The sequence below is a fragment of the Prionailurus bengalensis genome, chromosome B2, assembly GCF_016509475.1.
Source record: "Prionailurus bengalensis isolate Pbe53 chromosome B2, Fcat_Pben_1.1_paternal_pri, whole genome shotgun sequence".
Taxonomy (NCBI): domain Eukaryota; kingdom Metazoa; phylum Chordata; class Mammalia; order Carnivora; family Felidae; genus Prionailurus; species Prionailurus bengalensis.
Window position 1 is genome coordinate 21,811,496 of NC_057349.1, and position 72,089 is coordinate 21,883,584.

The following is a 72,089-nucleotide window of genomic DNA, read 5'->3' on the forward strand; positions in this document are numbered from 1 at the left end:
AAATTCAAGTTAGTTAACATACAGTGCAGTCTTGGCTTCAGGAGTAGAATTTAGTGATTCATCACTTACATATAACACCTAGTGCTCATCCCAACAAGTGTCCTCCTTAATGCCCATCACCCATTTAGCCCATCCCCCACCTAACTCCTCTCTAGCAACCCTCAGTTCTCTTTATTTAAGAGTCTCTTATGGTTTGTCTCCCTGTCTGTTTTTATATTACTTTTCTTCCTCTTCCCCTATGTTCATCTGTTGAGTTTCTTAAATTCCACATATGAGTAAAATATATGACATCTGTCTTTCTCTGACTTATATTACTTAGCGTAATATTCTCTAGTTCCATCCACGTTGTTGCAAATGGTAAGATTTTATTCTTTTTCATCACCGAGTAGCATTCCATTGTATATATATATTCCATTGTGTATGTATATATATATTCCATTGTACGTATATTCCATTGTGTGTATATATACATATATGTATGTATGTATATATATATATACACATACATATATGTGTATTCCATTGTGTGTATATATATATATATATATGCACACACATCTTCTTTATCCATTCTTGTTTGGGGGAACCTGATCTACACAACACGCCCTGCATGGGGTCTCTGGGCCAAGGGCACACAGTTCTTAATTTCACTCTTCTCCTGAAAGACTGGTCATTTGGCTTTCACCATCTATTGATTCTTGGTTCCGTCTCTGATTGGTTCTCATTTATGACTACTTGCTCTTTACTTGACTGCATTCTCCTTTATCTATTTGGTTGAAGGCATGATGCTTATTTCTATGTTCTGTTTCCCCTGGTCATTACTGTGAATTCATCTAGCATCGACTCTTCCATTTTCTTTGATCTCAGGCAGCCTCCCCAACTGTTACTCCCTTTGAGCTCCTGCCTTGCAGAATATTGGGTGCCTTGGCTGGTGATGTGAACCTCCAGGGAAGGTCTTTAGCTCAGGTCCTAGATTGTTTCACTCCTGCATCTTAGAGAAAGCGAGAGAAAATGTGTCTTGTACGTGCGTGTGTGTGTGTGTGTGTGTGTGTGTGACTTGAAGAAGTGAGTGGTGCGGGAACCAGGGAGAAAGCCTCAGAGAGAGAAAGAGAGAGCCTGAGTTAATTTAGGTCCATCCTTCTTATACTCCTGCCTTGGAGGTTTGTTTTGGTTGTAACCACCTAATGCTTGAGGTAGGTTGGGGCAGGGACGGCATTTTCGATGCAATTTTGGAACCCTCGTAGGGCTCCAGCAGTGTCCTGATGTGTCTGTTGCCTGTGGCCAGGCCTGAGTGAGCTGATTTTGTGTCCCCAGGAGCGGTGGCAGTGTGGGCAATGATACACCTGTGACAGGTGAGGGATGGGAGGCAGCATAAATGAAACACTTTGTATTTATGCATCCTTGTGCCCAGTCCTCTCTCTCCATGCTGTGTACCTGGCTCCCTCTCCTTCTTTCACAGATAATCAGGTGTTTCCCACCAAGTTCATATCAGTTTCTCAGATCTTTCAAGCTCCCTGGGGCGTCTCTGGGGCCAAGCTCCTGGAAGGCCCCTCTTGTGTCCAGTTTCAAGCTGTTTTCCAGGCTTAAGCTGCTCCATTCAGTATTCATGGGGAGAGGGTCTTATGGGCCTGGCCTAGGCCATGTGGCCACCCCTTGGCCAGCGAAAGACATCTTGACTTCACTGACAGGTAGAACAAGACTAGCGAAATTGCTTGGGGAGGGGAAAGTAGGCAATGCAAGATGTTCCCCCCATCTAGACGTTTGCCTTTTAAGGGAGAAGTCAGAGGTTTGGGCAGCTAATCCGGAGAGCCTTGAACCAATGGTTTTGTTCACATGGCTGCCTACTGTGCTTGGATTACAGTCTCTCCCAGGGCGAATTTTGTTTTGAGATCATAGGAGCACTTTGTATAGTCGATGCTTAACATCAATACAATGCCAATAGCCAACCAACCCCTCACAAACCTTGTTTGGTGGGTGATCTTTGCTCTGATCTGGTGCCAGTTTAGCAGAGGCTGATATTCAAAGACACTGGCACACAAGTCCAAACACCAGCTTCTAGTAAAGCTAAGTGAGCTCAGCTTAGAATTCCCGTTAACGTTGACATTTCACAATGATTGGGGGAAGCGCTTGCTTTTAAAGTTTTTGATTTGGAAATATCAAAGTGTTCTAAGCATGATAGCTACCAAAGATGAAGCCGGAAAAAACTCTCAGGGGGTGCCTGGATGGCTCAGTCGATTAAGTGTCCAACTTTGGCTCAGGTCATGATCTCATGGCTTGTGACTTTGAGCCCCGCGTTGGGCTTCACTCTGACAGTGTAGAGCCTGCTTGGGATTCTCTTTCTCTCCTTCCCTTTCTACCCCTCTCCCACTTGCTCTCTCCCTCAAAAAACAAAACAAAACAAACCCAGAAGTCCCCCCAAACTCTCAGGATGTATGGCAATTGTTGGCATATAGAAAGCGGTGGTTAAGGTCACAGACTTTGGGGTCAGGAATTCTGGGTGTTCCAGTCAAGGCTCCGCCAATGCATTATCTGTGCTACCCTGAGAAAGTTACTTAGTCTTTCTGTGCTCAGTAAATTTTATTTTAGATCACATATTTAGAGTCTTAGTCATTACACACATGTAGAATATTTAATATTAGGATATACTATATTATTCATATTTGGTATATTAGTTAGGCAACTAAAAATCAAAAGAAATGCAAAGTTTTTGTGTTTTGTTTTGTTTTGCCGCTGCCATTATCTTCAAAATATCATTACTATTGATGTTCTTACTACTCAAGAAAAGTTATATGGAACTGATGTAACTATTCCAGGAAAGTAGTTGTGAGCCTTGAGCTTTCCGGGACTATGTAATTTCTACTTTTTCTCCCCTTAAAAATGGCAGCTAAACTAAGCCAGTCCTGTCCCAGTGGAAACTTCACACAGACTGCAGAAATATAAAATGGACAAAAGCAATGCAGTGGAAATGTTCAGGCAGGTTAAATTGGCATCGATTGGAAGAAACCTGTTTTTGTGGAGTTATTAATATACTTTCATGAATAACCAGGACTTTATGTCTTAAGTTTTTATTTAAGTAACCTCTGCACCCAACATAGGGCTTGAACTCATGACCCCAATACCAAGAGTCGCATGCTCTTCTGACTGAGCCAGCCAAGCAACCCGGATAACCAGAATTTTGGAACACAATTTGAAAACCTTTACAGCATAAGGCTTTCAATGAAAGAAAAACCTGTAGTAATTGTAAAATATACACATAGCCATGTGTGCATTTATACACACACGTGAACCCGACAGGGCATGAGGGTGCAGTGCTAATGTTTTGTCTTATTGAATCATTGTAGTTTGAGAGAGTTAGCCTAGAGAAGAATTTCTTCTCCCTCTGTTTAATAAAGACCAGCAATTGTTTGAAGGCCTTTTATATCCTGTTCCTGTTTTGAAAGCATCTCGTGTTCCCATGTGATATAGCCCTGGGATATCCTTCATTTTCATCATTCTGAATTACAAAGACAAATGTGTCAGGCCAAAGCGAAGGGATAGTTGTTGAGGAAGGTGGAGTTGGGCCCTCATGACGTCTCAGTCTTGCTCAATAACAGCCTCAGCAGAAGCTGTGAGGGCCCAGTCTTTGGACCTCAACCATCTCGTTATGCTCTAGGGACTCCTAGCTGCCAGTGTCTGTGTTCCCTGCCTGAGTCTTTTTCTGGCACTGGAGAAGGTCACTCTGCCCTCATGCTCCATACAAGGTGGAAGTGCCATAGAATTAATCCCACTTAGGAATGGCCCTCAACCAAGGACTCACGAGAGTTGATGTGAACCCAAGCTCTTGACGCTGAGGTGGAATGATTTTGGGGTGTGTAGTTTGAACTGTTTCTAGCGTTCCCTTCCAGAGTTGTCCATGGTGGTAGCTGCCTCATGAGGCATATTCATGGTGCCCTTCCTCTCCCTGTGTCACTTCCCTGTCCTCTGATCGGTGTGGCTTTTGCTTCCTGAGTAACCCACTTGCTCCGTAATCCTTGTCTTAGGGGCAGCTCCTGGGTGAGTGGGGAAACCCAAACAAGATGCCATTAAAAAAATTTTTTTTTAATTTATTTATTTTTGAGAGACAGAGAGAGACAGAGCACAAGTTGGGGAGGGGCAGAGAAAGGAGACACAGAATCTGAAGTAGGCTCCAGGCTCTGAGCCGTCAGCACAGAGCCTGATGTGGTGTTCGAACCCACAAACTGTGAGATCATGACCTGAATGGAAGTTGGACGCTCAACCGACTGAGCTCCCCAGGCACCCCACAAGATGCCATTTTTAGCTTCATCTCCCTCTCCATACTTTCTTCAACTTGCCACTCTTTCAAACTCTAAGTTGGGGCTCTGGGTAGCCCTGTGTGTACAATATGAGCCTGTCCTCCAGGCTTTGGTTGATTGGACCAGGGAGGGAGAAGAGCTGAGCCAATTGAAGTCCTGTCCCTAGGAGTCTGGAGATTGGTAGGGATGGGTGGGAGTTGAGTAGTGGTGGCTGAGAGAGACAGAGAGAGACTGAGCGAGTAAATCTTCCCCGGGGGGGATCTGAAGCATGCACACTTGAGAGCTGTGAACACATTCTGCATGCATCTATTGTGGGGATCTGAGACTGCTCAACTGGTCCACAGAGAGCAAAATGGAGCAGGTGTGCACTGGAAAGCATAGGTGAGGATCACAAAAAATAGTGCTGTGGTTTTGGCAACCTTCCCATTTCTGGTTTCAATCTTTTCAGAGGCATGGCTCCATTTCTGCTCTGACAGGAGACTTTTTTTTTTTTTTAAAGAAAAATCCTTGCTTTTTGTTTAAGCCAGGAGGAGTGGCTTCTTTTGCTCAAAGCCTGAACATCAACAAATGGACATTTTATATCATAAGCGATTCCTATTAAAAATAGTGTTTTTAAGGTGGTTGGCCTCTCAGCTCTGGAATTAAGATGTTTTATTTTATATTTGTTCATCCCCTTCCCTAGGAGACAATGTAGCAAAAGTAAGAGGTAATTTTCTTTCCCCCCATAGGGAAAAACAAGGGGCCTCCTTTTGTGGAGTTCTTGTGGTCTCTGCCCTCCTGGTACTGAAGACAATCCCCTCTCGCATCCTGAGATCTTGTGAGGGAAAGAAGCTAGATTTCCTGAAGAGGTGTAGGCTGTGTGTATGGGGGCTGTGTGGGCACTGAGGGTTAGGAGGCTAGATACAAGCTGGGGAAGAGAACTGGGGAAGAGGGTTAGGAGGCTAGATACAAGCTGGGCAATTCATGGGTTTGCCGGACCACCCTTGCAGTTCTTGGTGGCACATCTGAGGACCTGGGGTGTATGTGAGGTTGGCCACCAGGCCCTGTGGCCTTGGCAACATTGATAAAGCAGAGGGTACATCTTTTCAGGCTGCCAGGATGGCAGAGCATGCTGGATGGGAGAACCAGCTCCTAGCGGTGGCACTGGGCAACAAAGAAGAAATAGTGACCACTCAAGACTGAAGAAAAAGTTCTTGTCCATCTCTTTGAAGCAAGTGAGCCCTGGGATTACGATGTGCTACAGGTGAGGCATGAATATTGCCTAATATTGGCCATTCTAACCAACCTTGGCCAGTAGGCTGTCTTAGTCAGTTTGGACTTCTATAACAACAATTACCATAGACTGGTGGCTCAAACAAGGAGCATTTATTGTTCACAGTTCCAAAGGCTGGAAGTCCAAGCTTAAGACCTCAGCAGATCCAGTATCTAATGACCACCCTTTTCCTGGCTTGTAGATAGCTAGCTTTTTGGTTTATTCCCCATATGGGGGTGGCTGGTGCAAGGCAGAGACTGGGGGATGGGGAGGAGGGAGGGAGAGGGAGAAAGAGCACACTTAAGAGATCTCTCCAGTTACTTACAAGGACACGAATTCCATTATGAGGGCTCCACCCTCATGACCTAATTATCTCCCAAAGACCCCACCTCCAAATACTATCACACTGGGGATTAGGGTTTCAACATATGAGTTTTCTTTTTTTTTTTTTTTAAATTTTTTTAACGTTTATTTATTTTTGAGACAGAGAGAGACAGAGCATGAACAGGGGAGGGGCAGAGAGAGAGGGAGACACAGAATCGGAAGCAGGCTCCAGGCTTTGAGCCATCAGTCCAGAGCCCGACGCGGGGCTCGAATTCGTGGATCGCGAGATCGTGACCTGAGCTGAAGTCGGACGTCTAACCGACTGAGCCACCCAGGCGCCCCACATATGAGTTTTCAAGGTGGGGCACATTCAGTCCGTAACACGGTGGGGGGGGGGGCTGGATTTGGATTTAATTTAATTTAAGACATTTTTATAATACTCCCAATGTAGTGGAGGATTTCATATCTGTTTAATTCATACATTTGAATAATTTTTATAATAAAGGATAACCATTCTTTATAAACGCATTTTGCCCCACAATAAAATTTCAAAGGCAATTGTTTCTTGCTGATGCCTAAAGGGATGTCTTACTCTACTGTAAAGGTTAGATAGGCGTCTAAGGAAAACAGAATTATTGAGGGGATGGTATATTGATGTTGGATCTCTCAGAGAGCCAGGTTAAACAAGAGGAACTGACTCTAGAAAAGGAGAGTTAGGGGAATGTATCAGGAAGTCACTGAACAGACAGAAAGACCAGAGAACAAGATTAAGAAAATGGGTGGAAACCAAGGGAATATGGGAAGCCAAGAACATGCCTCAGGTTAGAAGGACACTTCTGTCAGACACTGGCCATGGCCACCCCCTGCCACCACAGGGCACTGATGGCGTTGCCATGGGTAGAATCTATCCAGTGCTGTCTTGTGCTTTTGCATCACTTGCTATAGACTCAGTGTCCCGGGGGAGGATCAGGTTGGCCAGGCACATGCTGTTTGCCCAGGCGTGGCCTCCAGGACCCAGGGACAGTGAAGATCTGACTTTCCGGCTACAGTAGTGGAAGGTTTGAATCCTACAGAGTTAATGACAACTTCCCCAAATATGGCAGTGAAAATTTCCCCCAATAAAGTCTCTGTGACATGGTGCATGTAGCAATGAAAAGCATCCAATGCTTAGGTCCCTGTGGGTGGGGTGGCTGCCCCCATGTCCCTCTCCTCTTCTTGTGTGGCACAGTCTATCTCCCTTAACTTGTCCACTCTGGTGGCTGCAGTCCCACTTCTGTGCCCCCGAAATGTCTAGTTTCATTGTTGTTTTTCTTCTGAGTTTACCTGTTATATTCAGCTGACCACTCCAGGTAGTCTCTTGGATGTCCCTCAAGCTCAGCTGAACACATTACCTCTTAGGAAGGCTATGTCTGGCATGGTTAAGGTTGTAGGCTCTGGAGCTGGACACCCTGGGTTAAAATCCTGGTTGAGTCACAGCTTGGTTGTGTAACCTTGGAAAAAATTACAGGCCTCTCTGTAAAATGGGGATAGCACCTGTCTCATAGAGTTTTTAAAATGATTAAATGACTCAATATGTGGAAAACACTTAGAACAGGGCTGTGTACATAATAAGCCCTCAATTAGTTATTATTGTCCAGTATACTGGACCTCCCCTTATTTCCTTTTTCCAAGTAATACTCCTTGATGGGGGGCACCTGGGTGGCTCAGTTGGCTCTGGTCTGACTTTGTGTCTGACTTTGGCTCAGGTCATGATCTCACAGTCTGTGGGTTCAAGCCCCATGTTGGGCTCTGTGCTGACAGCTCAGAGCCTGGAGCCTACTTCAGATTCTGTGTCTCCTCTCTCTGCATCTCCCCAGCTTGTGCTCTCTCTCAATAATAAATAAATAAGCTTAAAAAATTATTTAAAAATACTGCTTGATGATACAGGCAAGAAAGTTCTAGATCACACATGGCTGCTTTTCCCTTTCTCTTCAATGCCCGTATTATATCAGTTCCAACGTCTTTTGATTCACTTTCTCAAATGCCTGTTAAGTTCTTCTCCTTATCTGCAATCTCACTGCAACTCTCTTCCCTTGCTTGAATGATTGATATAGACTTCTAACTAGTATCTGAGCTTCCAGCTACTTTCAGGTTAAACAAAGACATGTCATTGTCTCATATGATAATAAAAACAGCTAACATTTTCAAGTTTTTACTATTAACTGGGAAATGTTTAGAGCTTTACATGGATTAGTTAGTTCTTTAAATTACCACACCCAGCACCTGAAGAGGTACTTGTATTATTTCCCTTTCGTAGATAGGAAAATTCAGCACAGAGTACTTAGGGGACTTGTCCAGGGCCACACAGCCATAATGGCCCAGGCAGGACCTGAACACAGGCTCTCTGTCCAGGCACTTCACCGTATATTCTCGCCTATGCAGTTGCACCCCGAAGGAGGCACGCAATCCCCAGAGTGTGTCACTGGTGAAAAATTTAGAACTTCTATTTACTTTTATTTTAAACTAAAATTATGAAATCCATTAAGGTTGATTAATGTAAAATATATGGATTAACACTGACAGCCTCACTTGGCCTGTCAGATGGTCCTCACTGCACGCAGTACCTGAGGCACCTATAAGGGAAGAGGGAATTTGACAACTTGAGAGGTTGACAGTGACATTTTCACACAAGTTTGCTGCCATTGACTCGTTACATGTAGTTCACGTGCTATGAGGGGGTCATCAGGGCAGGCACATGCTTACAAAGTTGACTTCTAAAAAGTACTATATTACAGTACTTTTAATGAAATGAGAAGTGGATATGAAATACTGATCCCGAATGGAGGTTTACTCAAGGCAAAGTGTTGTCAAACCTATAGATGAATGTATTAAAAATGTCTGACCTTTTCTATCTGGTAAGTGACTATTAGTTATAAGCTGTTAGAAAATAATCTTGAGAAATTAAGAATATCCTAATATGCACCTTCAAAGTAAAATGGACAATCTAATAATGAGGGAAAGAATAATTGATTTTCAAAAGGAAGTCACCTTGTGGAGACAGCATGTTAAAAACAGATCTTTGGGGATATTTACAGTGCTGCAATTTTCTCTTTTCTTTTTCTCTCCCTCCTTCCCTCCTATCAGCTGAAAATGATAGGTGTTAAATATAGAACCTGCACTCTTTGAAAATATAGAAAAATAATTTTCTATTCTGCCCCTATTTTTCAAATGAAAAATTTCAACAGGCTTTGAACCCATGTGGTAAAAGTATAAAGTACAACTTCTGGTTAATTTCTAATAACAGGCAATCAACATTAGGGAAGGCTGATCCTTACCAGCCAAATTTCAATAAAAGCTTTGCCTCAGTGATAGCATTTAAAAATGAGTACCAAGAGTATCAGAATCCTCATTTGGACCTACATACCCTATAAGACAAATATTTTGTGTATGACATTGAAATCATAAAATCATTAAAATCAAGTATCAAAATAAGACCTTCAAATCACTGTCATGAAATGCTAAACTGAAGTTTCAAAAGTAATTGGGATTATTCAATCAATCATAAGACATGTTACTTATAAAACATTTTTACTGTAGATAAATAAAATATTTTAAATTACTAAAATATTTTAAAATCTTTTGCTTTTAAATGTCATAATGTTTCCAACAAATTAATATGAAGCCAAGTATATAAAACTAATCAATACAATAATATCAATATATTAGTGCTGTATAAAATGTTTTGACAAAAAGTGTGGAGATTACTGCTCAATATTAATATAACTATGTTTATGATTGCTGTCTACCATTTAGAATACTTTATTTGCAAAGTGCTTATTCCTACCACTTTTCTGGAGTAAAAATTATTGCTATAATTAAATGTTTAGGGGCACCTGGATGGCTCAGTTGGTTGGGTGTCCGACTTCAGCTCAGTTCATGATCTCATGGCTCATAAGATTGAGCCCTGCGTCAGGCTCTGTGCTGGCAGCTCGGAGCCTGGAGCCTGCTTCAGTGTCTGTGTCTGTCTCTGCCCTTCCCCCACAATGCTTTCTCTCTCTCTCTCTCAAATATAAATAAACATTAAAAAAAATAATTAAATGTTAAGTTCATGTTTTTTTACTTCTTTTGCTCACATATGTGTGTGTGTGTGTGTGTGTGTGTGTGTATGTGTATGCAAATATGTACCTTGTTTCTAACTGGCCACATCTTTTTTCCCTTCAACTTTTCAATCCTTATTTATTCTTTAGATTGATCTGACTGAATTTCCTTGCTTTGTCTCTCTGACTCACCTCCACGTCCCCCCTTTCTTGTCTGGTCTCACTGGGTTTCTGGTTTCAGGCTCTCTCCTTTTCTCTTCTTCTCTCGTCTCCCTCCATTATTCCATCCTCTCTGGAACCCAATCAGTACTCTAGGAAGTATGGCGGTGATAGACAATCACAGACAAGTAAGTAGGGAGTTCACTGGCTTCGACTTCCATTGCGGAGGACAAATGAACTGGCCATCAGCATTCCCCAGGATAACTTAAGGGCAGGACTGTGGAAGGTTGGGTGGCTGAGCAGAGGTAAGAGGTGGGTGCCCCACATGTGATGCATCTGGATCTTGCTGCCCTGAGTTCAGTGCTCTCTCTCATCTTCTACTGAGAGCTGGAGGGTAACAGCAGGTGACATCGGAGAAAAACTAAAAATCATTAGTTGTGTGTGGGAGGACCCATAGCTGATTTGGGAAAGGCAGAAAATGGTGGGCATGTGGACCTTCCAGTAAGGGGCCAGAGCTTTGCATGTCTCAGAGGAGTTGTGCCCCCAGTGGATTAAGATGGAAATATAAAGGCACCTAGTTACAACACTATTTGTTATAGGGCAGAAATCAGTGTAAGTCCTGCCGGCCCTGGCTCTTTTCCAAAGGATTTTATTTCCTGAATCACCAAAACCATTTCCCTTTGCAGGCTGCCCCACAGCCCCCATGCTCAGCACAGAATTGCAAACAGTGAGGCTCCAAGGCCACTGACTGCCCTTCTGGCCACACCTGCTGGCGTGGACTTTGTCCCAGTTAGGGGCTTCCTGTACCTTTGCTGCACATCAACCCTAACTGCCCTGGGCCATCCTTCCTTCGTCAGCAGCAGCCTTGAGGTGCTGCTGCCTCAGCGAATGTCCAGCCCCCGGCTGAGGGGGCCTGCAGTCACGTCCCAGGATAGCTGGCTGTGTGTTCGTGGTGCAAGGGCCCGCGGCCATCCGGAGCGGAGGCTGGATCCATGGGGACACTGGGAGAAGACAGGGTGCACCGGAGCCACATTAGGTGGTGTGACCTCTGGGGATGTCCGTCCTGCATCCTCAGGACCGCTCACCATCTGATTCCTTGGCCGGCTGCACCCCCCCACCCCCCAGTCAGTAATCTGAGTCCCCGCGGGGCTGGTAGCTGCAGCCACTAAGCCAGGGCTGCTCTGTTTTTTCTCAACGGTGAACACGTCCCAGCTCTTCTTCAATGTCAAAGTGTTTTCCCATGAACGCCAGGGGTAGCATTTCCCAGCCTTATCAGCCCTAGCAACCAGAAGCCCGGTTTCCAGGAAAGCAGCCACTCGATCCAACCTGGTGAAACCCACTCCCCAGCTCAGCAACTGACATGGCATTTATGCCCCAGCACTCAACAGCCCAGTGTTTTTTTAGCTGTGGCCACATGACATCATTTCCAATTGGCCAGCCTTTCTCCTCCTCCTCCCCCATACAGCCTCACCCCACCCCACCCCCTTCTCCTCCCTGCGGCTCAGGGTGGTATTTTGTGGAGTAGTGGGAAAGCTTTGGGCTTTTTTGGGGGGCTCATTCCCTTTGTTTCTCAAAATATCCCTGGCCCTGGCTGTTCTAATCTCTTCCCAGAGTAGAGACAGCGAGGCTCCTGCTCCAGGAACACAGCCTGCTCCCTGAGACAGCACTCTGGCTCAGCCCTGGGGGGCCCGGCCTGGGTGGCCCTCAGGAAGACCTTCTCCTTCAGTGGGGGTGCCTCCCTCCCTGGTGTGAAATGGAACACTGTTTCTCAGAACCCCGCATCCTGTGAAGCCCTTGGGAAAAAATAACCTCGATGCCCACAGGCGATTGTTCAGTACTTCCCACGCCTGACACTTGTCTTTGAGTAAGTCTGGTGGCGCTCTGGCCGGCCCCGCAACAGCGGGACTGTGTCTTGTGATATGAAGAGGTTCTTTTCCTAACCATATATGTCTCCCCAAGAGCACCAATAAATAATGTGGTTGCTCGGCCTGGGTTGTCTTTCCCTAGCTGGCCCAGGAGCCCTCTGGCCCCTGCTCGCGGCTTCTCCTGTTTCAATTTCCATGTCCTCTCCGATTTGTAACTCAAGGAGCTCCCAGGCTTAGGAACAGATGACGAGCTGGCCACTCCTGGCTGTGGCACCTGGGGAAGGGGCGATGGGCAATGACTTGCAGGCACACTCCCGGCTCCCTGGCCCCGGCTGCCGTGACATACTGCAAGGTGAGCAAGGATGTGTGCTGGGGGGTGGGGTTCTCGGGTGCCAAACCCAGAGGATGTGGCAAGGTCAAGCAAGTGAGTAATGAGATGGGGAGATGTGGAAGAGTATTTCTCACAGCAGAATCTTCCAGACAGTCCTCCCAACACACCCTCATATTCCACCTGCGTCTCCTGCCAGAAGGGGGTCTGCTTAGTGAATACTAGAGCTTGAAGACCTTTCAAACCCATCACATACCAGCTCTTTATTTTACACATGGAGAAACTAAAGCCCAGAGGAGAAAGAACTTGTCCCAAGTCAGGGTAGAGCTGGGGTTTGACCCAGCTTCCTCCCAGAGCTGTTATTCCGCACATGTAAGAGCTCAGGGGCTGCGACTCTGGCCACCCCAGCTCCCCCCACTCCCCCGTGTGTGTCCGTACCGCGCCCAGGAAGGGGAGTGCACATGAGACGGGGTGAGGGCGAGCTACAAGATTAAAGGCCGTGGAAATCATGGATTTCGTCCTTCAAGCCTGGTCCCTGTACCCCCAGCTCTAATGACCCATTCCAAAGTGATGGATTTTTCCTTCTGGTTCAAATTAAATCCCCACCCTCTTAGACCTGGGGGAGAGCACAGGCAGAGCTCCAGGTTTGGGCAACTGGGAAGAACACTGTGGGCTCTTCATTGCCTCCAGCTGTTCTTTTATCATTGAGTGCCTGGAGTGGAGGGAGCCAAAAGGGCCATGAGGGCAAAACATGCCATTTGGGAAGTGGCTGGCAATGCTGTTGTTGGTGGCCAAGTGGTTACAGTGACAGCCAGTACATCCCTAGGCTCTGATTTATCCTATCCCTGAGCACTGGAGTGCAAATTTCTGAGAAGGCCCCTAAAGGTGAAAAGCTGAGAGCAGCTTTGGGCTTTGAGGGGCATCTTCCCTCAGAGCTCTGGAATGCAGCGTATTTGTTTATCTCCTGCACAGTTCGTGCCTGCCCACCCTATCCACCTCTGCTTTCTCCTGAGCTCAGCATGCCATTGGCATTTAATAAATGTTAAAAAATAGCAACATGGGAGCCACTGACCTTCACATAAAGGCCTTTGAGACCATTGCCAGAACGGTTCCTCCTTCACGAGGCCAGACAACGATAGCCTGGAAGGGGAAAAGAGAAACACGCCCCCAGCACTGGGGCCACGGACGCCGGGGTCCGGGAGTGGTGTGGAGTTTGCAGCCAGGGCTTAGAGGCCACAATATGTGGAACGGGGCCAAATGCTCTCACAGAGATGCCTGGGCTCTCTGCCCTTTGCAAAGCAAGGACGGTGGCTTTGCTCCACCTCACCCTACCCCTCCAGACATTTCTATGCTCTGCAGGCCAACGGGAGTCATGCATGCGTGGTGATCCAACATTTCAGATCCAAGCACTGGATCAAAGCTGGGGCACTTCTGTCCCCCTCTCTACTGTGCCTGTCTGTCCTTCACAAAATCCCTTCCACCATCATTAGGCTGAGACTTCCTTGTCTGGTGGTAAAGGCAGGGGGTACTGGGGTTTTCCAGCCAGTCTGAGTCAGGTTTCAATCTCTTCCTTTTTTTAAAAAAATTATACAACCTTTTCTTTACCCACAAGTCCTGGTCAGTGGAGTCTAGGCAAAGTATTCTTTTTCCACCTGCTCTCTCCCTTCCTCTTTTTCTTCTTCCCTAAAGACTGGAAAAGGTGAATATTGTAGAGGGAGGGATCTGTGTCTACTGAGGGCCTGGAATTAGAAGGCCAGCTTTATGTAATTTATTTAACCTTGCTTTCTAATCGAATTGACAGGCAAGGCCATTGAGATTTGGGGAGAGTAAGTGGGCAGCCAGGGTCAGCAGCTGGCTGGGGGACAAGGTTGCATCCTGGCCAATCATATGGGGGCTCACAATGTCACATGCGTGACTTGCTAGATCCCTTTTCTTCTCAATGACAGTGTTGTAAGAAGGGTGGCCGTGGTTAGCCCTGTTTTACAGGTGAGGCAACTGAGGCTCAGCAAAGTTAACTACCTTCCTAAAATTGTCACTTCAGTTTCTGAGCCACTGTCCCAGCAGCAATGGCTATTTTCCGGGAACCCTGGACATTATGGATGGCTGGACTGTTGGTGTGACCAGCCACCCCTGTTTGCCCAGGACACTCCCAGTCTCAGCAGTGCAGTGCCATGTCCTGGAAAACCCCTCAGTTTTGGTAGGCCGGACAGGAAGGTCCTCTCACTGACAGCTCTTCCATCGTTTACTCTGTCTTCTTGCCTCCCCATGGTGCATCATCTGTCTGTCTTGATCTTCACAGCAACACACTGTTAACTTCCCTTGTTGTCTTGGGAAAGGCAGAGGGGGCTCTGGAGGTGGAGAGCAGGTGCTAGTTCATGGGTTTTTTCCAGGATTACAGGGAGAAATGTAGCACAGTGCTGGGAAGGCAATGAATGCCCATGACATGGCCACTCCTGGTACTAGCTTAATGTGGTGCAGACGATGGAAGGATGGAAGGGGCAACCAAGAGTGACAGCAAAACTGGGGACTCTGGTGCGGTGCAAGGGAGCTCTGAGTGGGCCGCCTCTGTTTGCTGAGTTCCTCCTCAGGAAATGCCGGGCGCTTCCTCCATCACCGGGTCCTTGAGGCTGTGACTAGGTCCAAGAGGCAGGCTGTAGGACACGGGTTGCAGTGAGGAAACCCAGGCACAGGGAGGCCAGCAATTGCCTAAGCAAGGATGTGGGGAGCGAGGAGTTGAATCCAAAGCTATGCTCTTTTTTTTTTTTTAATTTTTTTTTTTCAACGTTTTATTTATTTTTGGGACAGAGAGAGACAGAGCATGAACGGGGGAGGGGCAGAGAGAGAGGGAGACACAGAATTGGAAACAGGCTCCAGGCTCTGAGCCATCAGCCCAGAGCCCGACGCGGGGCTCGAACTCCCGGACCGCGAGATCGTGACCTGGCTGAAGTCGGACGCTTAACCGACTGCGCTACCCAGGCGCCCCGCAAAGCTATGCTCTTAATTGTGGGATGGGGCTGCCTCTTAGCGGGGGGAAAAAGGATGGGGAGGAAAGTGCTTGAGAGGATCCTTGAAAAAAGCACATGCAGGAAGAAGCAGAGAAAACTGAATCTCTGTGGGAACCGGGAGTATGAAGAGGGCTCTCCGTGCCGTGAGCATTCCCACCTGCCAGGCATTGCTCTGTGCCTTCCCATATATTAACCCCATTTCAAACCTCCCCAGTTCCTGTGAGGTTGCCGTCATCATCATCACCATCATCATTTCTAGTTTACAAATGAGAAGGATGAGGCACAGAGGGGTAAAGTCACTTGCCCAAGGTCACATCTCTAGTAAATGACTTAGCTAGGATTCAAACTTGTCTGATGGTGAAGGGCTAGTGGAGTTTTTTCCCCTCCTCCTCCTAATTTTTTTTAAGTTTATTTATTTATTTTGAGAGAGACAGAGACAGCATGAGCAGGGGAGGGGCAGAGACAGAGGGAGAGATAGAAAATCCTAAGCAGGCTCTGCACTGTCAGCACAGAGCCCGATGCAGGGCTCGAACTCACAAACTGTGAGATTATGACCTGAGCTGAAATCCAGAGTCAGATGCTTAACCGAGTGAGCCACCCAGGTGCCCCTCCTCTTCTTCTTCTTTAAAAATTACACAACATTTTATTATTTACTGGCAAGGTCAGTGGAGTTCAGCAAAATCTTCTTTTTCAGACAGCTCTTTCTCTTCCTTTTTTATGTTCTTTTCTAAAGGCTGAGAAAGGGTGAATATTTCAGCCCCTCTTCTGTGCTGCCTTTTTCCTGGCTCAGGCCCACCATGGAGCAGGGCTTGCATGTGGGGGTGGGACGTTGGTGACTGGTAATCCCGTGTGTGTGAGTGAATGTGTGTGCGTTCAGATCAAAGTTGCTCCAGGAAAACATTTGGATCCTGGAGCTGGAAGGCCAGCCCTGCCTTGCCTCACTCCTTTGTCGTTCATCTCTAAACCTTCATCAAGCCTTCATGGTTAGTCTGTTTGCAGGAGCACAGGGAAAGTGCCAAACCCTGAGATCACCTGTTGGCTTTGTCCCAACTCGCTGCTCAGGAAAGTAGCCTTTGTGCATCCCCTGCACCTGTGTCTGATGGGAAATGATGGGTGGGAGGAACACATCAGGAAAGAGCCTGTGCTGGTTGTGGGTTCCATGCCCTAGGGGAAGCTCTTGCTCTGCCCCACCCTTCTGGACAAAGGGGAGCCCTGCCTCACCTCTTCTCAATGTTACCCTTGCAACCACCTCTTCACTCTGGCCCATTACTCCCCTGCCTCCACCTGTTCCCCCTCCCTAAGTCTGCACAGGGCTCATCCTGGAACCAGTGGAACCAACCCCGCTGTGAACAGCATAACCATGAATGAACCACACATCAGTAGGGTGAAATGGATGAACGACAAAAGCCTGATACCAGCCACAGTTGATGGTCTACCTTGTAATGAAATACAGAATCACCTTCTGCATAGCGGGGAGTCCTGTTTCAAGTAGCTTTCACCCTGGAAGCTCTCTTCCTGCCAGTAAGTTAGGTAATTAGATCTATACCAGAGCGATGGAGAGAAGCCATTTCCAGGTAGAATGCATTTTGCAGAGCAACCAGTAAAGAAGAAGAAACTGCCTAAACTGGAGCATTGCATGGGTATCTAGTGATTATGCTTCATAACAATACAGAGAATTAATCTTTACAGCTCATAGTAAGTACCCCATAGAAAGCTTTGAATAAATGAGTAGAAACTCTGTTTTTATATCTGAAGTTGGAGCAAGTAGACTGAGAAACAGAATTCTATGTGATCAGAATATCAATGCTGTTACAAAATTGTGATTATTCTAATCTAGACTGACTTGAAAGGTAGAGCAGTTTGAGATACCTAGAAATAGATTATTCTAGATATCTAGAAATAGATCATGAAACCAAGGTAATGAAAGAAAAGAATCAGCCATTGATATACATCCCTTTGTGGGAATTGGCTAAAAGCAGGTGCTGTGGATTAGTGCACAGGTTATGTACGCCCAACGTCAGAATGTACTCTTCACGGTGACTACAATACGCAGGGTGTTTTGCAAGGTTATGGCTCTGGATAAGCGTTTTCCCAATCTCTTAGTGAAGGATATTTAGAAAATGAGTAGCAGAACAAAACAGTGCATGTTATTTGGTTTGTCTACACATATATTTATGTTTGTCTTAATAGTTTAACAAATTGTGTATAATTCACTCATGTGGATTCGATCATTAAAATTTTTTTTGGTTATGAAATAATTATGGATAGATTTACAGGAAGTTGCAAAACAATGTACAAGGAGGTCCCATGTACCTCCAGTTTTGCCCAGTGGTAACATCTTGCAGAACTAGACATAATATCAAAATCAGGAAACTGACAATTGTGCAATCCACCAAATGTATTCAGATTTCAGAGGTTTTACATGTAGTCATATATGTGAGTGTGTGTGTGTGCTTGTGTGTGTGATAAGATGTATGTATACTTGTGTGATACACACACACACGCACACATCTTATACACACATCTAATGTCTTATCGCATTAAACAGGTGGTAGATTTTTGTAACCACTACCACAATTAAAGTACAGAACTGGTCCATCCTCAAGGATCTCTCCCATCCCGCTATACCTTCCTCCATCCCTAACACCTAGTAACCACTAATCTGTTCTCCAACTGTATAATTTTGTTATTTCTTTTTTTTAAGTGTTTATTTATTTTTTAAGAGAGAGACAGAGACAGAGCATGAGCAAGGGAGGGGCAGAGTGAAAGGGAAACACAGAATCTGAAGCAGGCTCTAGACTCCAAGCTGTCAACACAGAGCCCAATGCCAGGCTTGAACTCACAGACCGTGAGATCATGACCTGATCCTAAGTCGGATGCTTAACCAACTGAGCCACCCAGGTGCCCCAGTTATTTCAAGAATGTTATATAAATCAATTTTTTTAATGTCTATTATTTTAAAACCAATTCTTTTGCAACAGTGTTCTGGCGTAGGGATTTCTACACAAGTGTTTCTAAGGAAAAGTGGTTGAACTTGAGAGACTCAACTGATAGAGAAGTCAAGAATATGGTAGTTGGAGATACAGGACAGGAAACCAAGAGAGCACTTTTATTTATTAAGCACTTACTGTGTGCCAGATGCTGTTCTAAGGTTTTGTGTGGGCTGCCTGCAGAATGGTACCTGGAGGGGCTGCCTTCTCTTTGGGGTCCTTGCCCTACCCTCACCCAACATACACTCATAGGTCCTTTGTGTACGCACTTCATATTGGGTCACCATCCCCCAGAGAGTAGGCTAGGCATCAACCATAGGGTCTCTGGCCACTGAGTTGTTCAGGTTTGAGTTTCCCTCCCCTTGGGTTCTGAGCAAGCTCTGACTGCCCAGGGAGCTGCATGCCATTCCTCTGTTTATGGTCCTTGGATTGTCCTTGCTTCTACCTCCCAGCTGCTAGAACCAAATGCTATCTGGTAGCTGGACGCAGGTGGCCTTCACTATTGGCCTCATGCCCTGTAGCCACTTGGCTGCCTCAAGGTTCTCACCTCTGAAGACCTAGAGAGAAACACACAACCATTCTTGACACCCTCAGCATTTACAGGAATGAAAGATTAATGGAGAGGAACTCATTGTTCTAAATCCCCAGCTGGATATGAGATTTAGGAAATTCCCTTCTTGAGGTTATTAAGTCTCAGTGGTTTGGTCTAATTATGTTATGTCACTAGAAACTGTCTAAGTTTCTAGTGACATAACATAATTGGCCTATTATCCAGGAACTTGGGGCTGAATTAGCACAAACTGACATTGAGGGACTTTAGACCCAGGATGGATTATTGGCATGGGTGGTTCTTATGTTGGGAGATCTTTGAAAACAGAAGTGAACGAGGTGGGCCTGAACGGTTGGGTGCCATCTTGTCTGAAGTAAAGGCATAAAGTAAATATTACCTGAGAGCCTTTGTTGCACTTTGATTTTGCAAAATACCTACTATATGTAAGTGGACCTATGGCCTGAGGCAGAGAAGATACAATCTTGGTGTTACAACTTTGCCTGGACACCAGTGAATATACTACAGCTATTCTGTAGGCCGGATCCTCTGGTATTATACTGCAATGGAGATCTGAGTACTAGATTGGATATTGACAACCATTTTGAAGTCTGGACACTTGTCACTGTTTGATTAGCCCTGTGGATAAGTACCTCATGTTGGCTAGCATTAATATTTTATTTATTAAGGCAAATAATACTTGATTGTGTTGTGAATTACAACAGGAGATAGTCTGCATTTAACCATCCTTTCTATGTTAGAATCTGAGGCCATGAAGCTGGAAGTCACAAAGACTGGTATTTGAGTTCACAACTCATATACGGAGGAAATGGATCATTGTGTTATTGCCACTGGGCACATTAAAAACCATGTGATCACTTTCACACCAAATGGTAGGCACTTTGGTGACTTCGGACATTTACTGGTGACTCATTAAACTATTGGTCTTCAATCCTTTGCCTTGGAAACCCCCTCTTTCTTGGGCCCCTCCTTATTGTAGTTAAAATAGCTTAAAGTCCTTGTGAATCCTTCAAGGGCAAAAATGGATGGATTCCCTCTAGAGTAGATTCCAAATCAAAGCAAACAACATTAAAGCAAAGTCCAAAGCATTTTGATCAGAAATGAAATGTTGAGGAATATTTTGTTTATAAATAAAAGCTCTGTGATGCATTGGCAGTGTGGTTTATCTGTAAAGAGAAGTCCTTGGATTTATAACTCAGACTCACTGTGCACCCCTTTTATTTCACGGCAAGTGTCTTTCTGGCAAGAAGTACATTAAAGACTCCCATCTCTTATTTACAATCCTAAGATCCAGAAAGCTATGAAAACCAAAAGCATTTTGTATACCTAATACCACTTGCCAACAAAATCTGACCTGAACTGACTTGAAACTATTAATAGGCTTTATTTATCTCCCTTATCGTGAATCTTCATGTTTCATTGCAGAAATATTGTTTGCGTATGGGGCAGTGCTCCTCTGTGAGTGTTGTTATACAATATGGGGTATATACACCCCACTATCTTTCTAAAAATCAGAAAAATTCTGAATTCTGTAACACAGCTGCCCCAGCGGTTTTAGATAAGGGATTGTGGACTTGCAGCACAATCATTTTTTTTTTCCATGCTACGCAAATATCAGATCCTGTCTTTGATAGGTGATGGGACCCAACCAGATGGCCGAGCTTGTCAGGCTTCTAGTTCCCTGTCACTGACAAAGTCTAAGGCAACATGATCCCATGTTAAACCCCAGGGCTCCAGCGCTTCCTCTGCCTTCCTCTGCCCTGCCCAGAGTTCGAGTACTGGCAGCATTGCCTTTAGGCTGGCAGGACACAGAGGTGGCTGCAGCACTGTGAGCCTGCATTTCCAGGGGGCCTTTTCCAGCCCCTCCCACAGCTTCTCCATCTGGAGGCAGGGAGTAGGTGGCGAGTGCCAGGCTCACTGCTGCCAAGGCTTTCCCTGGAGCGCGTGAGACCTTAACGGTAAACCCACAGAGCCACTCATTCATTGATTTGTCAGTGCATTCATTAACTCAGTTAACATTGTGCACCTTTCGTGAGCTAGGTGTATTTTATTGAGATCCTTGTACAAAGTGAGAGAGAGAGAAAGAGAGAGTGAAGCTTGGACTCAATTAAGATTTTCCTAGGCAATGTTTCATAGAATCCAAGAGGTTCTATTAAATCTTTATTAAATCTGTTAATGGGTTTTAGAGGAAAAAGATTTCCATGACCAAGTAAGTCTAGAAAGTGATGAACTAAGCAGAGTTAAACAGGTTTCTGTAAAGTAATGTGTGTGCTAAACATCCCAAAGGGGGCATTAGCATTGACCAAGGAATGCTATGTATTTCCCAGCTCACGTTATTTTTGCATTCCATGGAGGTGTAGGAGGAATTCTGTAGGTGACAGAGCCGAATGACTCCATGAAGCAATGTGAAAAGTTTCCACCATGCTCTGTCTCTACCATTGTGCCTCTTCCAACTACTCTGAAACAATAAAAAAGTGCAGGTGGCCACCTGGGCTAGCGTTGCAAAGGAATGCTCTTCTGGGATCGTATGATCTTGAAAAGTAATAGTCCTTTGAGAGCAACTTCCAACTGAATCTCTTTGAACTTTTTAAAATTCCCTGGACAGCTTGCCTTCCATGGTATTGAACAACACAGCACAAAAAACCATTATTGCTCCCTGACCTGTTAGCATTTTAGGGACCAAGATTTCTCATGATCCAAGGCTAAATGGAGGAGGACAGAAGGAGTCCTGTGTTCATGACTGGTCTTAACAGTTAACATCTATCCTAGGAAAACCGACAAACGTGCACCCGCGTAATATTTTAGGAGATTCTCCACAGTTAAAATGTTAGTTTTACTGATGGAGTTGAACAAAAATTTATGATAATGCATGGGACAACGTTTTGTCAGAGATAAGGTGTATGTAGTCTTGAGTAGGATGGGAGTAGATTAGATTCTTTAGTTCTTTCTTTCTTTCTTTCTTTCTTTCCTTCTTCTTTCTTTCTTTCCTTCTAAATATTTATTTATTTTGAGAAAGAGTGAATGGAAGAGGGGCAGAGAGAGAACCCCAAGCATACTCCATGCTCTCAGCATGGAGCCTGATGCAGGGTTCAAACTCATGAACTATGAGATCATGACCTGAGCCAAAATCAAGAGTCAGATGCTTAACCCACCGAGCCACCCAGGCATCCCAGCATTTATTTCTGAATTGAACTTGGGTTCTTTTACCATGTTTGTGATTGTAGCTGTTGTTATACTTATTTCTGCCACTGACTTGCTCTCTGATGGGAATTATGTCACTTTATTTCTGTTTGATTTTATGGTGCCTTAGTTTCTCCAGAGGCAAATGAGGATTTGTGAGTATTTATGGAGAAATCCCTATGAAATTGGGAATACTCGTAGAGTGGAAAATTGTAGCTAGTATGAAATGACTTTTTTTTTGTTTTCAGGGATCACTGTGTAGTAGAGCACTCAATAAAAATGTGGCAGGAATGTAAGAATGCTGGTCCACTAGGGCCAGCCTCTTCTGTCTCCTCACCTAGTGAATCTCTCAGTGGTCAATGGAGATTTGTAGCACTTGTTGAGTACATAAATAATTGCTTAATGACCCTCAGAAGGAAGGAAGGAAGGAAGGAAGGAAGGAAGGAAGGAAAGAAGGAAGGAAAGAGGAGAGGAAAGAGGAGAGGAAGGAAGGAACAATGGAGGAAACCATCTTCTGAGCTAGCAGGTAACAGAGCGTCACCGTTATTCTTTTCTCGTCATGGAATTCAGGAGACGCGTGAACTTTTCCTTCACAATTCTTTCCAAATATTATGAAATATATTTAAATATTATGAAATATTATTTGATCATGACTTTCGTTGGTTCACTACATTTTATAAGAATATACATTTCCCATTTTTATTCTTTGTGTCCCCGAAAACCTGTGTCCTTTAGTAGTGAGGTCAGCCCCCATTTGGCCTGTGGGTTAACTGACTTGATCTGCATACTACTAATATTTAAATCACTTGATCCTTTCGAAATAGTCTATGCAAACCCAAGTGACCTCAGCGCAGCAGACATTTTTCTTCTCTAATTGTAGGAGAGCCAAGTTCACTCTGTTCCTGGACCCTCCGCCTCACATTGCCCCGCATTTCCTTCTCCTTGAGGGGCCATGGCATGGAAGTCAAGGATTTGTGGTCCACAAAAAAGAACACCGCACCTAGAGCCAGGAGACAAGAGGTCGAATGCCACCCTAGCTACTCACTCATCCTTCATGGGGTCTTGGGCAAATCTCTCTGCTTTTCTAGCCTTACATTACCCCACAGGACTGTCCTGGAACGCAATAAGCTCAGTGTGGCATGCTTTGCTTTTCCCTGGTAGAATGCCACAGAAAGCCCAGGGCAGGGGCAAGTGGTGCTAGGTCTACACTGTGGCCACACACACCCCCATCTCTAGGAGTTCCCAACCCTCTGGAGCTGAGGATGCATCTCTGAGCAGCCTGAGCCGACTAGAGCCCACATCTTTTGCCACAACCCCCGCTTTAACGGAGGGGGAAAAAAGTATTGCCACCTACGCGTCTTGTGATTGGTTAATAATAATAACTCCAAACCCGCTATTCTGGGAGCCGTGAGATTTAGGGTTCTGGACTGGAGTCTGAAGTATGTTAGTCCCAGTTCTCTGCATTTCATTTTCTCTATCTGCAACCTCAGGAAAGTGGACCTAGTCATCTTTAACACTGAGTTCTTCCACATCTCCTAAGCACTGTTTTTAATACTTATTGTGTAATAACAGTACACAGGTACAATTTGCAATGCCCATTTTCCAGAATAAGAAACTGAGTCTCCGACTGGTTCACAGAGGCAATAAGCAGCAGATCCCATTTTTAGCCAGGAAGTCAGACTTGAGGCTGCTGAGTACCGACTTCGCTGCCTCCTTTAATTAAGTGATTTTTGGGGCAAATTTACCCCCCTTCCCCCCATCAGGGACTCCTCACCCTTGGGCTTTTGAGATACAAAAATAATGAACCCACTTCTCAGGGAACTTCCTGAGAAGTTTTCTGAGAATTGTTGTTTTCTGCATTTACTTAATTAATCAGGTGCCCCAGGCCTCATGATGGGATGTGCCTGGTCCTTTTCTGGTCTTCGCCAGTTAGCTCTAAAAGTCCTCGAACACATATTGGTATAAAAAGGCAACCTTTTATCTTCGGTTTGTTGTGCTTTTCCTTTAATTTCTGAGCATAACAATGAGTGTAATTAAAGACAAAGATACTGGTTTTATAAACCACCAGCTTATGAGCCATTCTACTGTGGTCCTGTTGCGTCTGATAAAGACTTCATCATCTGAACAACCAAATCTGGGCATTTCAAGAGACAGACGTACCAGACAGCTATTCAGAGCTGAGTTGTTTTGCAAGGAGAGGCTGGATTCTTTGAAGCCAGAGTGCCCAATTCTGCTTTCTGAGGTGTGTGCACGGTTCCTCTAAATGCCAGCTTTGTGTGCCTATCTGAGGGCTGGGAAGAAGATGTGACGCTGGTGATTAGGGCGTGCCTTGTGCACACAAAGCTGAGCTATTTTCCTGTCCCTGCCCACACCAGGTCCTTTCCTCCTCTTCAGGATCCCCCCTGTGCTCACCTAGAGATAAGGCAGCACAGACGTTTGCCTGGAGGCTAAAAGACCACCTTGTCTGTACTCCTGGCAGCCTGCAGGCTGGTGACTGGACCTGCTTAGCCCCCAGTCCCACCCTGGGTGCCCAGCTTCTCCTATTTCAAAAGAAACCCCTGCTTGAATAAAGCCCAGGAGGAAATGAGTTCAGAGGGAGGGAGGTGTCTCATTTCCAGAAAAGGCTTCAGATTCAGACTCTGACCTCACCTGTCCGTCCACCTGCAAAGGGCCCATTGAAATCAAGGCATCCTAGACCTTGGCCCAGCCTCTGAGTCACTAGGAAACTCTTTCCTTGTCTTCACTCCTGGCCCTGGGTACTTTTTGTAGAGAGAGCTTTCTCTTGCTGTTTCCAAGCTAAAGCATCTTTTTCTTATACTCTCTGCCTTTCTGTAGCAGGAAAAGACTCCAGATCGCAATGACATGATTTATATTGGTTTCCAGTCAGGCATCAGGAACTTCTGAGTGGAGGGTGGAAATCCAAAGGAAGGTTGAGTGCCTAGCCCCTAAGTGTCCCTGATTGAGAACCACTGCCCCCAGAGCCGCGTTCAGCCATTGTGAAAGTGTCTCTCTCACAGAGGTTGGGTATATAAAATGAGACCTCAAATCTCTGACTTACTCCCTTCAAGCTGTGTTGTGTCAGGGTTGCAGTGCCCCCACATCTGTATCCAGCTGAGCTGGGAGTGCTTATTCTGATAGCCTCAGGTGAATGCTTTCCCAGGGAGAAGTCGGTGCATGGCCTGCAGAGCAGAGCCTGTCAGGGTGCAGATCTGGATCACAGCCCTCACTTTAGGCTCTTGGTTTCCTTAGATGCACAGGGAGTTCATATACATGATAAGATGAAGACTAGGGGTGCCTGGGTTGTTCAGTCAGTTAAGCATCTGACGCTTGATTTTGGCTCAGGTCACGATCTCACAGTTTGTGGGTTTGAGCCGCACATCCGGCTCTGAATTGAAGGCAAAGAGCCTGCTTGGGATTCTCTCTCTCCCTCTCTCTCTCTGCCCCTCCCCTGCTTGTGCTCACTCACTCTTTCTCCTCTCTCTCAAAACAAATAAATATTTTTTTAAAAAGATAAAGATGAAAACTGGTAATAGCGAATATTTGCTGAGTATCAGGCATTTGACCCACTGCTTCATGTTCATTTTCTTCTCTAATGTGCACAACTCCATGAAGCAAGCACCTCTTCTGTGCCCATTTTATGGACAAGGAAGTGAGGTGTACACATAAGTTACGTGTCAGCCTCACACAGCTGGGAATTTGTCAAATTTAGATCCAAAACATGATTTTTTTTGACTCCTTGTGATAACCACACTATATTATTTTTGGAATCAACCAAAGGTCTGTCTATCTATCTATTATCTATCTATCTATCTATCTATCTATCATCTATCTATCATCTATCATCTATCATCGATGTATCTATGTACCAAGCATCTATCATTTATTTGGAGAAGGATCTACTTTTCACTTCCTTGAATCCTTGAGATCACCTGATGATAGAGGGGTTACTTCTAGAGCTGGCAGGGTAGAGGGGTGGTGGGCAGCCTGATCCCAGGTCCTCTCCTTGCCGGAAATCCTTGCACGACTTAATCTGGGGTGAGACTATCCTGTTGCCGATCTACCAGTTAAGGCCCTGAGATCGACTAATACAGCCACATCTGCCCAGTTGGGGAGGAGTAACATTTTTTTGCTCAGGGGACTCCTCCCATCCCCCCAGTCTTTACACCAGCTCTAACCCCCCACCCCCTACCCCTGCAACTTGAGTGTCTCCCTTCCTCCAACACCTCTTGGCTCTCACCTGACCTCACTTGGGGCCACATCTGGATGATCTTCCAGTGTCATCCATCAACACGGAGAGATTAGAGTTCTCTGATGGTGCTTTCTTGTCATCAGTCTGTGTGTGTGTGTGTGTGTGTGTGCATGAAATAGCTTTACCAAGATAATTTACGTACCACAAAATTCACCTATTTAAAGCCCACAAATCAATGGTTTTTAGTATATTCAGAGGTGTTCAACCATTGCTACAGTCCATTTTAGAACATGTTCAACATTTAAGAAGAAACCCCTTTAAGTATTCCCTTTACCTGTCCCCTTCCTGTCCTGGGGCAGCAATGAGCTGCCAATCTACTTTCTCCCTCTTTTTCTTTCTTTCTGTTTTAATTTTCTAAGCAGACAGGGAGAGGAGTGAAGTGAAGGCCTCTTCTCTTGTCATAGAAGCTATGATCATTTGCATGAGAATGTGGACTTGCCCCTGGTATAACAATCCCTCTCCAAGAGGGGGCTCAGCAAGGTGGGAGGTCAGAGGTCACGTGGCATTCACCACCCAAGACTAAAGCTCCTGCTGTCTTCCTCTGCCCATTGGACTGGAGGATTCCAGGAGACACCTCTTCCCCAGGGGTGTTGCCAAAAAGCCAATGGGAGTGCAAACACTGGGGCCTCCAGGCAACATTAGAAGTGAAGGTGGATGGTGCCAAGGCTGGAAGGAAACTAAGAAGTCCTTAGGGCCCATTTAGGGCCCATTTCTGGATCTGGGAACTGAGGCTCAGAGAGCTTAAGACTGGCATCCAGGTGTCTGGAAATCCTGGGCTTGGCTTTCTTGCAGCAGAATAGGCAAACAGCTGGCCAAACCCGGTCAGGAGAGGTTTTTTTTTAAGTTTATTTTATTTTTTTTATTTGCAGGGCCAGCGGGGCAGAGGGAGAGAGAGAATCTTAAGAAGGTTCCATGCTCAATGCAAAGCCCAAGGCTGGGCTCAATCCCATAACCCTGGGATCATGACCTGAGCTGAAATCAAGAGTTGAATGCTCAACCTACTGAGCCACCCAGGCACGCCTGGGCTGCGAGAGTTTAAAAGGAATCTGCAGGGGGTGTGAACCGAACACGGGGAGAAAGGCACCAGTGCCTTGTGATTGGAAAGCAAAGCACTGTCTGGGAGGGTCTCCCCACAAAACTCTATTGGCTACTTACTGACTGAAAGCAGGGACTGATTTTATGAGGGAAAAACCCAGCCACCCAGCTGGCCAGCAGACCAAGAGTGCAATACCGCAGGTGGGACATGTGGGCCCAGGGTGCCCCAGAGGTGCTCCAGGACAGCTGGTGTCACTTCCGAGGCTGGCTGGGGAGGAAAGATTGGGCTGACCCTGCTGGGGCTCAACTAAAGAATGAAAGGTCGTGCTCTTGAGATTTTAGGGGACAGGAGAGGCAAAAAAAGAAAAAAAAAGGCTGTGTGGTTTCTGTATTGATGGCGTCTATATACAAGGCATGATCTTGGATTGGGTTGTGAACCAGAAAGGGAAAGGTAATATGGCGGGGACCAGTGGTGGAAACTGAATGGGGTTTCTTGTTTGGAAGCCAGTGCCATTATCAAAGTCCATTTCCTGCTGTAAATGACTGTACTGTGGTTATGCAGGAGAGTGTCTTTGCTTTTGGGAAATACACACGGGAGTATGTAGGAGGGATGGGGCATCAAGTTTACAGCTTGCTTCCAAATAGTTCAGAAGGGGAACCAATGGAGATGGGGCGGGGGGAGGAGAGAGGGAGGAAGGGAGAAAGAGAAAGAGAGAGAGGGGGAAAATGGGGTAATCTGGGTGAAGGGGATATGGTAGTTCTTTGTACTACTCTTACAACTTTTCTGTAATGTGGAATTATTTCAAAATAAGAAAAAAAAAAAAAGGAAACCAGAGAGCCCCCTCCCAAAACCCCAGTCCAAACCAAACCAAGAAAGCACAAAAATCCTCAGGAGACCATTTAGTGCCCTCATCCTTGTCATTAGAAAGATTTCTAGGGAGGGATTTTAAAAATATTTATAAAAATAATATTTTTTATTCATATTACTTAAAAGTTCTTATTATTTCAAAATGTATCTTAATTTAATTATTTTTTTTAACGTTTATTTATTTTTGAGACAGAGAGAGACAGAGCATGAACGGGGGAGGGTCAGAGAGAGGGAGACACAGAATCTGAAACAGGCTCCAGGCTCTGAGCTGTCAGCACAGAGCCCGATGCAGGGCTCGAACTCACGGACTGCGAGATCATGACCTGAGCCGAAGTCGGCCACTTAACCAACTGAGCCACCCAGGTGCCCCAAAATGTATCTTAATTTAAAGTCTCCAGAGGAGAAATTTCTCTTGGATGTTTTCAGGTTCAAAGGTGTACTGGGAGGAGGGGTGCCTGGGTGACTCAGTGGGTTAAGCATCTGACTTCCACTCAGGTCATGATCTCATGGTTGAAAGTTCCAGTCCCACTTTGGGATCACACTGCTGTTAGCCCAAAGCCTGCTTCACTTTGGATCCTCTGTTCCCCTCTCTTTCTGTCCCTTCCCTGCTTGTGCAGGGGTATATTCCCTTGAATACACCATTATTCAGGGGATAATGGTATCCCCTGAATGGTATTCAGGGGATAACTTGTTTTTAATAGTAAAAGTGCTCTGGGAACTGGGAGTGACGAATTGTGTGTTCACTCCTCGTGAGCATAGGGAACCCTCATGCTTCCTCCACTTGAGCTATTGGAAGGCCCAGAAAGGACCAGCTGGCCCATGGGAGTTGGGTTAATGAGTAGTGATTTCCAGACTGAGGCAACACATCTCCCTGGGTGGTTAGGATGCTATTATTTAGCCCAACGACATAACTGAAGCAGTTGTTTTGAGACATGTCTAGACTGAACCAGGAGCATGTAAATTTAATAATAATCCCTTGCCTCTCAGACACAGGTGTGTGTGTGTGTGTGTGTGTGTGTGCACTCACCTTTACCTATACTGGTGTACACATGTGTGCACACACATTCTCATCTGTTGCACAGAACCTGGAGACCCCCACACTATGGTTGTGCCCAGGACCTGTCCCACTTCTCTCTGTTCCTACCCCTTTGTGCTCCCTTCTGTAGTGCAGAAGCTGAAGTTTGCAAATTACATTGTCCAGATTCTCTTGTCATTTCGGGTCCTGTCAGTGTCTGCATGGCAGGTGCTGTCCTGTGATTGGAAGGAGACAAGACTTTTTGTCTTGTTGCCTCTGGAAGTGGCAGTGGCAGCAAAATTGGGGCTTTTTGGTTCCTGCCCAGGCAGTGCACTTTCAACAACTGTGGCAGCCTCAGGAGGAGAGCTTGGGGTCTGAGCTCCCACTACATCAGCTGAGTGTGGGGTCCTGGCCTGTTGCAGTGGTGGGTGGTGAGGGGCAGGCACTCCAGCAGCCACTGGGGGCAGCCCTGTGGGCTCTGGTGATCCTACTTTTAATCTTTGACTTCAGCCCTAGACTTGGTAGCAGATTCCTAATGTTATTTATCTCTGGATAACCTTACCTTTTCTCCTCATTTTCTCAGCTCTTCCAATATTTTGTTGATCACTCCCTATATTAAATTCCTTCTGTTTGAAACACCTGGAGTGGTTTCTGATCCTGCAGGTTTTGAGGACTAGATGGAAAATTTTTGTCTTGACACCTTGATGATTACCAAATGGTTAGTAGCTGTGGAGCAAGACAGTTTGGGTGAGGAATGTCTTGTTTTTGTGCTTATTTCTGATGCTAATAATTTAATGGGGTAGAGCAGGTCTGCTGTATTTATCTCTGATTTTTTTCTTGTCCTTGTGACATTTGATGCAATTAAATACTTTTTATTTACACTGTCACCCAAGTACCTGTTTCCAACCAGGCTCACAGCAGCATTTCTTACCTTCCACAATGTTAACAGAACCTCCATCACACTTCAAAGCCTCCTCTTGGCTTATAATTTGGATTTCAATTCTTTATCTCTCCTTGACTTTATTTCTCCATTGATTTACTCATCCTTTTGTAATTAACTATCTTATTCAACCAACAAAAATTTCAACTCTAAATAGATGTTACTGTGAGCATCTAGTATGTATGATTAAACATAGTAGACTAGTATGAACCCCCAGTATGAATCTGGAAACACAGGGAGCTATATGAACACACTTACTGTCCTCATGAGCCTACTGGTTGGTGTAGCTGATGGGCCAGGCAATTTCTAGGTGGTGTGAGGAGGCCTTCAATATGGGGCACACTAAGCTTTCATCCACTTTTTCATTAAAAGGCATATCCTTGTTGGGGCATCTGGGTGGCTCAGCTGGTTGAGCTTCCCACTTTGGCTCAGGTCATGATCCCACAGTTTATGGGTTTGAGTCCCCTGTTGGGCTTGCTGCTGTCCGTGCAGAGCCTTCTTTGGATCCTCTGTCCCCCTCTCTCTACTCCTCCCCACTCACACTCTGTCTCTCGAAAATAAATAAACATTTTTTAAAAAGGCATATCCTTGGTATTCCCCCACGAAATGCACATGAGTCTCCATGATCCTCTGTACCTCACACACAAGAAAGCACTGGTCTGGTCTGATGTAGAACATAATTCAACAAATGATTAATGTAGTTAAAATAAAAATAAATAAAATCTGGAGGCAATAGTTTTTCAAATAGGGTATGAGAGTCTGAGACTAACAGGCAACCCAAGAGTAGAAGAGTTGTCAGTGGCCTTCCAGCTGCCCTGATGGTCTGCAGACCAAGACAGTCCACCCTCCTGCCCTGAACTGAGGGGCAGGAGTTGACATGTCCCATTTTCCTCTAGTGCCCAGAATTCCTGGAACTACTGAAATCATATCTATCTTTTTTTCAAACACTCTTTATGGCTCAGCCCAGTTAGATAACTCAACTGTGCATACATTAGTAAGTCCACCTAATGTATTTGGTGATATTATTTTCTCTTTCTTACTGTTCCTTGTATTGTGTTTTGTTTTTTTTACCTTACTGAAAATTACCTTTACTTTTGAGCCAACTGCTCTTCTTCCCCCCCATACTCCTTTTCCCCAAAGAAGGAGACAAGAGTGAAAGTGCACAGGAGACTGGATGTGCCCACTTGGGTGAATATGGGCTAAAGGTTGTCCCTCTACTGTGTCCAGCCCTTTGTCTAAGGAGAGGCATTGGTGAGGAAGCAGGCTTCCCTGGTCAGTGTGATAACCTGGGAGGAGGTGGGTGCTCTGAACTCTGTCTTGGAAGCTCTAGAGGCTCAAGGGAGGCAGCTGATTTCTAAATGGAGATGGAGTGTAAGAAAAGAGGGCATGCGAGTGCATTCCAGCTGAGTAAAGTGTGAAGTATAAGGACCCCAGGTCAGAGAGCCCAGGACATTTGCCAAAGTCCTATAATAAATCTTGGTCCCTGGGGAGGGGAAGGTGGGAGTTGGGGTTGGAGCAAGTGGTGAGGGTCTTATATGATATGCTAAGGAATTTGGATACCATCAACAGATTTTTCAGGAGGGGTCTTGCCCAGTGAAATTTGTATTGTAGAGCAAACACATCATACCAGCCGACTATCCCAGGTAGAAAATGGGGAGTAACCTTGTCAGGCAGGACACAAACTTGGAATCTCTCACGATAATCCATCTGAGACATGACAGATGACAGTGGCTCAGGACAGAGGTAGTGGAACTGTGTGTGGGCTTTTCTTTAAGAGATTTTCTGAATTTTGGTCAGTTTTGATGTTTTTAGTCTTGGAAAGATCTTTTAATTTTCCTTGGACACTCAGATAAGCTTGCAAAACACTTTCAGTGCCAAGGACTCAGAGGCATGTGGGTCATTTCATCCCCCCCCAAAGAAATAGGTTTAGAGTCTTTTGGTGAACTGGTGTTTGGCAGCAAACAATACCCAGAAAAATTATTTTGTGAAGAGTAGGTTGTTGGTGCTTTGACCCTTGACATCTATTCTAAAAAATTAAGATTAGAAAACAGCCTTGGGTTCAACCTCCACGGGAAACGAAGCAGAAAGAGTACTTGGTGAATAACTATCAGGACCCCAGCAAAATCTTTGTGGGGAGGAGAGCATGGAAAAAAGAGGAAACAAGGCTTGATTCTTGTCCCATGTGATTTACCATAAGGTGGGACAATGAAACATCACACATTATGTTATGTAATTAAGTGGTAGAGATTTTGTGGCCAGGATGGAGCTAAGTGACTGGAAGCTGCTGCGTGAAGGAGGGCTTGCAGGAGCCCTCAGGGGCTGTAGAGAGAGACAGGAGAAGGTGTGCAGACAATGAGAAAGTGACGCACAGGGGCTGGGCAGGAAGACACCTGCCCCAGGGGCTCTGGGCTGGGCCAGTGTCAGCTCCAAATAGAGCTGCTGCGCACAAAGCTTTCACAAAGATCACGCGCTCAAAAGAAGCTGGCATCTTACTGTTTTGAGTGATGATTCCACGTCCTTCTCAAAGTGTTAAATACTCCTGGGCCAAGGGTTTGGATAGGAAATGCAACCCTGATGTTGGCGTGGCTTTACAAGAAAGGGCGGGCTTGTGCTGGGGCTGCTTGGCTCCCCATGGAGGCAGATTCTCTCTTCTCATCCTCAGATATGTCCATAGTCACTGGAAAGGGAATCTGTGGACCCTTTTTCTGGGAGTTGTGCTGGTTCCAGATAGGTTGAGGGGTTTTAAGGAGGAATGGATCTAAGGGGTGCCTGGGTGGCTCAGTCGGTTAAGTATCTGACTTCGGCTCAGGTCATGATCTAACGGTTTGTAAGTTTGAGCCCCACATCGGGCTCTGTGCTGACAGCTCAGAGCCTGGAGCCTGCTTTAGATTCTGTGTCTCCCCCTCTCTCTGTCCCTCCCCTGCTCATGTTCTATCTCTCCCTGTCTCTCAATAATAAATAAACATTAAAAAAAAATTAAGGAGGAATGGATCCATTTCTCCCTTTCCAGCTCTCTCCACCCAGGGGGCAGAATGGCCCGGGAGCTGATGGGGCTCCGAGGGGAGGGCTTCTTCATGGAATTGGAGAACACGAGACATATTCATTGCCCTTGTTGGGCCACTTGTCTCTTCTCAAGGATAAAACTATAAATTCCTCGCAAGGTACAAAAACAGTTTTTAAAAACCCATTCTGGGCAATCAGAAGGTCTAACCCGACCATCGGTTACGGCAGGGAAGCCGTTGCATTTGACGGTAGAAACCCGGAAATGGCTCTGTGTGGTGCAGGCCTGTCAGCGCTGAGATGGAAGCACGTCCTTGGCTTTCATCTCCAGGGTTTTCCAGAACTCTCTCTGCAAATGCTTCAACTAACAGACACAACCTCCTGAGGATCTCAGAGTTGTCAGAATTTGAGAAGATCTTTGACATTTTAATAATACTGGCTTTGATTTGTCCCCTCTGAAAACAAATCCAAATGAGCCCAAATCTCTGGATGCGACCTGCCCCTTTAATGTGTGTATTAGTCAGGTTGGGCTGGGTTATGGTGCAGTGAACAAGCATCCCCCAATCTCAGTGGCTTAAAATCTGAAAGGTTTATTTCTCTTTCTCATTACATGTCCATTGTGAGCAGGCTGGGGCCCTGCTCCATACCTGGGCCTTCAGAGTAAGCACCTTCCCTGGGTCTACTGGTCCCCAGGCCAGATGTAAAAACAGTGCACCTGGGTGGCTCAGTCACTTAAGAGTCAGACTTTGACTCAGGTCATGAGCAAGCGGTTCGTGAGTTCGAGCCCTGTGTCAGCCTCTGTGCTGACAGCTCAGAGCCTGGGGCCTGCTTCGGAGTCTGTGTCTCCCTGTGTCTCCCTGTCTCTCTGCCCCTCCCCCGCTCATGCTGTGTCTCCCTCTCTCTCAAAAATAAATAAACATTAAAAAAAAAATGCCTGGTGAATCATCGCTGCTTTCTAGAGCTTCTTTCTGCATACAGACCACCTCTGCAGGCATTGCTTTGGCCTCAGTCAGACACGAGGCCACTTCTAACTTCAAGAGGGAAGGAAAGGCAATCCATGGTGTGCCTGGAAGGAGAACAGGAGATTTGCCAACTCCCCGGCTGTGTGACCTCTGAAGGGTAGGGATGAAATGGTGGTGCAGTCTGGTTTAATGGCCTGCAAGCCAGATTTTCTCTTATTAGTTCTCACTATTAGGCAAATCATATACTTCTAGGAGGTACCATTTCCTTATTTCCTTATCCTTTTAAGAGGGAGTTGGGTGGGAAAGGTGGCGAATGGAAAGGAATAATTATACCTGTTCCATTTGCCTCATAGGAGTGCTGTGTGGATCAAAATAAGTCAACACCAGTGATAGTGAAATATGAAGAGAGAGGGACACAAATATTTTAATGATGGGCTATGCACTGCTCCAGGGAATTGGAACTCAGAAGTGGTTGTCGCGAGCAGCTGCATTTATTAGGGGAAGGTCGCAAGTGACCAAAAAAAAAAAAAAAAAAAACCAACAAAAAAAAATCCACAAAAAAACACCAAAATAGTTGTAGCTTAAATACGGTAGATCTTTGTTTGTCAGATAAAAACTGAGAGTGTGTAGCCAGGATGGGGATGACGGTCTCACAATCCTCAGGGCTTTGGATCCCTCCACGTTGCTTCTTTACCATCCCCCATGTGTCTCCCTAGTTTAGCCCAGGTTCCCCAGAAACCAGAGCTTGAGGCAAAAGCAAAGGCACTCACACTTTATTGGAGAGTACAGCCCCAGGAAGCAAGATAGAGGGGGAAGGAGAGTGAGGCAGAGGTGGACAGGGTGAACTACAAAGGACTGCATCACTAAGTTCATCACAGCTTTTGGCAAATGCAGCCAACTGTTGGGTCTTGTGGGATGTTTCCAGAAAGGTCGATCGGGGCTTGGATCAGGAAATGTGGGAGGAGGAAGGGAGAATAATTTGACTGGTCCTCTCTCCCTTTGGTCAAAGTTGACTTTCACAGGGTCCCTGGACTTCGAGGTGCTACTACTGTCTGGCATCTCCTTCAAGGGAAAGCCAGATCTCCAAACAGCGGCAGAACCAGGCATGTAGAGCCCAGTGAGTGACTAGGAGTCAGTGGGGCTCTCTACCTGCCCATCTCATCCAGGGCACAACAGAGCCTGGCCTGGAGGACAGTGTCCCCGCTCAGGTAAGCAGGTCCTCTGGTGTCTTGCTCCTCAGCAGCAACAGGGAAGCCTTGGGGCAGGAGGTGAAAGGGATGTGACGGGAGGCATGAAGTAATGTGCTGCTGGGCTGTACCTGCAGGCAACATGAGGAATCGGGAACATCCACAACAATGGGCCCGGCCCCGCCAAGCAGGTGAAATGTCACGGCACCCTTACCTCTGCCACAAGATGGCATGGAATTCAACTGGCCTCCTTTTAGAAAATCCAAACCTTCTCCGACTTACAAGAATGTGGTTGAGGTCAGGTGATCCTCTCAGAGGATTATTAGTGGCATCGAGCAGAGAAAGTTTGTTTGAGCAGATCCGGAAGATACATAAACTGGCTGTGATGTATTCCACAGGCCCAAATGTCTGCATGAGTTCCAGCCATCGTGTCCCTATACCTAACAAGGAAGATGAAAGGAAAGTTCGCACATGACACCCTTGCTGACCTCCCTTTGGCCAGAACTCAGTCTTAGCAGCACACATAGATACAAAGTGTCATCTTTATTCTTGGTGGTCTTATGACCATTTAAAAACTGGCTAAAAGAGGGGCCCCCCGGGTGGCTCAGTCGGTTATGAGTCCGACTTTGGCTTAGGTCATGACCTCACGGTTCATGGGTTTGAGCCCCGTGTTGGGCTCTGTGCTGACAGCTCAGAGCCTGGAGCCTGCTTCTGATTCTGTGTCTCCCTCTCTCTCTCTGCCCCTCCCCCACTCGCACTCAGTCTCTCTCTGTCTCTGGAAAATAAATATACAGTGAAAAAGTTTTTTGTTTTTTGTTTTTTTTTTAATTTTTTTTTTCAACGTTTTATTTATTTTGGGGACAGAGAGAGACAGAGCATGAACGGGGGAGGGGCAGAGAGAGAGGGAGACACAGAATCGGAAACAGTCTCCAGGCTCCGAGCCATCAGCCCAGAGCCTGACGCGGGGCTCGAACTCACGGACCGCGAGATCGTGACCTGGCTGAAGTCGGACGCTTAACTGACTGCGCCACCCAGGCGCCCCGAAAAAGTTTTTTAAAAATTAGCTAAAAGAACAGACTACTAGGGCCAATTGGCAGTTTGTGCCACAGCGGCCAAGGTTGAGAGGCCCTGAGTTAGCACAGCAGAGTGTCCCCGAAGTGGGTCCTCATTTTAAACAGACATGAGGTGGGATGTGAGAGAGGTAGGGATAGGTGAATGCAGGTGGGGAGCATTCCAGGGGAACACAGAGATGTGGAGGAAGGAAAAAGGGGGGAGCAGGGCAGTGGGAGAGATGAGAGGGTGAACGGAGAAAGAGAAAGAGGGGCAGGAGGATCCCCACCCCTCAGACTGGGCTCTTTTAGTTTCTATGGATACCACAAGCTCTTTAATAGCAGCAGATGAAGATGAGCAAGAAGGTGGGTTCCTGTTGACAGCAGGACTTCCATCCAGCCAGGGCTGCACACACCTCATGCTGACCTTGGCCTGCACCTCATCATCCCCTGCCCTTTGTCCTAGAAACCTGGCCAGCTAGCCTGCTTCGGATTCTGTGTCTCATTCTCTCTCTGTCCTTCCCCGACTTACACTCTGTCTCTCTCTGTCTCTCAAAAATAAATAAATGTAAAAAAAAAAAAAAATTAAAACAAAAACCTGGCCAGCTAGATACTCCATGCTTAGTCTGCCTCCTTCTCCTCCCACATTCTTAGATAGGAAATCAGATGAGTTCCTTCTAGGTTCGCGTGCTCCAGATTTACTCCGTCAGTCTGGCATCAACCTCGGGACCTTCTGTGGCTTCCCTGCACTCTGAAATGGCCCTTCTTGTGTCTGAGAGGCTTCCAGGGAGACACAAAAAGGATCCAGTTTGCAGGACATTAAAGGTCAAACCAAGAGCCTCCCCTCCCCCTCTGCCAGGGGGCACTTGGTCTCCTAGGAGAACAGACCCTTCAGAGACATTTGATCAGGACGGGCTGGTTTGGCCTCCCCTACTCACATTCAAATTGTGCATCGTGCATCGGGACTGAGCCAGATGGTGGAGGGAGGCTCCCTCCCCACCTGGCTGGTCCTGAACTGAAACTAGTTGGTGCCTCCCCAAACCTGTGTGAACTGAAACCACCCAGTTTCCTCAGACAGCCCAGCCTCGTGCGTCATCTTGCTGCATTTTCTCCTGCCCCGAAGGAGGAGCCTGGCTCCACTGTGTGTCTCAGCACTGTGAGACACTTGGTTCTGGCCTTGGCCTCGATGCTGTCACCAGAGAAGCCTCCACGCAACCTTGGGACATGTCCTGGGCGTGTCCTGGGTGTGTTGGGCACCAGGAAAAGATTCTGCACTCTCTTGGTTTCCCTTGCCCGAGTCGGGGTGGGAATAGTGAAGGAGCTGTGAACCAGAGGTGGCTCTGGCCTTCCTTCCCACCTTCTTCCCACACAGTTCTAGAAGCTGCCTGCTGAGCCCTCTGGAGGGCAGCACGGGTGATGCAAAGAGAAGGGGTTCAAATCTCAGCTGCCCCAGGTACTGTGCAAGGTTGGCATGAGGCTCTCAGAGCCTCAGTTTCCCTGTCTGTAAAATGAGGGTATTACTTAGACCTGATCGGGTTGTAGTGAAAGGCCCTGGCATATCCTGAGTCACTGTTCTTCCCAGCCCCCTCTGCCCCAGTTCCTGGGACCAGAGCAGCTCGCTTTGCCTCCTGTATGAGGACCAGCACTTGTGTGCTAATTTAACACCAGCAATGCCCAGTACATGCTTCCTCTGAGCTACATTCCAATGAAGGATGTTTGTGCATCCTGGCCGGACCGTGGGGCGTCTGCAGTCTCAGTGGAGAGACCATGGGGGTTTGCAGTTTCTTTTTTGTGTATCGGTGTTTGCCACAGTCCCAGGAGCCAGGTGGGTGGGTGCTGTGCTGGACATGAGAAAGTGTGAAAGCATCAGGCCTGGTGCACAAAGGTCTCCATTGTCAGCCACCACACTCACCTTCAGGGCAAGCCTCACCTCGCCCTTCAGTTCCTAAGGGGATCCCTGCACTGATGCTGTGGGAGGCAGCCCCCCATCCCCAGGGCTGGCCTGGTTTTCCAGGTGCCACTCTATAGCCTCAGAATGGCTGTCTCCAAGCAGGCCCTTCTCCACTGCCCTCTCTGAATAGCACCTTGGCTAAAACTTCCCCCATAGCCTCGTTTCCACCTCCTTCCCCTCCCACCCCATCACCGTCCCTTGGTATTCCCTCAAATCTTTTCCCTTTAAATTTTATATTGAAGAAGGGCACCTGGGTGGCACAGTCGGTTAATTGTCTGACTCTTGATCTCAGTTCAGGTCATGATCTCATGGTTGGTGAGTTTGAGCCCTGCATTGGGCTCTGCGCTGATGGTGCGGAGCCTGCTTGGGATTCTGTCTCTCCCTCTCTCTGCCCCTCCCCTGCTTGTGTTCTGTCTCTCAAAACCAAACAATAAACTTAAAAATAAATTAAAGAAAAAAAGTTTATATTGAAGAATAATATCTTTTGACTTTTTTTCCCCCCCAACAAAGAACACGGTCATAGCTAAGGATTAAGAGGACATCTTGAGCATGCAGGCGGTGATGACCACTCTGTCACAAGCTTCCGGTAACCCTGAGGAACCCCAGCAGCCTCCTGGTGTGGGTTCTGTATTGATTCCAGGAGCTGTCAGGGTGACATGCTCTCGGGGAGAGGTGGCAATGAAGGGGCCCAGCATCCATGTGGATTAAACAGTGACTCCGGGTGGGAAAGAAAGGTGGGAGGTGGTGAGTTTCTGCAATTCCCCCTGCAGGCATAGGCGGAACTGAGCCACGAGTCTACAGGGGCTGGTCTGAGCACAGACGCAGACGTGGTTACAGACGTGGTTACAGAAGGGAGGGATTTCGGTGAAAAGAGGTAGTGAGGTCATCGCTCTCCCAGGTGTGTTTTGGGAGAAGCATGTCAGGTGGGAGTTGGAGGATTAGGCTGCACTGAGTCAGTCTGCTTCGGAGAAGAGGTGGCCAGCCGGGAGTAAGGGGGTGATGAGAAGTGAGGTGGCCAGAAGGGCTCTGAGACGTTGGCACTGGCTTTGCGCCGGCAGCTTTGTCTGCGCATGCGCAGCTGCCCACCTGAGCCCGTCCCCTCCCTCCATTCGCTCCGCCTTCCCACCCCCAGGCTGCGGAGTTTTCGGCTGGATGAAGTGAAGCAGGCGTCGCTCCAGACTGAAGGGAGGGGAAGGCAGCCGGGGCCTTGTCACTACTTGGTTAGTCCTTCATTCATGCCCAGATTCAGCTCTCCTCAGCCCCCGTGGTTCCCTGATTCGTGGTGGCGCTTCTTTCTAGGTCCTTCCCTAACCTTTTCCCCTTTCCTCCCTGGAGCCTGGGCTCTTGGCGCCCCCTCTCCCCAGCCCCAAACTTCAACCACACAGTAACGCCTTTTGTACAGTTTATATTCTTCTTCTTCTTTTTTTTTCTTTGCTACCCCTCGGCAGGTCCTGGGTCGGGAGGAGCAGGGCTGTTCTGCAGAGCGAAGAGAGGGGCATCCAATCCCCCCTTTCCCTTTTGTCGTCCCGGAGATCAGGGAATTCCCACATGTAACTGAGCGCAGCCCAGCTGTCCAAACTGCAGGACGGGGCTGCTGGCAGCAGGGCGCTGCAGGATCAGGGTGGGGGACAGGCAGCCCGGAGCATGCTGTGGCAGGCCCCAGCTTCTAGCCAAGCCCCAGGGCCCGAGCTCTGCCGCTTAGGCAGGGAAGTGGTGCCTCCCTTCCAGTCTCTTGTCTCTATTCCAGTAGTTGAATCTTGAGGCCTAAGAGTGCTGTAAAATTTGACATGGTCAATTCTGCTTTTAAAATGGAAACCCAGGCTCAGTTGGTTAATCATCCCACTTCGGCTTAGGTCATGATCCCCTGGTTCTTGAGTTCCAGCGGGTGTTGGACTCTGTGCTGACAGCTTCAGAGCCTGGAGCCTGCTTCAGATTCTGTATCTCCCCTCTCTCTGCCCTCCCCCCCCCTTTCAAAAATAAAGATATTTAAAAAATTAAAAAAAAAAATAGAACCCCAAACAAAACCCACTGTCCATTGAACTCCCAATCAGAGAGCAGAGCACTCTGTGGGGTCAGGGGCCTGGCCCAAGTCCTGGCCCTGCCACCAGCTGCCTGAGTGACCATGGGCAGGTCACCTTATCTCTCATGGCCTCGATTTCCACAGTTGTAAATTGGCAGGGGTGGATAATATTTCTCTAAGGCTTTTCTGGTTTTCACTATTACGGCGCTGAGTCCCATTATTGTGACCAAATAATATGGTCATAAAGTGAGTTACAAAAATAAACATAAAAATAAAAAGTGCTACTCTAATTTTTTAGAATGTGAGTGTTATTTTCAAAGGTGACTTGGAAAATGCAGCTGTCCCAGAGAGGAGGAATATTTTCCTGTGCCATAAAAGGGGTCAGAACTGGTGTGGCTTAAGCTCAGTATTTATGTTTCAGATAGAATTGGAAACTCGCTTCTCCCCTTTAAGCACTGGAGGGAATTAGTCACACCTCCCTGTGGAAGTGGAGAAGAGATTCTCTGGGCTGCTCAAAAGGCTCTTTCAAAAAGTTCTGGGGACAAGCAATGCTCTGTGTGTGTGTGTGAGAGAGAGGGAGAGACAGAGACAGGGAGACAGAGACAGACAGATGGAGAGGCAGAGAAAGGCAGAGAGAAAGATTGGAGAGGAAAGAAGTACACAGAGGGAAGGAAATGATTAAGATAACAATCAGTGACCCGAAAGGTTTGCTGTCCAACAGAAAGACCTAAAATGATAACAAATAGAACAATATACAGAGTATAATACGGCTATAAACAAAGGCTTCTGGGGAAAGTGATGGAAAGGGTGGTTGATTCAGGCTGGAAGGATGCCTGGAAGACTTTCTGGAGGAGGTGACATTTGGCACAGAGTTTTCCCTTAGGGAGTGAACTGAATGTCTGGGGGGTGAAGAAACTGGGGAGGGCATCTAAGCAGGGGAAACAGCAACTGTGAAGGTAGGCCCTCTGGCAGCTCTCTCTCTCTCTCTAAGCCTTGGGGCTCTTGGCCCAGACCTTCTTCTTACACATTTCTCCCCTGGGTGGGGCAAGATGCATAGCAGGTCAGCGTCCTGGTGCTCAGCTAGGGTTCCTCCTCTTCTCCTGAGGTGCCATAGGGGAAGTTGCTGGCAGTCTGCAGGCAGCCATGGGAGGACTTCCACTTTGCTTAGTGAAATCTTTCCTTAGAACCACAGTTGGTTCTTGCAAAATTTTCCGGTCACATAAAAGCCAAGAAGTCAGTTTTTGAAAAGCTTTACCCAGCAGGAAAGGAATACCCAAGGAAGAATGTTGTATCATTGATGAGACTCGTTCCATCTCTATGTTCCTTTACAGTCAAAATGGGGAGGGAGAGGTGAGGACGAGAACACAGACCATCTGTGAGCAAAGTCCTTGAGTGGACAAAAAGTTCTCACCAGTGCGGAACACTCTACCATCCCTCCATGCCTCATTAGTTCATCGGACTTCCAGTAGCTTCTTTGGCCAGCTGCAATGTTGAGTTTTGAAGGAGAGGGTGAGGATCTCAAGGATGAATAAAGCGAATGGTCTTCCTTGTGAAGTTGAGAATGAAGGATCACACAGTGAGCCAGGTGGCTACAAGATACAGTGAGAAGTAGCTGTGTCCTGGGGGCTCAAGGAGGCATTCTTTGTGCGTAGTGTGGAGGGAGAGTGGTTTACCCACAGAGACAGACAAGAAGGATGTCCGAGAAACAGCTGAGTAGCAGAAGCTCCGAGTCCAGTGGGTTGCTGCCACTAAGTGTCAACCCACTTCCCAGGGCCTCCACTCAGTGGTAATAGTTGTTTACGAAGTGCTGTGTCACCTTTTGGGGAGAGGGGGAACTCTGCAAGAGAAATCTCTCATCATCTTACCAAGCACCACGTCAGCTGGTTTCCCTGGGGCCTCAGCACACACCAGAAACCTAATCAGTGCTTATTGTCATGGAAGCAAAGAGACGTCATCCTGTGACCCATGTCCCTGAGATGTGCTTTGTCAAGTAGGAAAGTGCACCTTCTGTTACCTTGACCATATTCAGAATGGAATCCTCTAAATCTATTGCTACTGTGTTTGTGAGGTTTTAGTTTTCTAATTAAAGACAGTGTGTTAAATACATCTTAGCGATAATGTATGTGAGCTTTAAATGTATGGAATTGAACACACCTTTTATTTTATTATGACTATTTTTTAATGTTTATTTTTGAGACAGGGAGAGAGAGCAGGGGAGGGGCAGAAGGAGAGGGAGACAGAGGATCCTAAGCGGGCTTGATGCTGACAGCTGAGAGCCAGATGCAGGGCTCAAACCCACAAACCACAAGATCATGACCTGAGCCGAAGTCGGACGCTCAACCGACAGCCACTCAGGCGCCCCCTGAACACATCTTTTAAAATCAGGCAGTTACCATGATTTTAGTGGCTGTTTATTGAGTAGGGATATGGGGTTTTGCACTTTTTTTTCTAACTGTTGTCAGTTATTTTGATTTTTCTTCTCAACCTTCCTGTGTCACCTTTAGAGCACGTCCAGGGGGTGACACATGGACTTGATACAAGCATCTACAAGAGCAGGCTTGAGGGAGGAGGAGGAGGAGGCTGTAGGACTGTGTACAGCAGTGAGAAAGAAAGTAGGGAGCCCAGGGTCCCAAAGGAGAAGAGGTGGGAGGCGACGAACTTGGCGGGGCTGGGGGCTGAGCAGGGAGGAAGCCAGGGTTCACAGAGGGGTGCGGCACGGACGCCGTGAGGAGGGTTTGAGGTGTGGACGAGGTGCCTGTGGCGTTTTAGGCTAGTTCACCATCTCCCCTGGAGTGAGCCCCAAAGTGAAGACTGTGGGCCCTTTCAGACCCGATTGTCCCCAAGTGATGGCATCTGGAGGGACCTTCTGTTATTAGTGATAAACCAGGTGGACCCTAGAGCCTACCTGCTTGGGAGAAAATCCCACTGTTCCACTTGATGACTGTGTAACATGGGCAATTGATTTAACTTCTCAGCACTTTCGTTTTCTTGCTTGTAAACGGATCAGAAAGACCACCTGTCTCCCAGGGATGCTGTGAGGTCCACGGGAGATTAGGCCTGTATGAAGTTTAGAGTAGTGGCTGATGCAGAGCTACAGGGCTCAAAGGACTACCGATGTTCTTCTTCTCCCTCATCTTTCTCCCTGTGGACATCCTGAAACACCTTCTGTGCCCTCAGCCTGATTTCTGGGTATGAAAGACCTGGGTAAGATCACTTCTTGTGTTTGTGTTAGCTAGGATGTCTTTAGCAGCAAAGTAATAAAAAGTGACTTCTTTCATGAAGATGTTTATTTTTATGTAACAGGAAGTTCAGCAGTAGATGGTTCATCCAGATATTTCCACATATCCCAATCTTTTGCCTGATTTTGAGCAACTTAGGTGGTCATTAGCCAGTCCATCAAGGTTGAGCAAAGGACAGAGAGATGGTCAAAACCAAACAGGTCCATTTATGAGGTGTGGCCTCAAAGGAGAGGAGCTGTATTTAAAAACAAAAACAAAAACAAAAACAAAAACAAAAAATAAAAACAAAAACAAAAAATAAAAACAAAAACAAAAACATGCCAAGATGTATGTTTCCACCTGAGCATTGTCTTTTGAGGTGGTCAATTTGGAAAGCATGGCACTTCTTTCCATGTGCTGTGCTGCTCAAATGTTTTTAACTCTTTTACTGGAACCTTCCCCAGAGGCAAATTATGAATCACATAGAAAGGTTAATATTAATTTTATAGTGAGATCCCTTGTTGGACCCTAAATAGGCCTCCTTTTTGATGTATTCATTCATGAGGTTCTCAGTTGGACAAATCTTTTATGACTGTCCACTGTATTCAAGCAAGAAAAAAATCACCATTTTTATTAATCAATGATTACAGCCTGGGGACTTTAATGGGTGATCTCACTTACCACACAATGACTCTGAGCAGTTGGCAGTATCCTCTCCAGTTTAAAGATGAGTGAATGGAGGTTCATACTAGTCAAGTGGCATTTTTAAAATCACACAGAACAGAGCCACACTTTGAATCCTGTGTACTGTGACTCCACCTTCCCCACACTTGCTCCATAGGCTTGGTAGTTGTTCTCAAGGGTTTACAATTAGTAGGGTATATAGGAAATGCACAAATATCACATGGTGGCACAGATTGTAATAAGTGTCCTAAGAATGTATAAATATTTTAATAAAGGGATGCAGAGTCAGGAAAGATTCAGTTTAGCCCAGAGTATCAGAGGACTTCATGGAGGTAGGCTGGAAAGTAGGGTGGGACAGTGGGAAGGGGCAGGGGTAGGAAAGATAAGAAGGAGCCTTGTCGGGAACACATGACAGGTGTGGATGAGGGCATTGGGAAAGGGCTGGGAACTCAGGTTGGAACTAGTTTCTAGAGGTCAAGGACTTTCTATTTTATTTCATAATCCTTGAAAAGCCCTTGAAGACTTCAACAAGGAAACATATTCAAAAACATTTTAGGGAGATTAACTTGACAGTGATGGCCAAGGTAGGTGGGAAAGAGATCTTGAAAGCAGAGACACCATGTAGGAAGCTATTCAAATAGTCAAGACACAGTATAATGTTTCTAAGACATTCAGATTTCATGAGCCAGCCATGTTTACCCCCAAATTTAAGGGACTGAGATAGGCATCCCAACATTTTATTTTTCTAAATAACGGCACAAACAGCCACAACAACCGTCCAAGCCACTACCGTTTCATAAGTGCAAAGACATGTCAACCTCTATAAGCAGAAAGGACATTATCTCTGTGTAAAGGACTGTGTTTTCCAAAAAGGACATCTGAAACCTTATATAATATATGATCCCTCTTCCCAACATGTGCTCACGTACATGCACACACACACACACGCACACACACGTTACTTTTCTCATTTCATAACAGACCAGTAAAAAATTGGTTCTGGATATGCCACTAGTTTGTAACCCACACACAATTGTTACTTTTAGCATTTCATAATTTCATAACAGACAGGTAAAAACTTGGTTGGGACATGCCACTAGTTTGTAACCCAGCTTCCGGGAACCACTGTGGTAGAATTTTGTGGGGTACATTTCAAACAACCCCTTTGTCTGGGAATGGTCCTCATCAATAGACACTGCTGAAGGAGCACACCTAGAGACCTGTGTTAACACCCAAAATTCTACCTGGACTAATTCAGATGCTGTAATCAAAGCTGGATTTGTGGCAAGTCTAGAGGTTAAATCTCCTGGTTGGCTGGTTTAGTGGTCCATCAAACCTCTCTTTAGAGTTTGAACCAAATGACAGAGCCTGAATTTAGTCTCCAGAGCACATGAGGGGTTGGGACAATCATTTGGGGACATAAACAATCTAGGTAAAGACAAGCTGGACAATGGCACAAGTCTACAGAAAGGAATCCACAGAAGCACCAAATGGCCCGAGAGGGAAAAAGGAGCTGGAAGCAGCAACAACCTTATCCCCGAAGCCTTCCAAGTCTAACTCCGTGTCCAGTTGCATTCCCATTTTTGTGTCTGTGAGATCCTCTTGTGCCTTTTAATAATCCCCTCGGGTTTACTGGTTATTTCTTTCTGGCAACCAAAGAACCTTGGCTAGGATTGAAGTCAAGACAAAAAACAAAGCTCATGATGTAAAAGAAAGGGACACACAGAGAGAAACAGGAAAGGAGAAGTGAGTAAAAATCGGTAAAGGATGGAATGTGGGGCCAAGAGGGAATGTCAAAGATCACTCCAAGGTCTTGAACCAGGGAAACCAGGGGTGTCAGAAACACAGGTGAGGAGTGTGTTGAGTTTTGGCATGTTGGGTTGGAGGTGCTGGTGTGGGGTGATTGGTTGGTGTAGAGGTCTTGGACCAGGAGAGAGACTTAGGAGTCAGCCACAGCAAGGAGACATTTGGAACTTTGCGATCAGATTGGCCACAGAGGAAAGCATGTAGATGAGAAGGGAGGGGGAGTGAAGAAAAATGAGGGTGGGGCTTGGGTCTGGGTTGGATAACTCAAGAGGAGCATAAGGGATTGTGGGATTCTCCCGAGGACAGTCATGAAATGGTGAAGGTAAATGGAGGCAAGAGAAGCAGAAGAGGGTCTTGGAGAATAGAAAGGATTGAGACACCACTGGTTTCCTTGCCCCTGGAAAATGCTCTGTAGATGTATGTGAGCTTACCTGAGGAAGAGTGTGTGTGCTTCATAGAGACTTCTGGAAGCATACATTCTGGTGTGCTAAAATAACTCTCAGAGTTCTCACTACATCTTAGTAATTCTGGTTTAGGATTTGGAGATGGAAGAGGTGCATGGGTATGAGGGAAGGCAGGGACGAAGGAGAGAGTTGATAGACGAAATTAGAACACGAAGGAAGGAGAAAGGGGATGAGTTAAGATCATTGCCAAAAATGGAAGTTTTTGGATAATCTGTGGGTTTCAGTGATTTGTAACTGTTTTTCAAAGGGTCTGATGACCTTCTACCGAATGCCATGTGGGTTTATTTCAAAAGGAGATTCTTGGGCCCAGGCCCAGACTTCCTGAATCAAAGCTCTAGAGTGGAGGCCCAGAATAAGCATTTCATTTACTTTTTATTATTTTACTTTATTTTATTTTATGCCTTTTACCTTGTTTTTTATTAAGTTTCTAATTTTAATTCCAAATAGTTAACATACAGTGTTATATTAGTTTCAGGTGTACAATATAGTGATTCAATGATTCCATACGTTACTCAGTGCTCATCATGACAAATGTACTCCTTAATCCCCTTCACCTATTTTATATATCCCCCACCCACCCACCTTCTGATAACCATCAGTTTGTTCTCTGTCATTAAAAGTCTGTTTCTTGGTTTGCCTCTCTCTCTCTCTCATATGAAATCATATGGTAGTTGTCTTTCTCTGACTTATTTCATTTAGCATTATAGTCTCTAGTTCCAACCATGTCACTGCAAATGGCAAGATTTTGTTCATTGTGGTTGAATAATATTCCACTGTATATACATACACCTCTTCTTTATGCATTCATCTGTTGATGAACACTTAGGCTGCTTCCGTATCTTGGCTATTGTGAATAATGCTGCTATTAACAGAGGGGTGCTTGTATCCCTTTGAATTAGTGTTCTTGTATTGTTTGGGTAAAAATGCAGTAGTGCGACTGGATCATAGGGTAGTTCTATTTTTAACTTTTTGAGGAACCTCCATACTGTCTTCCACAGGGCTGCACCAGTTTGTATTCCTACCAACAGTGGTTCTTTTTTTTTTTTTTTCACATCCTCACCAACACTTGTTTCTTGTGTTGTTGATTTTAGCCATCCTGACAGGTGTGAGGTGATATCTCATTGTGGTTTTTGATTTGCATTTCCCTGATGAAGAGTGATGTTGAGCATCTTTTCATGGGTCTGTTGGCCATCTGTATGTCGTTTTTGGAGAAATGTCTATTCATGTCTTCTGCCCATTTTTAAATTGGATTATTTGTTTTTTGGGTGTCAATTTGTAGAAGTTCTTTATATGTTTTGGATATTAACCCTTCATTGGATACATCATTTGCTAATATCTTTTCCCATTCAGTGGTTGTCTTTTAGTTTTGTTGATTGTTTCCTGTGCTGTGCAGAAGATTTTTATTTTTACATGGTCCCAACAGTTTGTTTTTGCTTTTGTTTCCCTTTCTTCAGGAGACATATCCAGAAAGATGTTGCTTTGGCTGATGTCCAAGAAATTACTGCCTATGCTCTTTCCTAGGATTTTTATGTTTTAATGTCTCAAATTTAGGTCTTTATTTCAAACTTATTTTGATGGGGCAATGAACAAATAAATGGTGGTGATTCATGCTGTGAAATATTATACAGCTGTTAAAAGGGGTGAATTAATGCTATACTAATTGATGTGAAGTGTTAAGTTAAATAAGCAGGAAGAAGAGATGTGTGTGTATAACATGGTCACATATTTATATAAAAATAATAAAAAAATAATACTGTCTTTGTTCCAGTGTTTTTAGTGTAGTTCCATCAACAAGTGGAAAGTCTGGAGGGACACATACCAGAATGTTAACACTGATTTTCTGGGGAAGGAAAGACAAAATAAATAAATAAGAATTTTTTTTATATATAAAAAAAAGGGCATCTAGGATAATAACCATTTTTGCTGACTTTTTGTAAATTAATGCTTGTGGGTGCATATAAATGCTCAGAAAGGCAAACAGACACCAACATTATCATGGTGAATTTTCTCAGAGTAGGGGGATTTCTGGTGATTTTAATTGTCTTTCTTTTTTGCTTTTCAGCATGCTTAAAGTTTTGCAGTGATCAACGTTATTTTCTTCACTGTGGGGGAGAAAAGTTGTGTGTGGGGGTCAGAAGTGGCATTTTAAACACACTTTCTATGTCACTCTTGTGCCCACTGACATTTGAGAACTTGTCTCCATTATTCTTAGAGGGTTGGCTGTGTTGTTTCACGTTAACTCCTCCTCTGAAAGACATAGGTGCCTGCTATTATCCACCTATTATGAAGGAAATCGACAATTCCAAAGCCTGCTGCAAAATTCTAGAGCCTTCTATGGTACTACTTATTCTATCTTATAAAGATGGAATGCAGGCAACATCTCTCTATAAACACAGGCCAAGATGTCACCTGGCAGGGTTTCTGGTTCTCCTCAAAAGAGACCCACCAGTGAGTCCCACCTCTGTAGTGTCTGTTGTCATTGTGGCAGGTAGGAGATATGTTCCTCTTTTTCCACATAGCCTGGAACGCCTCTCTAGAAGACATCTCCCAGCATCATAGGAGCCATGTAACTCATAATTGTAGAATGTAGTGTAGCATCAGGTCTGTTGGCCTTAGGAAGAAGGCAAATGACATTGACCCTGTGGTCTATCAAAATGTGCAGTATCTGGGCTGTGAATGTGAGGCATGATTATGTCAGTTCTTTTGATGGTACAAGTTTTTTGATTCCACTCACAGACCTAATAGTTGTCATTGCAAGAATGCCCCCAAGTACCAATGTTGAGTTGAGTTTTGAACAAAAAGACACCCACACTCATTCAGACAGTATGAAACAGACAAAACTTACTCTCTTATCTCTATTAATGGCATACACATTGCATCATTTAGGATTGTTTTGGCTGCAAGTGACAGAAAATCCAATAATAGCTTAGACCATTAGGAGGGGCCCATGGACAGTTTTGTGACTCACTGATCTCAGTGAGGGTCTGGCTTTTTCTGTCTTGCTCCTCTGCCATCTTCAGTGTGTCAGCAACATCCCACCTTCCAATCAGAGATGGCTGCCTCAGCTGGAGGTTGTATTGCCTCACACACCTGGGAATCCTGGGCAGGAAGCAAGGAGGGCCTTAGCAAAAGGCCTCCTCTTCCTGCAGCTCTCTCATCAGGGAGAGAGATCTTTCCTGGAGATAGACTCTGGACACATGTATATTCCTGGACCAATGATGGCAAAGAGGAGGCAGCCATTGACAAGGAGGAGTCACTACCATATTAAGGGCTCTGTTAGCAATGAAGAAGGACTGCTCACTGAAAGGCCATCAAAAAACGTGTCCCGCGTTGGTGAATACATATTAACAAATACCAGTTTCAAAGGATTTTGTTTTCTCCAACCAGACCATTGTGTCTCATGTGGGCAGCCAGAGAGCAGCAAGAAGGTGACATCAGAACCCTTCCTTGGAGCATTTCTCCAAGTGTGAGTAGGTGAAGGCAGGACTGACCCTGTGACATAACTACAAGAGCCTCTTCTCCATACCATCCGCGGTGCTTCAATCCTACCATCTTCATGTTATCTGTGGTATGTCAATCCTGCCATCACTGTGTTAGAAAAGCACCGCTGCGGGGCGCCTGGGTGGCGCAGTCGGTTAAGCGTCCGACTTCAGCCAGGTCACGATCTCGCGGTCCGCGAGTTCGAGCCCCGCATCAGGCTCTGGGCTGATGGCTCGGAGCCTGGAGCCTGTTTCCGATTCTGTGTCTCCTTCTCTCTCTGCCCCTCCCCCGTTCATGCTCTGTCTCTCTCTGTCCCAAAAATAAATAAACGTTGAAAAAAAAAATTAAAAAAAAAAAAAAAGCACCGCTGGGCCTCAGTTTCCTGCTGTGAAGCCATTGGCGGAACATCAGCAGCAGAGCTGTTCTAATGGACCTTCCCCACTAAAGGGTTAGCCCCACTTGCTCCACAACCTCACAGAAGAGACTCCAAAGTGCAGAGGGCAGACAACTTGATATTTAGGCTGGGGGAGAAGCTTTAGGGATGGAGGACGAGTCTGAGAAGCTCCACATACAAAAAGGATTAACATGGCATAGGAGGCTGCCTGCAAGGGGTAGGCAGGGGCTACAGGGAGGTAGACTGAAGGCTGTAGGAGGTAGCCTGGGGGCCCCGCAGGGAGGTAGGTGGGGGCTGCAGGGAAGGTAAACTGGAAAAATCAGGGGATTGAGACGGACTGCAAGGTCAAGGTCAAGGTGAAACCTTGAGAACCAGATCAAAAGTCCCTTGGATTTGTCCTATTACATCACATAGAGAGGCAGAAAGTAACACTAGCAGTGTTGTGATAGAACACTTCCACAGATTTTTGCCCAGCACTTGACATTAGCCAGACTCTGTTAGATGCTGACGTTTCAAGAGAAGCTGTAAAAGAACTCAATCAAGTATAAAGATACTGTCTTTTAGCGACTTTAACATTCTTGCTCCCTCTCTTTATGGGTCTGGGTATCCCCCCTTCTCATTAGCTAAGGACTCATCCTGTGTCACATATTTTATACACATCGTGTCATTCAAATATCTCCACCACTCTCTGAGATAGGGACTCTTTTTGCTTTTCAGCTGAGAGAATTGAGGCCCAGTGACAAGATTACCTAGGTTCCCACAGGCAGATTCAAAAATCAAAGCTGGTACATTTTTCTTCTCCTTTATGCATACTTTCTTTTCTTTTCTCTCTCTCTCTTTTTTTATTGGTCTTTTTTAACATTTCGCAATATTTTGTTATTTTTTATTTCTAAGCAAGTAATAGAAACAAATATTTAAAAACTCTAATCATTCTAAGCTTGATCACGAAAAACAGTGTTTTCTTGTACACCTTCTCTCAATAGCTTTCCTGCTTTCCAGAGGCAACCCAGAGGCAACCACTTTCAAAATGTTGGCTAGTTCAATTCAAAATAACAGGCTAATGGTACTGTTTTTTGATGTGTTAATTTTAGACATTATTGTTTTCTAGTCATTAAGTTTTACCTCTCTGCTGAACACTGTCCACCTCCTCTAGATGTACCTCTTTTTACCCAGTCGGTTCCCAGGGAGGCTGACCTTTGTGGATGAAGTGCACAGGTTCCCTAATCCTCTGGCTTTGGGTTGCCTCTGGTTAATGGAGGCATCAACAAGAGATTGGATTGGAGGGTTGTAAAGGAGATGAGATATTTATTCTTCTGGATAGGACCCCTCCTCCCCTTCTGGCAGACAGCCCTATCTATACAGCTGCTCTCTGGGATTCTGATAATTGCCCCTCCCCTTGCCCTTGAACATTCAGGCCTAGAAATGGCAATGACCCCCTGTTATTGTTAGCTCAGGGTACTTCCCTATCTTTGTTTTCCTAAGCCCTGTCCACACTTTGAAAATAGTTTCTGTGTTACAGTTTCACACCACTTACCCCTCCCCACCCCCACACAATATACTGTTTACTTCATTATTTAAAAAGAAAAAAAAATGTTTCTTTATTTTTGAAAGAGAGACAGAGAGAACTTGTACAGGGGAGGAGCAGAGAGAGAGGAAGACACAGAATCTGAAACAGGCTCCAGGCCCTGAGCTGTCAGCATAGAGCCTGACGCAGGGCTTGAACTCACAAACAGTGAGATCATGACCCTAGCCGAAGTTGTACACTCAACTGACTGAGCCACCCAGGTGCCCCATTTACTTCGTTTTAAACTACATAAATATTGCTGACTACATAGCCTAGTAGTAAGTTATAAATTATGATTACATTTTCTTTACTGAACAAATTTTTGTTTTTCCTGCATTTAATTGCCTATTTCTAAAAAATGCCTTTGTTTTCTGTATATCTGCTTTTAATTATTTCTACCAGATCTGATAAATGCCCTTAGGTGTTGTTTCTCAAAGGCTCAAACATTATTAGCTTTTTATATCTTTTTCTTGGGGGGAAAGGTGTGTAAAGGAAGCCAGCCTTCACAATAAACAGAACTTGATCTATGCACTCTGAAATTAAGATCATAACTAACCCACTAACAAAGTGATGCGAACAGTTCAGGATTGTTTCATTGATCTTAAAGGTTTTACTGTCCTTGGCAAATATCGTGACGACTTGTAGAGAATAAATGTTTTACTAAACAAATAACTGAGACCTCTTTCAGGTGTGTCTTATCATCACCCCTTCAATAGTGCATTTTAAGTTTGTTGACGTTTAGTTATACAGTCTGACTTCTGACCTGCTGAGGACCACAGGGTTCATCTCTGCTGCCCAATCATCTCAAGGCCTCGCTAAGCACAAAACAATTTTCAGATGTACTTGTCTGTAAATAAAAGTCAGGAGATTTTCTCTGGTCAAGAATTGATGTGCAACACGCCTCCGCCTCTGGCGGGTGAACATATTCTTATAATGTATTTCTTTTAAACATGAGATCTCTATTTAAAATTCAGAAACTATGATTTTATTTTTCACAAGTTTTTCATAGAGACCCTTCCCTGGAGCCCTCTGTTAGCCGGCCACCATGCTGGGACTCTCCTTTAACATCATCTGATACTTCCCTTTGGCCCTCCTGTGCTGGATTTCCTGTTTCCTGGAGTTTATATTTTCCTATTTTTTTAATTTACTCCCTTGTTTTTCTGGAACACATCCTTTAGCAGCTTCGTAAGAAAGAAGACACAGAAGGTAAATTCTCTTGTGTCCTTATGTGTCTAAAAATGTATTTACCCTATGCTTTACTTGATTTGTGGTTAGACAAGGATAGATGGTGTCATAGGAAGATCCTGGACTCACTTGCTCCCACGGACACAACAAACCTGCAGCTACATACGGGAAAATTCCCTCCAAAAAAGGCCTGCAAACTAGCTGAAGAGCTCTTCCACAACAAAAGATAAAACCACATGGAGAGAGGTGGGAGAGGAGAGATGCAGTCTTGCAAAAACCCTACTTCTGGTGCCACAGCCCACAATCAGAATGGACCTTACAAATAAGGAGCTTCTCCTTCATTAGTTAGGAGTTTGTGCTCCACCTCAGACACCTCAACCTTTGGGACCCGCGCTGGAGAGACAAGGCCCCAAAACACCTGGCTTTGAAAACCAATGAAACCTATGTCCAGGAGACCCACAGGGAACAGGGGTTCCATTCTTAAAGGGCTCATGCACAAACTCATTTCCCCTGGGACACAGTACAAAAAAACAGTTTGAAAACTGCCTAGACCATACATGAGGGAGATTCATTTGCTAATCTTTTTTTTCTTAATTTTTAAATGTTTATTTATTTTTGAGAGAAGGGGGGAGGGGCAGAGAGACAGGGAAACACAGACTCCAAAGCAGTCTCCAGGCACTGAGCTGTCTGCCCACAGCCTGATGTGCGGCTTGAACCCACAAACTGCGAGATCATGACCTGAGCTAAAGTCTGCACTCAACTGACTGAGCCACCCAGGCACCCCATTTGGTAATCTTATAGCATTTAGAGGGGCAGTAACCTGCTTGGACTCAGGTTGAGGACAAAGGTGCTGACAAGCGCCATTTTTGCATTATCCCCTCTACTTTGCTAGTGCCGGCACCAATGGGGGTCATTTCTGTACTTTCCTTCTAATCTGTTAGCACTGGTGGATGTGCGTAGCCCCTGCACTGCTTCTTTGGCCCTGCTGGAGCCACTGGGTGAGTGCCCCCTCCTGTGCTGCTCCCCTAGCACTGCCCAAGCCATCAGGCAAGCATCCTGCTTCTATACCATTCCTGCAGCGCTATCAAAGTTTGTGGGCATGTGCAGACCACACAGGGGATGCCCTTTGAGCTCCTGGGTATGGTGGCCAGTGGGATTGTGTTTCTGGGCCCTATGGGTCTGCAACAATCAGAGAGATAGTTCTTGGCAGGCCACCACACCCAGAGCACCATAGAGACAGCAGAATGAGATGCACCCTTAGTCTTCATGTGCAAAAGGCCTATTTTCTTGCCCTGGAGCTTCATCCTGAGGGGCAAGCTTCAGATTCATCACACATCTCGAAGCTATGGAAATGATGTCAGGGAATGTATATTCTGCCTGCAAGATGCTCACTTCAGATGGAAGGTCACACACAGATTGAAAGTGAAGGGATGGAAAAAGATGTTTCAGGCAAATGGAAACCAAAAAAAGCTGGGGTAGCCATACTTGTATCAGACAAAACAGACTCTAAAACAAAGACTAATAAAAAATAAAGAAGGGGTCAATCCAACAAGAACATGCAACATTTGTAAATATTTAAGTGCTAAACATAGGAACACCTAAAGGGAGAAATTGATAACAATACAATAATAGTAGGGGACTTTAATAATACACTCACATCGATAGATAGATAGATCATCCAGACAAAAATCTATGAGGAAACATTGGTGTTAAATGACACGTTAGACCAGATGGACTTCATGGATCTATACAGAGCATTCTACCTAGAAGCAGCAGAATACACATTCTTTTCAAATGTGCATGGCATAGATCATATATTAAGCCACAAAAGGAGAGATCATATATTAAGGTCACAAAATAAGTCTCAATAAATTTAAGAAGATTGCAATCACATCACGTATGTTTTCTAATCACAAAGATATGAAACTAGAAATCAATTATAGGAAGAAAATTGGGAAAAAACCCCACAAATATGTAGAGATTAAACAACATGCTGCTGAATAACCAATGGATCAATGAAGAAATCAAAGGAGAAAAGTGGGAATGCAAGCTGGTGCAGCCACTCTGGAAAACAGTATGGAGGTTCCTCAAAAAACTAAAAATAGAACTACCCTACAACCCAGCAATTGCACTACTAGGCATTTATCCACGGGATACACGTGTGCTGTTTTAAAGGGACACATGCACCCCAATATTTATAGCAGCACTATTAATAGCCAAAGTATGGAAAGAGCCCAAACGTCCATCGATGGATGAATGGATAAAGAAGATGTGTGTGTGTGAATATATACATATATATATATATATATATATATATATATATATATAAATAGAGTATTACTGGGGAATCAAAAAGAATGAAATCTTGCCATTTGCAACTACGTGGATGGACCTGGAGGGTATTATGCTAAGTGAAATTAGTCAGTCAGAGAAAGACAAAAATCATATGACTTCACTCACATGAGGACTTTAAAAGACAAAAGAGATGAACATAAGGGAAGGGAAACAAAAATATAAAAACAGGGAGGGGGACAAAACAGAAGAGACTCATAAATATGGAGAACAAACTGGGGGTTACAGGAGGAGTTGTGGGAGGGGGGATGGGCTAAATGAGTAAGGAGCATTAAGGAATCTATTCCTGAAATCATTGTTGCACTATATGCTAACTAATTGGGATGTAAATTTTAAAAAATAGAAAATAAAATTTTAAAAAATAATAAAAAAAGGAAAAAATAAAGATACCCTAACACAAATGGAAGTGCAATATACCAAGAGCTGTGGGATGGAGCAAAAGCACTTCTAAGGGGTAAGTTTATAGTGAGATAGGCTTACCTCAATAAATAAGAGAAATCTCAAATAAAAAAAATATAACTTCATACCAAAAAGCATGAGAAAAAGAACAGATTAAGCCCAAAGTTGGTATAAGGAAGGAAATAATAAAGATCAGAATGGAAATAAGTGAAATAGAGGCCAAAATGACAATAGAAAAGATCAGTGAAACTAAGAGCAGACTCTTTGAAAAGATAAACAAAATTGAGAAAACTTTGGCTATATTCACAAAGAAGAGAGGCTCAAATAAATAAAATCAGAATGAAATAAGAGAAGTTATAACTGATATCAAAGAAATAAAAATAATCAAAAGAGACTACTCTGAACAATTGTATACCAGCAAACTGGACAACTAGGAGAAATGAATACATTCCTAAAAACATACCATCTTCCAAGACTGAATCATGAAGAAATAGAAAATCTAAATAGGCTGATTACTAGTAGGAGATTGAATCATTAATCAAAAATCTCCCAGCAAACAAAAGTCCAGGACCAGATGGCTTTACTGGTAAATTCTATCGAACATTCAAAGAAGATTTAAAACATACTCAACTCTCCCCAAAAAATGAAGAGGAGGGAACATTTTCAAACTCATTTTATGAGACTAGCATTACTCTGATGTCAAAACCAGAGAAGGACACCATAAGAAAAGAAAATTACAAGCCATTATCCCTAATGAATATATATACAAAAATCCTCAACAAAATATTAGCAAACCAAATTCAACAATATAGTAACAGGATCATACATCCTGATCAAGTGGGATTTATTCCAGGGATGCAAGGATGGTTCAATATCCATAAACCAGTCAAGGTGGTATACCATATTAACAAAATAAAGGATAAAAATCATATGATCATCTCAATGGATGCAGAAAAGGAAAAAAAAAAACTTGACAAAATTTAACATCAGTTTATGATAACCCTCAACAAAGTAGGTATAAACAGAATACCTCAGGATAGTAAAGTTGTTTTATGACAAGCCCACAGCTAACATCAAACTCAATGGTGAAAATCTTTTCTTCTAAGATCAGGAACAAAACAGGGGTGCCCACTCTCTCACTCTCACCAGTTTTATTCTAAATAGTACTGGAAGTCCTACCCAGAGCTATTAGGCAGGAAAAAGAATTTAAAGGCATCCAAATTGAAAAGTAAAAAGTAAAACCGTCACTATTTGCAGACAACATGATTTTATATATAGAAAATCCTAAAGGCTCTGCCAAAAGGTGTTAGAGTTAGTAAACAAATTTGGTAAAGTTGCAGGGTATAAAATCAATATACAAAAATATGTTGCATTTTTATATACTAACGATGACCTATCAAAAGGAGAAATTGAGAAAATGATCACATTTACAATACATTAAAAGAATAAAATATGTAGGAATAAATTTAACCAAGGAGGTAAAGACCTGAAAACCATAAGACACTGATGAAAGAAACTGAAGATGACACCCAAAAAATGGAAAGATATCCCATGGTCATGGATTGGAAGAGTTAATGGTTAAAATGTCCATACTACCCAAAGCAATGCACAGATTCGATACAATCCCTAATATAATTCCAAACACATTTTTTTTCACAGAAATAGAAAAAAAACAATTTAAAATTTGAATGGACCCACAAAAGATCCCAAATAGAGAAAGCAATCTTGAGAAAGAAGAACAAATCCGGAAGCATCACATTCCCAGATTTCAAACTATATTACAAAGCTATAGTAATCAAAAGAGTATGTATTGGCATTAAAAGTAGACACAGATCAGTGGAAGAGAGTACAGAGCCCAGAAATAAACTGACGCATGTATGGTCAATTCATGACAAGGGAGGCAAAGATACACAATGGGTAAAGGATGCTCTCTTCAATAAACAGTGTAGGGAAAACTGGACAGCCACAGGCAAAAAGAATGAAACAAGACCCCTTTCTTACACCATACACACAAATTAACTTAAAATGGATGAAAAATTTGGCCAGTCCTCCATTTTCACTTATTCCTACCTTACACTGTGTCTGACATCCCCAAGTCTGGAGAATCCCAGGTTAATTTTCTCCAGGGCACAGTCTCCCATCCCTGACTGAGGTGTGGGTGGAAGCACAGTACTGTGTATGCGGTGGGGGTAGTTGCTAGCAGAAAGGAGCAGGAAAGGGCACATGGAGGCCTGAGCAGCTCATGTTCAGGGTTTCGATCTGCTCCCGCATCAAGGCCTGAGACTCACACCTGTCGTTCTGGGTGCCTGGTTCCTCAAAGGCTGACAGCTGCAGGTTCTGGAGGAGGACTGGCCACCTCTCATGCTCTTGTACCCCTTTGCCCACCAGTGCACACCCTCACTTGCAGCTAATTGCTAAATCTTTACCATTTTCCTCTTTGCTTTCCATCTTTCAAAAACTCATTAAATCTTTAATTTGCTGAAGTCTCCTCTTCTGATCTCCTAATTCCTTTCCTGTCATCTTAAGGAAACTTCTGGATGTCAGAGATTTGGTTAGAAGTCCCTTTGGCTATGTTTGAGCTATTAGGTAGTCTGGCCTGCGGGGAGATCACCTCAGTTTCTGCTTTGAAGGTTTCTCCTCTTATAGTAATAACAAAATGTTGCTCATCTTTCTGTTGACCACTGCTGGTGAAAAGGACTCTCTCTTTCACCAAACTTTAGTCAGACTTCTCTGAACCCTCTTCTGAACTCAGCCTTGACCTTGGCCCCAATCCTGTCCTCAGCTTGCCTAGCCAGTTATTAGCAAGAATCATGTTAGGTCAGGTTAGCAGTAATCCCCTACCCTTGATGCTCCTCTTGGTGATTTTCCATCCATGGACCCCTCACTTTGCTCCTTGGCTATAACAAATCCTCACTCATCCTTCGTATACTCAGGGTTGAGCTCCATCTTTCTGCTCTACTGCAACAGTCTTGGATAAAGTCTTCCTTACCATTTCAGCAAGTGCCAGAATAACTTTTTTCTCTAACACCAGTGATTGAGAAGCAGTGTTTAATCAGGGACTAAAATGGGAACTGGAACGTTGGTTTTTGTCTCATAAGCACTTGGCTTGGCCTATGTAGCATAGGAGGTGATTTTCTGGGGCATGTTTCTTTCAAACTGTGAGCTGCAACCCATTAGTATAGTGAAATCAGTTGCTAAGTCACAACCAACATTTCAAAAGTGAAATCAAGCAGAATTGGCAAACACCACTGGGCACTGCCTGTAGTTGGGGGAGGTGTTGACTCATGAAACCTTTGTTTCAGTTCATGTGTCTGGGTATTGGGTCAAGGTGTCAATATATTCTGACTGGAAACTGGGAAAATCTGAAAGCCATTGGTTCTAGGAAGTAGCTTTGAACCTTTTGCTTTTTTTTCTAAGAACAGCTCTGCCAGTCAGACTGACACTATCATCTCAACCTTAGTGGGGATGGATTTAGCAAGGTAAGTTCTCAGCCACCAGTGCTAATATACTGATTTCTCAGTCTCTTTTTTACTGTAATCTTTTCAGCATTATCCTTTGGTTAAGGCATTTTCCTAACTTTGTCTTGCTTAAGAAGGCCAGGATACATGAGAAGAACTTCATTTCTGAAGGTGATGAGTAGACAGTGAGAGAAGCACACCATGTCAGTACCAAACAGATTAAAAGCAATAGCTAAACTGACTCCCACATTTCTGTTTGGAGTAAAACGAAGCCTTTGTGAATAATCTGTATTTTAAATTATTAGCTCTTGGGAACCTAAGAAAGGAGCATCTGATTCAACTTTTTATTACCTCTTGGCAGGTGGTAGACATTGAGCAATAAAGGATTCGTGGCAAGATTTAATGCTTAGAATCACAATATAAGTAAAACTAATTCTACAGATGATTCTACAGAAGGACGATAGACCATTGGAGGCGCTGTGGCTGGCAATTCTGCCCATTTCTGCTGTGCCTTGAGCGGTTGTGATTTTAACTGGTCCACACCCCAGACCCTTCACAATTTTGTTTTGGGTAGGGAGAGAACTCAACCACTGGATACTCTAGAGGGTACACATGAGAGGTGGGTCACCCAAGGTTCAGGTGAGCCCTATGTGGAAAGTTAGTGAACCTCAAGGACCTTTTGGGAACCCTGAGACAGGACTTTTTGATCAGTCAAGAAATGGGGATCCATGTTAGCTTGGTTGTCTACCAAGAGCTGAAAGTAGTTGATTTTGCTACTAAATAGAAGAGTTTAATTTGGTGGGGATTTGTATTAACTTGATCCTTTTGTTTAATGCTGAGTAGTCATTTGGTGAACTCATACAGATAAAAAATCAGATTTTGAAGCAGACTTGATTCATCCGTGTCAAAAAAAAAAAAAAGCATATCAAGCCCAGAACTATAACCTAAAACACTTTACTTAAAGAAACAAAACACCTGAAAAGAAAAAAGAAAAAGAAAATAAAATAACTGGACAAAGAAATAAAAAAAATCTAGTATATGGAACAGACACATTTAAGTAAGAATTAGCCCAGGGGACTTATTTTTAATATAAGAATGCTCCTCCTCACTTTCTAACCAGCCATCAAGTCTCTCAGTCCTCTCCTTCTTTCCCTTCCTTCAACTGAGTTAAATTTGGATGCTAAGGAAACCATGTGATAACTTTATTTTTGAATTCTTCTGTTTGGTTAAAATGGTGGGAAAGTAAGTGACTCTTAAAAAGCTAGCTGCCAGGGGAAACATTTATGGATTAGAAGAAGCCAGTCTTGCTCTGTGGTTGCCCATTGTGTAAATGTCTACATTCTTTTTTTAATTGTTATTTAATTATTTATTATTCAGTATTTGTTTTACAGCCAAAGCTCCCTGGAAGAGGAAATTCCTTTCCTGCAGAGCTCTCCAGGAGAAGCAGAGAAAGATCTCAGCGCTCAGAGATTAGCTGGGATTGCTCTGGAGGCATGTGATGATGGTCATAATAGCACCAAGGAATGACATACTGTTGATTTGCTCTCAGGCACAGTACCAAGCATTTGACCTGAATTATTCAATCCACACACCAGTCACATGAGACAGGTGTTTTTAGTTGTCTCCATTGTACAGATGAAGAAACTGAGGTGGAGTGGGGTTAAACCACTTGTCAGGGTCAGTACCAGCATTGGATCCCTGCAGCCTGACCTGGGGTCCTCGGCTCTGACCAACTTGGTGATGTTGTCTCCTCCTGGAAGTTCTTACTGATCACTTATAGACAGATCAGGGATTTCTTTATGGCAAGGTATATACAAAGGAAAGTGCCGATAGTCTTTTTATTTTTAAAACCTTCAAAGAAAGCAGAAAAGTTAGAAGCAGAAACAGAAGAAAAAAAGATTTAGATCAAGTAGTAATTATTCAATAACTCAAGTTTAGAAAGATACTAGATTTGGGGCACCTGGGTGGCTCAGTCAGTTGTCTGACTTCAGCTCAGGTCATGATCTCAGTTTGTGAGTTTGAGCCCCGCAACGGGCTCTGTGCTGACAGCTCAGAACCTGGAGCCTGCTTTGGATTCTGTCTCATTCTCCTCTGCCCCTCCCCCACTTGTGCTCTGTCTCTCTCAGTCTCTCAAAAATAAATAAAAATGTAAAAAAAATAAAAAAAAGAAAGGTACTAGATTGTATGTGATTTTTTGTATTTCTTTAAATCATCCTTTAAGCGATTTGCAGTGTCTCTCCTCTAATAAATAGACTTTGAGCAATTACATCATTTACACTAATATTTATAATTCTTGTAGTGGCTTCATGGTTTCTTTATCCTCTCTTCTCTCAGACTATCTTGCAAGGTCCACCTGCATCGCCTCACATTTGCCCACATTTCTTCTAATGATAAAGACGTGACTAGGGATAGAAGTCACAGAAAGCCATTGGACAAAGGCCAACATCGCTGCCTTGGAGATTGCTTTCAGTCTGGGCCCTCTCTCTGGCTGTTCTCTTCCTAATTATTTTTACTCTATCTTTAACATGTGACGCCTTCATTCATTCAATGCTCCTGTGTTTGATGGTCCCAAGTACTAAGGTGACTGCTCTTCAGATCACTTCTGTTGTGTTTGGGGGCAAAGGAGAGGGGAAATGACCTTTTTCATGGCAAGAATATTTCAGGTAGAGCTGGCAGGAAATCCATTAGTCAAATTGTGGTTAGTGTCATGGACCTTAAACTTCACCAAAATGAAGGGGCACTTTTTATATCAGCTCTTCTGTTTTTGTAGCCAGGATAGGACCACCACTATGCCCCATTGTTTCTTTGCCACATGTTATACATAACAAGAGAGGGCACAGGTTTGGTTTTTTTTTTTTTTTTCATGATGAAAGGGAAGAGTAAAAGAAGATAATCAAAGGGACAGGAATAGACGCTTCAAGCAGAATTTTCCTTCTGTAACATAAAGGAAGTTTTTTTAGACCTAAACTTTTTAAATAAGAGACTGATGCTCTCTTTTATCATTATCAGAAACAATATTATTCATTATGTATTAGAAAATAATTGCACAACTTTACGATGTATCAGAATCATGGGGCTGACATTTTTCTCCCTGAATTTTATTTTATTTTGTTTTTATTTTTTTAATGTTTATTTATTTTTGAAAGAGAGAGAGAGAGAGAGAGAGAGAGAGAGAGAGAGAGAGAGAACATGACCAGGAGAGGGGCAGAGAGAGAGAGAGAGGGAGACAGAATCTGATGCAGGCTCCAGACTCTGAGCTGTCAGCACAGAGCCTGATGCCGGGTTGAACTCATGAACCGCGAGATCATGACCTGAGCTGAAGTTGGATGCTTAACCGACCAAGCCACCCAGGTGCCCTGAATTTTATTTTTTAAGGTCAGAATTTGCTTCCAGCACCTAAAATCCTCCACTGCTGATATGGATAATGAAATTGTGTAACTGGAAGAAAATTTCGTATGTTTTGAGTAACTTGTCAGCTCCTTTTTGAGTAGTTGAAATGTTTGGTTTAGTTGAGTGTTTCTGAGCCCCTGTAACATTAGTCTCCGGCAAATCTGCAGTCACTTCTGAAGGAGGAAAATGCAAGGCTTGTGTGAAATTAGTTTGTGGGTAATGGGTAGCATACAAGACATGACTTAAAAGATGGTAGGGACCCGGGAGGCTGGGAGGCAGGGGTGGGGTGAAATTACTGACAAGAGACACGATAGTCCTTTATAAAAAAAGCATCTGAAGAATTTGGCTTATTCATCATTTTATCTAGCATCTGCTGTCTGGAGCAGTGATTCCAAATTCCCGACCCATTAGGAGCTGAAGCACCCTGTTGCTGTTAGCTTGAAAATATAATTCCTTTCTCTCTCTCTTCTTAAAAATCATACATCCATTAAAAAAAAAAAACTAAAGCAAATTTGAATTTGTGTCCTTTTAAAATACATTTTTTTTAAACTATAGGATTTAAAAAAAGTGGTCTTCTTGAAATAATTATAGTCCTCTCCAGGGAGTCATGAAACCATAACTTGTCTAGAGCAGCATACATTTAGACTTTCATAATTACCTGGTGAGTCAGCACTGGCTGACGTCCCAGGAGTCTGTTCATACTGTGGGGAATAATTTTCCATTCCTGGGGGAGCCCCCCAGGAGACACCTTCTTTGATTCCTCAAGTCAGAGAGGTGATCTGCCTGGCTGTCTTCCTCACAGCTCTGCCCATGTCCAATCACATCTCATGGTGTACTGTGGACCATAGAATTTCTATGTGACTTACCCCTCTTATTAGATTTTACACTCTTTGCCAGAGGGTCTGTATTTGCTCCTGATGTTTATTGAAGTAAATTCTTAAGTTCAGTTTTGGGGGTTAGGTTCTTGCTTGTCTTAACTAGAACCAGAGTGCCCCAGAATTGGAACAAAGTTTTCAGGATTGGATGTCTTAAAAAAAGACATATGCTTTGAGATAACCTGAAGGGACTTAAAGATATGAGTAGGTGTGAAATATTCTTTGACGTAGGCATTCATCAAACTCTTCATGGGGGACAGAATTAATTTCCTAAACTCTGAAAGAGAGTAATTTACCTAAGGCAATGCATGTATTCAACAGGTCAACAAAGTGACTACTTGTTTCTTTCAAAGAAACCTGTTTCTGGACAGTGTGGTGAATACTATTTGGAAAGAAGTAAAGATTTGGAACTGCAAGTCCTGGATAAATAGCTATTTTGAGTGTGTTCTGTAAACAAGCCCTTTAGGAAGATGTCCAGATTGCTGATCTGTCACTACCTCCTCCTGGTCGTATGGAAATCCATAGTCCAGATACCTAGTTTTGAGGGCATGGAGGCATACCTCCCCTGATTTGTTAGTTCTTTCTTGACTACAGCTGGGGATGAAGTTCAGAACCAAAGGTAGATGTCTAGACTCATTGCAATGCATTCACTTCTTCCTAAAGTGACAGAATCTTGCTTATGGCTTTCTTTGCTCATTGCTTCAGGCCAGCATTTCCTTAAAGGAGGAATGACACTGAAAAGAGTTCAGTGCAAATTGAAGTGGGCCTTGTCCTCCGTTCCTTCCCTCAACACTCCTTTTTCTCCTTCCTACTCATCCCTTAGGCATTGAATAATCAATAGGCTTTTAAGGTCATAATTATTATCAGCAGGGATCATGGATGGACGCTAAACCTTTGGATGGAGGATTATTGGGGGACAAGGTATTCACACATACCAACAGATAAGTCCAGACTCATCTACTAATTGCATAGAGGAAAGGTGCCTTTTACAACAGAGAGATCTGACGGTCATCACTTTACTCAAGTGACCAAACTTGATGGAGCCCTAATGGTGAGACAACCTCTGAAGAGGATGCCCCATGAACTACACAACACTACCTATGAAGTTCTCTTTCCAAAAATGTTTGATTCGAATCTAATCAAGCTTCTAGGCCTATCCTTCAACCGAGAGGAAATAGACTAGGTATAAGGTAAACAGCAGTACGATGAGACAATCAGCCAAATCAGAATAAGGGAAATGTTACAAAACTGTCCTGGGCTTTTGAAAAAAAAAATCAATATTATGAATAAAAAGTGGGGGAATTGATCTATATTAAAAGATTAAAAGAGTCAAAAGAGACATAACAATCAGATGTGGTGTGTTTATACCCTGATCAGATCCTGGTTCAAAATGATACCAATATAAAGAAGAATTTGATGATAAAGAACAGAAAAGGAACAGCTATTCTGAGAGGCATTGTGGGAACAATTGGAGAGATTTGAATGTAGACTGGGTATTACATGATAGGAGGGAATTGCTGTGAATTTTCTTAGATGGGATTCTTACACTGTGGATTTTTGGATGGACACCTTTTTTCTTAGGAGATGTACACAGAAGTATTTAGGGATGAAAGGTCACATTTAAAGGGTTCCAGCCTGAAGATGTGGAAGAATATTGAGTCTAGGTGGCCAGGGTGAGTATTTTTTGAACCATTCTTCTAACTTGTATGATTGTTTAAAAAAATTTTTTTTAAGTTGGAGAAAAGTAAAAAATGAAAAGATGGGAAGTGGAGATGTTTTTTCTAATCTGTGAAAATTAAATCCAGAACTGAAGAGAGAACTGGATGAATTACTTTTAGAATGAGGGGTTGGGGAAGAGCAGGAAAGAATTTCTCTCACTGGCTACTTGCTGCTTACCGAGTGAGTTGTTGTTTTTCCTATCTGGTGCTTGCTAGCCCTTTCTGTTCCCTTCTCCTCACTCAGAGCAGTCTTCCTAAACTAGCCTAAGAGTCTAACTTCCTCCATCCTTCTCTTCTTAGGCAGGTTCACTGGGTCCCTTTTAACTGTTAACATCACACCTGCCCAGAATTCTTTTCAGTTTTGGCTCACCCCAAACCATTCTCTTCATCTGACTTGTGGGAGCCACAGTCCTTCACTCTTGGTTCTCTTTCTTCTCAGGCACCTCTTTTTACTCATTCTGAAAGTACTCTCAGGGGGAATTTGCATTTTTATTAAACCCACCTAAGGGGATTTTCTGTCTCCAAGAAAAGAGACACTGAGTGGGTCATGAACAATTGTGGGTGTATATGTGTTTGGTGATGATTGTGACAGTGATTGAGGGACTCCATTTATCACCTTGTGTAGTTTGTATCAGAGGGTCTTTGTATCTAAAGTAAATGTTTGTTGAGGAAACAAATCTCTGTAAGTGTTAAGTATTGACTGCTCTATCTTGCAGTTTAGGGTTCATGCGCCATTTTATCCCTGCATACAATCCTGGATGCCCAATAACGATTATAGCAGGACCGTGATTTAAGCTTAGGGCCAAGTTTGTCTGGATCCTGGGATTGAGGTAATCTACTCTGATCCAGTAGATCCATCTTATGCCTTTTAGGATGGCAGAATTATTGCTCAGTTCCAAGAATGAAGTAACAAATGCAAAACTAGAAACTCCAACAGGTAAGAGACAGAGTTCTGCCAACATATCTGATTGTCTACCCACACCAGGGAAGATGACCTCCAGGAAGTTGGGAAAATACTAAGGGACCTTGTGAAACAGATGAAGGGGCTGCCCATTTCTTCTGTGATGAGGGAGAACAAAAGAGTAAGGGGAAAGTCAGTCAGTCCAGAGATTTTTGGTCCCCTTTTTTCTCCCCATTCTTTGTTGTAATAGTGTGGTTTTCATCTCATGTGTGAGTGCCTCCTGCCCTTCCACTCTTGTTCCAGTGACCTTTGGAATGCTCAGTGTGTGCATTCCATGCTCTGTTCTGGGAGTTAGAAATGCCTGGTTGGAACTTCAGCGTTAAGATGACAGATTGAACCCACACATTTATAATATATTCCTGAAATATACTAAATGAAAATAAAGCATTGACCTATGAGAATCAGGGAGAGAGACTCTTAACTGAGTGTGTGGGAGAATAATGAAGACATTTTCTAGATGTGTAAGCTTAAAACATTGATCTCTTCTGCTACTGAAGGAGCTACTAGAGGATTAGTGTCTCCAACACAAGGAAGTAAAACAAGAAGACATACATTGCTGGAAAAGAGGGAACAAATGCATAAAAAAGATGGAAGGGATTTTCATGATAATGGTGAAAGGGGTAGAGGGAAGACAGCTGCACCCTGGGCATAGAATGCCATCAGTCTCAATTTGTCATCAGAAGCCTCCAGAAGATTTCAAGAGAAGATTAATATAATACCCTAGTGGAGTATGCGGAGTTTTGGTTAACTGGTTGAGAGTATGTGGAGTTTTAGTTAACTGGTTGAGTTTGGCATTGAATTAGTGGCAGGTACCTACAAAATGAGCAAGAGAAAGAGGACAATTATTACGGAAAAATCATTTAAGTACACAATATGGCTCAGTTGAGGATGGAATTTTCCTTTTTTCCTTAAGTTTATTTATTTTGAGAGAGACAGAGTGAGAGAGAGAGAGGGAGGAAACACAAGCAGGGGAGAGGCAGAGAGAGAGAGAGAGAAAGAGAGAATCCTGAACAGGCTGCATGCTGTCACTGTGGAGCCTGATGTGGGGCTCGAACTCATGAACTGATCATGACCTGATCCGAAATCAAGATTCATATGCTTAACCTGCTGAGCCACCCAGGAGCCCACGAATGGAATTTTCATCTGGCCCCAACCTCCTCTGGCATCCCACCCACCCCCACCCCTACCACTGATATTTTGATAATCTGCTTGGCCTCCATAGGCATTGCATTATACCCATTAAATGTTACTTTTCCTCCTTCAACTTTTCAAAACACTCTATGTAAGTTTTCCTTTCTTTCTCCCCCCACTCCCATTAGTGTTTCCATTAGTGTTCTCTTCCTTCTTAAGATGGATATCATGAATCAATTATAGTATTGATTCTGGCAGTATAGAGGAGTCCAATCACTGCACTGAGAAAGAACCAGCTACGAATGCAGATTCTACCAAGTTCTGTGACCTTGGACAAACCACTTCTCTGTACATCAGTCCCTTTGTTAGTGAAATGGATTATAGAATTGTTACAAGGGTTGCACATGATCATTCACGTGAAACTGAATGCCCACCACATTTTAAAAGTAATAACACTTATATCAAAGTAGTTATAGACTTGATGGAATATCTACAAGCAGATATAGATACTTCTGACTTCTTTTTGTATGCATAAGACAAAGTCAAATTCTTTTTCTTTTTCTTTTTTTTTTTAGTTAAACAATTTTAATCAAGTTAATTTTCTAAAGACATAAAGTAAGATTCTAATCATCTATCTTGGCATATTGCTGCATCTATCTTGGCATACTGGCATATCAGTGCAATGTTTGGGTATAGTCTAATTGTTTTCTTTTTTAATGTTTATTTATTATTGAGAGACAGAGAGAGACAGAGCATGAGCATGGAAGGGTCAGAGAGAGGGGGAGACACAGAATCGGAAGCAGGCTCCAGGCTCTGAGCTGTCAGCGCAGAGCCTGACATAGGGCTTGAACTCACAAATGCGAGATCATGACCTGAGCCAAAGTTGGACGTTTTACTGACTGAGCCACCCAGGTGCCCCTAATTATTTTAACAAAGTTAATTTATTGAGGAAAAGAGAATGTTGAAGGATAAGATTTTAAAACTAGAAGTGCTTGGGCCCTTTAATTATTTTCCACAAACATTTATTGAGAGCCTGCTATATTTCAGATACTTGGATGTGCTCCCATAAGATAAACTTTTTTTCCTAAGAGAAACTCAGAGTTCAATGAAAAATGATTCCTTATAAAGAGGTGCATAGACTAACTATGACAGGAGGAATTAAAAAAAGAGGAAGACTTTTTAACAGTGTGTTTCTGTAAGTTCTAGAATGTGTTCTTGCAAATTGTCAGAACTTGCTTCCTAAAGTTCTTCCTCAGAATAAGATCTATAGTTCTCTGTTCATGAATGGTTAGTAGAAAGTGATATGTGGTGCTATACTTCCTTCCCAGAATTCTAGAATTGGAATTTAAAAAATTATAACAAGGAAAGTGCCAGGCAAACAGCAGGTGCTCAACAAATTATTAGAATAAGTAAACAGGAAGAGGAGTTGGAATTCACTTCATTTCCAAGTAAGGAGGGCGAGCCCCTGGGAAACCAGGTGACTAGTTGAAAGTCATGCTGGTAATGGACAGAAACCACTGGTATGTAATAGGAAGGAGAAAAAAAAAAATCCCCTCAGATTTACCCTGGAAAGAGAGAGAAAAAAATCTTCCATTCCCTTCCCTACAGTGATGGCTGGTAACCCTGAGTCTTATCTAAGCATTTAACCTGAGACATATGACTCCTTTCATTTATTAACAAATATTTATGGAGTGCCAACTCTGTGCCCAGGCACTGTTCCTGGTGTTTGTGCTGTCATGTAGCTTAATTGTAGCAGGGGTGGTGGTAGAGGGAGCTAGGACAATCAATAAACACTAGAGGCAAGAGTAAGGATGTTATAGCACTCATATAGCATGGTAGGAGGTGATGGGAGCCATGGAAAAAACAAAAAGTAGAGCAGGCATGGCGGGTGCTCAGCCCAGACCCTTCTTTAGAGCCAAAGTGCACCCATCCCCCAGCTGCTGGAATTATTATTAACTGCTAATGGTCAGAGCTGCACCCCTCACCAGGAATTGCTCTCAGCCTCTGAAAATTTCTTCACCCAAGGATATGTTCACCCAGGAGCTCAGGAGAATTGTCTGGGCCTTTGTATTTCCTGCAGCTCAGGAGAATTGCCTGGCTGACCTGGAGATACAAAGGCCCATCCCTTTACTCTGAGGACCATCCCAGCTAGGAAGCTCTCTAGAAGGCTGGTTGAGCCTCAATGGCAGCCATGTTGGATGCCAGCTTCTCTCTCTTTCTGACCCTGCCTTTCTACTTCCTTACAGCTGTGTGTTCCATGAGCATTCTCCAAGAATCCCCTGCATGCCAGTCTCAGAGACTTGCTCCAGGAAGCACAATCTAAGATAGTAGGGTAAGAAGATCAGGAGTGGGAGAACAATGGATTGTAATCTTAAATAGCATGGCCAGACCTCATCAGGAAGGTGCCATTTGAGCAAAACTTTAAGTCATGAGAGCATTTTCCACCCAATGAAAACAACAAAATAAGAATTCTGTTTTCCTCCTGGCAGTCCTAGGGATAAATAGGCTTGGGGCCCCCAGGGAAAGAAGGTATAGGACAATGGTACCCGAGAGTGGTGAGGACCCCAGCACCTGGTAAGAGGCCTGGACCCAGAAACAGGAAGTTGGCAATGATCTCTAGGAAAAAGAGGTTTGATATTTGTGCACGGAGCACAAATCCTCCTGGGATCCTAAATAGTGGGAGGGGGCTGGTTTCTGTGCAGTTGCATGAGATGGTGTCTTGAGTGTATTTATTTGATTGCTAAGGAAAGAGAAACATCAAAGGCTGAAAGCCTGGGACTATTTGGGCTACAAAAGAAGCATGCGTATTTAGGAATGTTATATATTTAGAGCGATTATACATTTCTAGCAATCATCAACAGTAAAATAAAAATATTTTTAAGTAATGGTAACAACAATGATTAAGACTTTTAAGTGGAACTTTATTATTTTTTTTAATTTTTTTTTAACGTTTATTTATTTTTGAGACAGAGAGAGACAGAGCATGAATGGGGGAGGGGCAGAGAGAGAGGGAGACACAGAATCCAAGCAGGCTTCAGGCTCTGAGCCATCAGCCCAGAGCCCGATGCGGGGCTCAAACTCAGGGACTGCGAGATCATGACCTGAGTTGAAGTCGGACGCTTAACCGACTGCGCCACCCAGGCGCCCCATGGCCTGGTTAAGTGGAACTTTAAATGGTACCTTAAGAAATACTGTGAAACCTTTCAACCTTTCATTTCAACATTCACACTCATTGTGATGAAAGCTCTCTATTAATGACAATTTTAGTGCATATGAGTCGGACTGTATATATCTCAAACAAAACGCCTTTCATTACAGCTGCCAGTTGGGCAGTGCCCCCCTCGGGGGAGGAGGAAGCTCCAGCCTGAGTCCTGCCAAAGACATCATCAGCACAGGCCTAGGGTGGAGATCTGATCACTCTGTGCCGACAATGAAATGGAGAGGAGTTTGAGGAAGAGAAATACTGAGTTTAAGGAACAAAATGAACTGACCCTGTTCAGATTCTAACTCAACCATGGTTTTACTTGGCTGGCATTCTATGCCCAGAGAAGAAAGCAAGAGGTTCTGTCCCTTCCCAAAATGGTCTTTTCCTATGTGAACTCCATTTTTAAAAGTAAACTTAAGGGACTCCTGGGTGGCTCCGTTGGTTAAGTGTCCGACTTTGGCTGAGGTCGTGATCTCACAGTTTGTGGGTTCGAGCCCTGCGTCAGGTCCTGTGCACAGATCAGAGCCTGGAGCCTGCTTCAGATTCTGCATCTCCCTCTCTCTCTGTCCCTCCCCTGCTCAAGCTCTGTGTCTCAAAAAAGAATATACATTAAAAAAAAAAAAAGAGCAAACTTAAAAAATCTCTATCATAAAGACCATATATATGGGTAGGTGGAAAGGGTTTTGCAGGGCAAAATGCTAATGCTTCCACCCCAGTGGAGTTTTTTTTTTTTTTTTTTAATTGGGTTAAAATGTGCACAACATAAAATTTACCTTCTTAACCATTTTTAAAGGTGCTGTTCAGTGGCATTAATTACATTCACACTGTTGTGCAACCATCACTACCATTCATCCACAGAAATTTTTATTCATCCCCAACTGAAACCCTATACCCATTAAACACTAACTCCCCACTCCCCCTCCTTCTGGCCCCTAGCAATTACCACTCTACATTCAGTTTCTATGAATTTGACTATTCTGGGTACCTGATGTAAGTGGAATTATACAGTATTTGTCCCTTTGTGTCAGAATTTCCTTCCTTTTTAAGGCTGAATGATATTCTATTGTATGTATATGCCACATTTGGTTTATCCATTCATCTGCTGCTGGACACTTATGTTGCTTCCACATTTGGGCTATTGTGAATAGTGCTGTTATGAACACGGTGTAACATGGGTGTGCGCGTCCCTTGGTAGAGTTTTGCTTTTACTTTCCCAGGCAAACTTAGAATGTGATAGAATTTGTGCACAGTCTTCCTTTCTTTCTTTAGACTAGATAGATTTAAGTTTACATATATACAAAAATGAAAGAAAGAAACCTGGCCTTTTCTATGACTAAATACCATAGAAAGCAATTTTGTTTCTGGCACATGCTATGTGACTTCTCTGAATAAATAGCTCTTGCACCTTCAAGACTTCAATGGATGTGAGAAATGAGTACTCACTGACCGAACAAGTCATGGAAAGTGGACAGCATGGCTATGGTGACCCA